Genomic DNA, 72,089 nt, shown 5'->3' on the forward strand with positions numbered 1-72,089 from the left:
TTATACTACGGAAAAGTACAGGAAGTCTGATGTTTTGTTAGCTAAAACATAGACTAAGTTTTGAAATGTGAATGCTTTTAAAGCAATTGAAATGTGCAGTGCACCTCAATAAAGATAATAAAGATAAAAATGGCACTGGTTTATACTAAACTATATAAAAATAGTCCAAAATAAAAATAAACAATTATCTTACTGTGTTAGTGAATTATTTAATTGTGAGATGGATACTGCATAGAAAATAGAGTATTACAAATGACATAGTTATAGGTTATAACTGTTTGCACAATTTACAAGATACAGACAGCTGCAGGACTGCCTAATCACATGAACTTATTACATTAATGCCCAATCCTAGCTTGTTACATTTCCCAAATTTCAATTATAGACTATAAAGTGCTGAATGATACCTGAAGACATTAGAACATTTCATCATAAGAGTATATTTCAAAAAACTAGTATAACCGTTATGTTTATTTTTCCACTTTTTCCAAAGGCTAATTTTTTTTCCTATTTTTGTAAAGTATGATGTAAATATGTAGTACTTACTGTATTTTAAAAAATGTTTTTAAATGATAGAATATTATTTTAATCTGAACTAATTGTTAAATTTATTAATCATGTTTGAATTGAAAAACCTTAAAAACAATATACAGAAGAATTAGTATACTGTTTTTAATAAAAAGGTCATGATTATGTTTTCATTTGTATTTTCTAGTTACTTTAATAGTATAATTACTTACAACATGTTATTGTAAACCAAATAAAACATATACAAACAATAAGAACATAGAAATGTATTTATTGTGCATAGTTTTACCTGTTCCGTTCTGCAATTTGTCCGTGAATGCAATAGCAGGAACTCGGCCAGTAGAATATTTTCCTAATGCTGTCTGGGGCAGAACAGAATGGGAGATAAGTAGATCTTTAACAAAAGTTCATGCTTGTTCCACAGGAACTCTGTCAACAGAAGAGTGTGTGAGAATCCCTGAGGCTAGAACAGCCTTCTGCAAGTACTGGCCAAATTATTATAAAAAAAAAAAAAAAGACAGAAGGAAAGGAACAAATATGCTTCAGAGGAAAAATGGCTTCTAAAATATAACACTTCAAACCCCACAAGGCTCTTATATCCTCTCTGTTTACTTCTGAAGTCAAATATAACATTAGTTTCTATGAGAATTTGAGCAAATTAAATCAAATGGCATTTTTGGTAGAATTAAAAGGCATTTTGAGTAGACTGAATGAAAAGTCATGTTCAAACTTTCTTTAAAATTTAGCAAGCTTTATAAATCATATCAGAAGACAAAAAATAGGAATTATGTAGCATCTGTACCAATATGGTCTTGGTATTTCTGTCTACATAATGGAAAAGCTCTCCTAGAGAATTGCTTATGTACATAATTATAAGCATGGGCTTATAATTAGGAAGAGACATTGAAGTGTACTTTTCAAAAAATAGAACATATAACACTTAGAGTGATATTTCAAAGTATGTAAATACAAACTGAGGTACATTAGGAGATATTAAGCCAGGCATTAGCTCTCAGTTAAACCTACCTCACAAAGAGTTTGTTACTGGTAAAATTGAAAGGAGTGTTAGTGTGTAAGCTCTTGGAGAAGAAGTAGGACATACATCCAGTAAATAAATAACCTGGAATTATGCATCACATATATTTAATTCAAAAGGCTTGCTATTAAAAGTACAGTATATATTTACTGCATCATTTATAGAATTTATTCATTAATTTTAGAAAGAATGGAGTGGTTTGGGGTTTTTTTTACCAGAAAAATTGTCTTGTGTGGCTTTCCATTTTGCTTCTGAGATTGCGATGTGTTATTATATTTCTTCCCTACTACTTGCACAGTTTCTTAAAAAATCCTAGAGGTTATGACATAAAAGCTCAGGAAACACCTAAGGGGTAGACACTTCTAAATTTTTCATGTGCTTTTTAAATAAAATATGTTCTATCTTTATTCATGTCAGAAGCACCTTCAAGTTATACAAATACAACATTAAGCACAGAGCAAGTATAATATGGATAAAATTGTTCAATCATTATAATGCCATTCAAGAGGTACAGAAAAACGATTTATTATTCCCTATGAAGATTTTCTCAATTTTCATTCAACTGATGCTGAGCTGATTCTTATCAGGGACTGCTTTCCTGGGCATCAGCCAAGACCTAAAGAAATCATGTTCATTGTCCCTTGCCCTTTCCAAATCTGCAGAGACAAGAATGTATAGAAGAACAGTTGTCTTATCTTCTCAGAAAGCTGTTACAGCACAGCCAGTCACCCAGCCTTCCCTTTACCCAATGAAACGGGGGCAAGAAGTAGATTCTTTTTCATTAATAATTTATTTCCTATCATGCACAGGGTGGTCTATGAGCTACTTTGACACAGAAGGCAAGGGACATAATAATGCAAGGCTGTAAGTAAATTCCATGCAGAGTAATACATTTTCACTCGCTAGGCTTCTATTTATTTCCTACTTTTGGATACTCTTAAAATCTTGCCAAGTTAAATACTAGGCTGTTCAGGTTTGTCTGTTTTTTTCTTATGTTTCTTTGTATTTTTCTCCCAAGTTTTTCCTTTGTCTCGATTGCAGATTGGTTCATCTTGAACATAACTTGATTGGTCTCTGTACAAGAAATTAGACCTTTTTATGAGATATTTCATTATTTAAGTCTTTATCAAAGAAACTGTTCTGACATGTGATAAGAATTTAGATGCAGTTCTATTCTCTTAAATCAACAACAAAGCCGGGGTTCTCAGTTTGATATGTATACATATCCAGCCTATTCTATTATCCTGGATAAGCACATAGCTCCTTTTGTGCATATACAAAGTGTGCATTCCCATCTAGCCCAGATATGACCTAAAGCAGGGGTCCCCAACCACCGGGCCCTGGACCGGTACTGGTCCGTGGAACATTTTCTACCGGGCCACCAGTTTGCAGGGTGCCGCCATCTTGTTTTGATGAGAAAGTGCTTCCGGTGAGCTTTTCCGGTTGGAAAGCGGCGTTTGGGTCCTGAAGGAATCCTCGCGCCTTAGTTTCATCGAAGGGGGTGGTGGCTTCGAACAAAACTAAGGCGCGACGATTCTTTCGGCACCCAAGGCAAGGCGAGCCGAGCAACCGTCCCGAAGCCGACCCGAAGCCCATCGACAAAGGTACAAAGGAGGAGTTGAAGGTGGCGGGGAGAAGTGGGGGACGGCTAGCTGGCTGGTTGCTCGGCTCGCCTTGCCAAGCATGCTGATGCCGGTACGGGGCCACGGATCATTTTGTGATGCCGGTACCGGGCTATGGCACAAAAAAGGTTGGGGGCCACTGACCTAAAGTAAGTACTAAAGGGTCAACAATTTGTAATACCTGACAAATTATATATCTTCCTTTATTTCTATATATACATTATATAGAAATGTATGTATGTATGTATGTGTATATACTATATATATGGATCTTTGGTTATTCGGGTTTTCTCCCACGTAAGATTGGAAGTATCTAGGCAACGTTTCGATGAAGTCTCATTCATCATCTTCAGGCATGTGTCTTCAGCTCTGTGCTTCTCAGAGTGATGTGAGCTTGCAGCTGCTTTTTCCTTTTAACTGCTAGTGGGGTGTGACTTGATTGGGTGGGGGCTTGGCTGTGTTCTGATTGGGTGGGGGTGTGTTCTCATTGGCTGAGGGTTTGGCTGTGTTCTGATTGGTTGGGGGTTGGCCGTGTTCTGATTGGCTGGAGGTGTGTTCTGTTCTGGTGGGGGCTTGGTTGTGCTCAGGTTAGTCTTAGTTGCTGGGGGATTTGAGCTGGTGAGCCGTGATCTTGCTGTTTGGCTTCGAGTTCGTGATTGTGCCGCATCTTCTTGGTGGGGGTCAGTTCGCTTCATGTATGGCTCAGAGGGGTTTGAAGTGGGTAGTGATGCAGCTGCAGTGCGGCTTCTGGTCCGTGGTCGTGTCTCATCTTCTGTGTGGGTGTGAGTCTGCTTTTTACGTGGAAGTGTGGTGGTGGAATCTTGTGTGGCCCTCGTGGGTGTGGGTCTGGTGTCATTCTTCATGTTAGGTACTCGTCTGTTCATGAGGGCGGGTTTCCAAATGGCTGGTAGGCGGGAGGTGTCATCTCTTTTATTCATGCTGTGTGGGCGTTTTTCTATCTCTATGGCTTCTCTGATTATTCTGTTGTTGAAGTGTTCGGTTTTGGCGATAGTTCTGGTATTTTTAAAGTCAATCTCATGTCCTGTGGCTTTGAGGTGTTGGACCAGGGAAGAGGTCGGTTCTTCTTTTTTGATTGAGTTCTTATGTTCTTCAATGCGTGCACTTATTCTTCTGTTAGTTTGTCCAATGTATGTGGTGGTGCAGGTGGTGCAAGGGATTTCATATACTCCTTGGTTTTCTAACTTGATTTTCTAAAGCAATCAAAAAAGAAGAACCGACCTCTTCCCTGGTCCAACACCTCAAGCCGAAAGTACCAGCCTGAAGACACACACACAAAATATATATCTCTTCTTTGTTTCCCATCAATTTATCATTGACCTCCAAATTAATATTAGAATTAAGTTGAAAGAGCTGGAATTTCTGGGTTCTAAAATCAGTTATCCACCAGGGATACTATAGCTGGATTATAAAGACTTCTTTTTATCTTTTGAACATTTTTACTGAATTGATGGCAGTGATGGTGATAAAAATGGATTGGCAGAACCAGACCTGATGTATTCTTTAGAAGATATTGGGAATTGTTTTTTTAAAAAAATTCTGTATAGTTGTACACACTGTGCAATTATACCTATAGGCCATAAAGATACAGTACATACATGCAAACTTTATTTTCATTGTCTATTTTGTTCATGGTGACCATATGGTAAGTTTAGTTTCCTTTCACACCTAGAGTACTGCATCCAGTTTTGGTCACCACATTATAAAAAAGATGTTGAAACTCTAGAAAAAGTACAGAGAAGAGCAACCAGGATGATTAGGGGACTGGAGGCTAAAACACAATGAACGGTTGCAGGAACTGGGCTTGGCTAGTCTAGTAAAGAGAAGGACCAGGGGAGACATGATAGCGGTCTTCCAATATTTGAGAGGCTGCCACAGGGAGGAAGGGGTCAAGCTATTTTCTAAAGCTCCTGTAGGCCAGACAAGGAATAATGGATGGAAACTGAACAAGGAGAGATTTAACCTGGAAATAAGGAGAAACTTTCTGACAGTGAGAACAATCAACCAATGGAACAGCTTGCCCTTGGAAGTTGTGGGAGCGCCATCACTTGAGCCTTTCAAGAAGAGATTGGACTGCCATTTGTCAGACATGGTGTAGGGACTCCCGCTTGGGTGGGGGGTTGGACTAGATGACCTACAAGGTCCCTTCCAACTCTGATTATCTGTATCTGTATCTGTATCTCTTATATTCATCCACACATTAAACACATGTTGACAATTTGCTGTGGCCACCTGGATGCTCCACCTGGACATGGGACACATGCTGAAAGAGACCTCCCCAAGCTCAGGTGCAATTGGCAGCTTGCCAAGCTCAGAATGATGTGTGTGTGTCTGTGTCATGGCGAGTTGACCCCCTAGTGAGTTGTCGTAGATCCCGTGTTGAGGTTACAACAACACTATATATATCACTTAAATGAAGGTCAATTCTAGATAGATAGAATTCTTTATTGGCCAAGTGTGATTGGACACACAAGGAATTTGTCTTGGTGCATATTCTCTTGTGTACATAAAAGAAAAGATACATTCGCCAAGAGTCAAGAATCATAAGGTACAACACTTAATAATAGTCATAGAGTACAATAAGCAATCAAATCATACTAGGAAACAGTCAATAAAAATCGTTAGGATACAAGCAACAAGGTTATAATCATACAGTCATAAATGGGAGGAGAACAATGGGAGGATTAATAGTAATAGTAATGCAGACTTAGTAAATAGTTTAACAGTGTTGAGGGAGTTATTTGTTTAGCAGAGTGATGGTGTTTGGGAAAAAACTGTTCTTGTGTCTAGTTATTCTGACATGCAGTGCTCTATAGCGTCGTTTTGAGGGTAGAAGTTGAAACAGTTTATGTCCAGGATGTGAGGGGTCTGTAAATATTTTCACAGCCCTCTTTTTGACTCGTGCAGTATACAGGTCCTCGATTGAAGGCAGGTTGGTAGTAATTGTTTTTTCTGGGGTCCTAATTACTCTCTGAAGTCTGTGTTGTTGGGTTGCAGAACCAAATCAGACAGTTATAGAGGTGCAGATGACAGACTCAATAATTCCTCTGTAGAATGGTATCAGCAACTCCTTGGGCAGTTTGAGCTTTCTGACTTGGCGCAGAAAAGAACATTCTTTGTTGTGCTTTTTTGATGACGTTTTTGATATTAGGTGTCCATTTTAGGTCTTGTGATATGATAGAACCTAGAAATTTGAAGGTTCAGATTAGGTTCATAATAGGTTCAGATTAGCATTTCTGTCTAGGCAACAAAATAAGACTTACAAAAACAGTAAGATAATATATTTCATGTTTTGGTTCAGTCTCTAGCTGCAAAGCTCTTGTTCCTAGCCTAACATGTTCTGAGAAAAAATGTTCATTATATGCAGCTCAGGTTGTAATAAATATTGATGCTTCTGCTAGTGACGATATTTACAATATGGTTTGCATTTTCTGAACATTAACATGATTTCTTAAATATCCTTCCTGAAAATGTCAGGCTTGGGAAATTAATAAAGTGTTTTATTTCAAACATATAACGTGTTAGATATTGACATAGCATAAGTGAAAATGCTTTTGGGATGAATGCAACTGTCTTTTTCATGCTCAGTGAAGGTTGCATAGACTATCTATTAGTATTAATTTTAGACTGACCTACACAAGAAATTGTCATGATAATTACAACTCAGGAACAAAGTCAATCATTTCAAAAACATAATGAGCAATAAAATAGAATAAAGCTTACCACAACTAGAGGACAGAACAAAAGCATAAATAATCTTTAACATTTAAATGGCAAGGAAATTTTCCTTCATGTAGCGTGCTTTAGTAAATTTAGCAGTAGTCAAATTCTTGAAGAAAATTAATGTCTTCTTCATAAAATTGTAAACTGGAATAGCTTTGGATGAGCCTGACCCTGTTTGCTTTCTGCAAGGCCTTGAAAACCTGGCTTTCCCCTGGGCATTAATCCAGAACTATAGACCTTTTTTGTTTTGGCAAATCTTAAGCCACATAACATGTACTATCTGAGCATGTGTGAAAGATGTATCTTTGACTACATGAATGGAGCAAACTAAAGTAATTGTGTTCTTGCTCCTAAATTTGCTGTTTCCTTGTTTCCTTTGCCAACCCAATGCTGAAAAATTAACAAAGCCACTTTATATTACTTCTAATAGTTCATATCAATTTCTATTGGATTGCTGTAGAAGGAAAGGGAGAAATGTTCTGTACAGCATCAAACATAGTACTTCCATAATATTTCTTTTTTAATATGCAAAAAAAGAAAAATCTTGTTATGTATTCCTGGAATTTAAGAAATTAATACTTGACAGAAGATTATTCCCTTATGTGGGGACATAAAGTGGGAAGCCCCCCCCACCCACCCAAAGAATGAAATATTTTGAGGAATATTAAAAAGACTTATATTTCTCCAAAGGGAGAAATGGAGAAAGATGCTCCTAAATCAGCCCCAGTCTCCCTGTCCCCAAGCAGAAACTGAGGAAGCAAGGCTTAGAAATGAAGATTTGGTAATCCATTCAAGACAGAATATTTTAAAATAAAGGAAGAATGGTAGGATTAGAAACAGCCACTCACCTAAGATTCAACACAGGAGGAAAGCTATCAGCCACAATAAGAATTGCCCAACACCCTTTCAGAACACAAGTCCCTTCATTGCATGACCCCTAGAGCAGTCCAAACTTCATCTGAGAACTCAGATAATAAGCCAGAGGTTGACCAGATTAGCTCAACAACACATAGAATTTGGATTTCCTCTTTTGCCTATAGAGCCAGCTATGACCCCTACATAACCCCTACATGACCCCATAGGAATCTGACAATAGCCAATAGAATATTAAAGGACATGTTCTTGCACAAGAACTGGAAGCTCAAATATAAAACCCAAAGAACGTATAATAACCTACCCAGTCTCAACTCCATTTTGTCAGCTGCCCAGAATCACATGTGGTTCTGCTTCATTAATAAACCATCTTTCCATCAGCCTCTATGTTTCCAATGTCTCCTAGCTTGGAACTGAACCAGATAGATACTTCTTTCAACAATAAGCAGTAGCCTTAGATTAATATTTACTCTTCTACAGTCCACAAATTGTGCATTTGGGATTTTTAGATTTGCAAATGGCTTACACTGAAATTTAGATTGTACTTTTCTGCACTTAACTGTTTACAAATAACACTGTATTCAGCATTCAGTCCAGCAGCATTCACGATACTTATTCTGATTGGCAATTACAGGGAATGAGCAAGTTAAAACATGCTGATGCAGACTACATCAAAGCATAATTTTACTAATTTTTGTTTTGAAATCTAGTGAAAATTATCTTGAGTATAACAACCACACAGCAGTAGTTTGGCAAGACAATTAAATTTAAAATGTAAATTCAGGTTCCTAAACAGGATCAACCCTTTTTCTCTTGTAAACATTTGTTTTTCGCCTACGTCATTAAAACTAATAGTTCTGAAATGACTAAGGTCCATAAATGTTCACAAAAACAACTGCTCTGTATAGCCTTGTAATTCAACAAAATAAATCTGTCTTCTCTGGCATTAATTTTGGGATGCTATCAACAACTGATTTTTTTATTTTTTTACTTCTTCAAAAGAACAGAAAATCAGGCGGATGATAGAGTCTGGGTCTGGAAAAAATGGTCAAAGGAGAATAATTTATATCTACATTAATCTGGAAGGGCTAGAAAAAGAATAGGAAATAAATTTGTTGAACGACAATGGAAACTATGTGGAAATCTAAAAAGTAAATTAAATCATAATAGCATTAACCTTGGAACATCACACCATGGAAAGAAAATTCAGATAAAACTAGCAGAAAAGATGACTAATTTTATAACTGATGTCACAGCTGGTTCCTGTTCTGACCCAGGCTTTGTCAAACTTAATAAAACATAAACTGAATTTAAAAGTAAAACCTATTTTAATTCGATGCTAGGAATTACTTGAATTCCCAGCCAAAGCAAATTATACACAGTTCCTCCAGATAAGAGCACGCTTTTCAGTGCTGTAGAATGCTGCCCAAAAACAGAAGTCCAATTAAGGCTAACATAAACAAACCCAAAAATCCAGAGAAAACCGACCAGAGTACAGAGCTTCACGAAGGACTCGGAAATTACTGAACTGCTTTGCTTCCTGAAAAGCTTTTCGTCATTGGGGTCTGACTTTTATCCCTTATGGGAGGGGCAATCACCTCCCAGCCTTACTCCTGAGTTGCTCCTTCTGCTTCAGCTGCTCTTGCCTTCTAGCAGCTCTGTGCACACGTACACTGGGAACAGGCTCCCCTGGGTCCTCTGCTTTGCTGCTGCCAGATTCCAAAAGCTCTGAAGGCAGCACCCTACTCTCAGATGGCCCCACCCCTGCATCAAAAGCAGGAGTCTGTATTGAACACAAATCGTCTCCAGACTCCCTGACTGGTTCCCTTTCGTCTCACTATCCGATACCTCTGCCGTCCGCACTGGCTGCCTGGTGAACCACAACAGTTCGTAGCTTGTGCTATTTTCATTTTGGTGATAAAGAGAAGTAAAGGATGTTCAGTGTGTTTAATGGAACTTAACATTTAATGGAATTTAAAATATGAAATGCAAGCCCTACTCATTTTGGTTGAGACAAATAGGATTCCTATCCAATAGAGATGACTATCTAACTCGTTGCATAGCTGAGAATTGGAGTGAGGAGAGAAATCCACAAAAAGATGAACTTTGATTTCACTATGAATATACAATGATTTTGATACACATCCGTTATTGCATTCTTTCATAATGGTTTGGTTTTTTTCTATAGTAAATTACTTACCAGAAATTGTGTGCTTAAAATTATTCAACTTTAGTCTAATCTTACAGGAAGGAAACTTGACACACTAACAGTCACAAAGATCCTACTAAAGGTGATCCATGATGTGGACAACAAAAAAGTGAATAAGATACAATAAAATATCAATAAAAGTAATATTAAATGACCTGAATCTCTTGAATTCACAAATGTTGTAAGTTCTTGCCCCAAAATTCATGAGATGTGTTGGTTATTGCATTTTTTAAAAAAGGTAGAACTAACTTAAAAAGCTATTTCCAAAAAAACATGAATCATAGTGCTGCTGAGTTCTATTTTATTAACCCCAGCCTTATGTCCATAGAAGTGTTCCTAAGCACATAGGTTTTTTTTAAAATACAAATCTAGGAACAGCTGTTTTAGAAGTTAAGTGAATTCTGTATACAAATGCAAGGCTTTACATAATTAGACTGATTCCATTTCTGTTATACGCTAGACAGAAGAATAGCAGTAGTAGTCCAGGGATGCATATTAGATCATCATCGTCGTGTAAAATTTTGCAAAGTGGCTAAATAGAGTCATATTGTTTTAGCCTGGAACATAATACTGAAGAAATACATTGTGTTTTGAGTATATGTAGCCAACTCTCTGTGTTTGCTGGCTCTTTACACCCCTAGAACAATCTGTTGCTTCTTAATGTTCATGGTCTGCTAGTCCCCTTGCCTCTATAAGTTGGGAGACTAAAAGGGTATGTAATGCTACAGTCATAGTGACAGGTGCTGTAACTAAGGATGCAGTTAGGAAGAGTGAACATATACAGACACATACCGAAGGAAAGTATGCATTGTTTGGCGAGACAGCTAAGCTCTTGGAAATGATCTCATCCTTAAGCGCTGCAGAGATAAGAACCTAATAGCATTTTGGGAAGAGAAATCAGTGAAGTAACACTACAGACAAATCTCTTTGTGATGAGTCAGAAAATAGTATAGACCCCCAAATTCTCAGAGATTTCATTTCCACAGCCATGTTGTGAGTCTGATCAAAACAAGCTACATTTGCATTTATACCATTAGCTACCCTTCCTAAAGATTATACAGGTAATCCTCAATTTATGACCACAATTGAGGCAAATTTATGTTGCTAAGTGAGAAATTTGTTAAGTGAGTTTTGCCTCATTCTACGACTTTTCTTGCCACATTTGTTAAGTGAATCACTGCGGTTGTTGAATTAGTAACACGGTTGTAAAGTGAATCTGGTTTCCCTATTGACTTTCTTATCAGAAGGTTGCAAAAGGGGATCACGCAACCCAGGGACATTGCCCCTGTCCTAAATGTGAGTCAGTAGCCAAGCATCTGAATTTTGATCACGTTTCCATGGCAATGCTGCAACGGTCATAAGTGTGAAAAACGGTCATAAGTCAGTTTTTTTAAGTGTTTTTGTAACTTTGAACAGTCATTAAGAAAGCTGTTTTAAGTCAAGGACTACCTGTACAAAGATTCCAAAAGCATTTACAGTAAGTAACTTAAACATGCCCACCTAATATCCCTATATGTGGGTTTCAATAGGTTACCAGGATTCCTAATTCTATCAATGATTAAAAGCATAAGGGTCAGATTTAAAAAATCTTCTGTAGCACAACATGCTCAGTGGGCAAAGGTCCTTAAAAGTGCCTTCTACATGGATTTGCTGAAGGAATCATACATTAAAAGGAATACATATGCATTCATAACTCTACCAAAATTTAGTGAAGAAAGTTTTAGAGCTGCTCACTGCTTGATTCATTCAGTCCTCCTACTACCTACTATTGCTAGCAATCTACTGGCTTGCTTGCATCCAAATGGTGTCCATTCTTAAGACTGAGTTGTTAAATGTCTTAAGCTTGTAAATTGGAAGTTGTTCTTGTTCTAGTTATTCTCCTTGGTGCTTCTGTACGTAGTGCTGGTTATCAATACTTACTCTCCCTCTTGCACTTTTAACATGAAACCAAAACTATTCTTCATATTGCAGTAGCTTTGTGGATTTCATCCTGCAATAGGTTTAAGGAATTTGTTTCCTAAATCTTATTTCAAATTTTATTGAGTTGGTTCACTTACCACCTAAAGCCATAATTTGGGGAAATTTTGACTTAATGTAATGTTGGATCAAGACACCAGTACTTGTCCAATAGTCACAAATTTAAAAACCATAACAGATAATTATCCAGGAATATAGCCACCGGCCAATATGATAAAGAATATGCAAACCTCAGAGTATGTGGATTCATAAAAGAAACATGTTATAATTGCTTTAGAAATAATATTCAAACTGCCTACTTCAGCTCCTATTTATCACAAATTATGAGGTAATTCATTGGTAGCCATTCTGAATATAAGACATGGAAAAGTGGGAGATATAAATAAAATAGGAAATACAAAAAGAAAATTCATAATTTTGTATTAAGTACTATCAGCAATTCTATTTGGTCGTATAGCTTCTACCCCTATTCAAAGTAGAGAATAGACATCTCCAGTGTCTGAAAAAATACATTAAAATACTTTTGAAACTACTGCATGAACCACAAAACACAGTAACTGCCCTCATTAGAGATAGTTAATGTAAAAAAAATTACAACAGAGGTCTCTGGTAGCAAAGATCAGTCCTACATCTGTATTTTTTCTTTGCATATCAATCCAGCTTTGTTCAGATAGTCATTCCTGTTAAATAATCCACAATTGCTACAATATGGAAGATCAAACTTAATTGGGTATAAAATTACACAATAATTAAATTGTCTGTAAATGTGGCACAGTCAAATTAAACCTAACTAAATAATGTTTCAGACACAAAATGCTAACATAATATTGGTGCCATATGGTTGTCATTTTGTCTTTCACATAACTGTCATTTTTCATCCTTATCTACTGCCCATGTTGACTTGGCAGATCATATTTGCACCACAGCCAAAAATTTGTAACAGCTGGCATAGTGCTCCTATACTGATGCAAGGGTGGTTAAATACCTGGTAAGACTCAAAATTTAGTATGCCCCCTAATCAAATTAGGAAATAAATAATCAGAGCAGCTGTTGAGTTTGTACTTGGTAATTAATTTTTGTACCACATTCTACTAATTTTTAAAATTTTCTTACCCTTATTTTGCATTCTTATAAAGTAATAATGTAATCATATTTATCTTTACACAAAAATGCACCTGAGGTGGTATTCAGCAGGTTCTGACCAGTTCTGTAGAACCGCTAGCGGAAATTTTGAGTAGTTCGGAGAACCAACAAATGCCACCTCCGACTGGCCCTGCCCCCATCTATTCTCTGCCTCTCGAGTCTCAGCTGATTGGCTGGGTCTTCTTTTGTTTCCCTGCACAGGAGAATGGAGCTGGAAAGCAGGCTAGTGGGGTGGGGGGGGGGAATGGGATTTTGCAGTATCCTTCCCCCAGGAGTGGGGTGGGAATGGAGATTTACAGTATCCTTCCCCTGTCACGCCCACCAAGCCACGCCCACAGAACCAGTAGTAAAAAATTTTGAATCCCACTACTGAGATGCACCCTAGCACATTTAACAGGACTTTTTTTGTTCTCTGGTACCTCTAAATAGCAACAGCATTTAGACTTATATACAGCTTCACAATGCTTTATAGCTTCTCTAAGTGGTTTACAGAGTCAGCATGTTGCCCTCAACAATCTGGTCCCTTTACCAACTTCGGAAGGATGGAAGTCTGAGTTAACCTTGAGTTGCACAGATTCAAACTCCTGGAATGAGCAGTGAATTAGCCTGCAGTACTGCATTTTGCATTCACTCCTACAGCTCTATCAATTTTTCAAACTTGGCAATTTTAAGATGTGTGGACTTCAACTCCCATGCTGTTTGGGGAATTCTGGGAATTGAAGGCCACATTATTTTTTGAAGCTGCCAAGTTAGAAAAACACTGTTCTAAGTGGATAAAATGCACTTTAGATACATCCCCAGGCTATTATATGGAATATAATATTGACTGGAGTAGCGAAGTATTTTCTATGTTAAACCGGTTAAAAAAATCTAGAAGTCCTTTCTTGAGTCATCTCTTCTGTACAACTCTCTGTGCTAGACCTAAACATGTTTATAGGTAGGCCTAGATTTATTACTGTATTTGAGTTCAGAACTATGGTTGTAAGTTGTTGCATTGGTTAAGTGGATCACCACACGACTGGATCTGATTTTATCTAATGGGCAGGATTTTTTGTGGTAGTCTTTAAGGAAATGCAGTAGTTCTTAGGCAAATCCATTTTACCTGATGGGCAGTTTTTGGCAGGAACTGGAAGCGAACTTTGGAAACCAGCAAAAAACTTCACAAATCATGATCATATGACTGTGGGACACTGCAAACGGCTATAAAGGTGAGCTGGTTGCCAGGTGCTCGAAATACAATCATGTAACTGTGTGAAGGGTGCTGCCGCTGTAATTTTGAAATTGGTTTGTAAGTAGCTTTTGGGGGATCTGTCATAACTTGGAATGTTCACTAAGTGGCCAGTTGAAAGTCAAGGACTATCTGTATTTGACAGAAACTATCATATCTAAAAGGTCAGTTAAAATAATTACATTATATATTTCACTGTTAAAGTATCTTGGACTAAGATATTCTGTAATCTTGGGCACATTTGGTGGTGATAGTTTGTGTATAAAAACAAGTAGATTTAGAATGCTAGAAAGAAATCCTTCCCAAAATGCACTCCCCCCAGCAATCTGTGCTCCATAAAGACAAAATGCACATCAAAATTTCATAAGAGGGATCTATTTGATATACACGTATTTTGTGGGGACTGATAGTGTTTGAGGAGTTTCTTTCTCTGTCTCTTTTTCCTTTTCCTTTTTTTTTTTCCATCCCTTTATCACTCTTTTGGGAAGTTGGCATTTAAAAAGATAAAAATATGTGAAGACCACAATACAGATTCCATTTTATTTCTGTCTCAGAGTGATAGGAAACTAAAATTCAGTAGCAAAATTAAAGGCTCCAGATGCGGTGTGGGGAAAAGAGTATTTGGGGGAAGGGAGTCTGGGACTATATAATCATTCTTAATGTCATCCATAACTTCCCTCTTGCTGAGGCCAAACAGATAATTCTGAGATTCCTGCAAGCAGTACATGAATTTGTAGCCGTAGATTTCCTTGATTGCCCTCAGGCTTTGTATATAACAAATAGATATAAATGATGGCAAGGTAAAAAGGCTGGGAGCCTGTTTGCATGCATCAACACTGGAAACCCTTCAGAAGGAAAACAAGTCGCTTTTATGCAGCACATTTTCTACTCTGTGAAAGTATTACTTATATGCGCAACAGGTAATTTGTTTTTATGCATGTAATGGAAAAAAAAAGATTTCTCATTGATATGGAACATTTTTCTAAAGAGATTAATTTATATCAGTTATATAATAAGTAATTGAGAATAATATATGTAACCTGAAACACTTGTTCTGGTAGTTCTGCCTCATGAATAAAAATTGGAAAATGAAAAATAGAGTGGAGGCTATTTATATTCAGTAAATAATATGTTTTGTTTTGGCTGACACCTGCTGTCCTTGAATTTATCTTGGGGCACTTTTTGAAGACATAGAAGGGATACCTACTGGGAACGCTGTAAAACATTGTGTATTTACTTAGCATTTCCAATTACTTGATTCTTAATGCATGTTTTTATAGTGGAGTCATTAATGTTGTATCAGCACTGAATTTATGGGGTAATTTGTAGCATGCGTGTACATTTGACAGTTTTGGCAAAAACATTCAGATAGCCTAGACTAAATCCATTTAGAGTTTTAGTTTAGAATTATAACCTGGTTCTGCCGAGACCAACACCATGGGCCAGGCAGAGATAGCCTGTGGATAGGATATGGCCCGCAGACCCTTAAATACCCAGGTCTGCCTTTTACTTAATTTACTTCCAACATTCTTTTGGATTAAAAAGAATCAAAAGTGTAACATTTTATTGTATTTTTTTTTCAATTGACCAAATGCAAAACATGAATCCAAATGCCCACTCAACTTCTGAATGTGACCTATTTGGAATTGCAGATGCTCAGTGTAACTGAAGAAAGGCTATAGAATTATCTAGACAAAAGCTAGAAAGATGAGTCTTCTAATAGTGACCAGCTTTGTCCTGGAGGAAGCTGGCAAAATTAACATCAGTAGATCTCTGCTAATACCTGACTTTGCCGGCCAAAAAGATTATGAGTTTTTGATTAAATTCTTCTCTAGAAAAGTCTGAAAAGTTTGAAAGGTCTTCCAACCAGCAGCAAGGACCAAAATTAATGATTCCTTTAGCTTGATAGTGTGTGTGGGGTGGGTGCGGGGTGGGGTAGGAATATATTGTTTGATCTAATCCTTCCCCTCCTTTGCTTGTATAAGTGTATTTCATCCTATTTATTATATAGCCATGTTTTTGTAAGAAATGTTTAGCTTACAGATATTTAAACATACAATTCCATTAAAGGCATATCAATAAAAAAGGAAAACAAAAAATAAGAGTTTCTAAATTTATATATAATGAACAAACTAATGACTACCGATGCACCACTGTACCAAACTCTCTTAAAACAAAGTTTCATTTTCAAAACAAAAAACTGTAGAAATTGATTGCTTCAATTTCACTCTCTCCCAACATTACTTAGCATTAATTTTTGCAGTCATGTTCTATTAGCATACTATTAGTGAACTACAAATACTATATTCAAAGAATTATGCTATCCACTTGTTTTAAGGGATATTAAGGTTCATGAACATTGGCAACTGGGAACTATTTTTACCTTGAAAAGTAGGTTAAAATGTTAATATAAAAATAAAAGCCCTTGATTATGACTCATTCATTCAACCTACAATTTTGTCTTATTGAACTCTGTAACATCATTGCATTCTGACCATTCCTATTGTAAATTCTGTTTGGTTTTTGTGATAACACTAATCTTTATTTCCATCCATTCTTGCAATGTATTCACAGTCTGGAGATCTGCTGTGATTAAAGAGAGATTAAGATTAAGCTGAAGGAGTGACAAACTGCACTCTGCTTCACTGCTTTTGCTCTTTGACCTAGAAAAGTCTAACTAGATCTGATCGATCCACTGGAATGGGATAGTTGAAAATGGCAATGAAATATGGTGTCATTACAAGGTGAAATTCTACTGATGGGATTAAGAAATATGGTATTTAATATAATGCATTGGAATCTTCACGCTTGGAAAAGATATTTGCAAAACTAGAAAAGCTTCAGCACAAAAATAGAAGTCCATGTACTTTGATAAGATCTTACTGTTTAGAATATTTACCAATAACAGAATCATGCCTTGACCATCAAACATTTATCTTCAGAACACAAGTAGCATACCTAAAGTGCTGTTGGTAAGCTTTAGAAAAGGAACTGGAAGGAAATATAATTTCAGAATGAAGTTGTATTTCTAATCTTCTATTTCTTCTCTGTATTTACAATAAAGTGCACTAAAGAAAAATACAGTTAAGTAAGTATTTGCTTTAAATGATTCAATTCTCCCAGGTTGAGAAAAACTGAAATTGAAACGGTACCAAATTGCTGCCTCTGTATATAAACTATATTTAGGTGGAACAAGAGCTTTTTCTCACTTGCTCGTGGCACAAACATGAGCTGCGTCCTCATGAAGCCGCCTTCATCTCATCCCCAAATCAGCCTCAAGTTGACCTTAAGGTTTTATAGCAGTGTTTGCCATTTAAGTAAATAACAAGTCACTATGGTACAGTCTGACATGTTTCATTAGTTAGGTGATCTCTGTAGAAAAACATCAGCCCAGTTCCTACTGGCTATTTTAAGACACACCATGACAATTCCATGGTCATTCCGCTTTGGTCAGCAAAAAGCCTGAAACTTTCAAACACTCTTCCTCTACCCATCTCTTCTCTGAGGCATTCCCTAACTCAGAACATACTTTCTGTCTCAGCCCCAGTCCATGTTGAGAATTAAAAAGCATGATAGCAACTTTTGGTGGCTTTATGCCTAATGGTAGAATAGAGATCACCATTGGGGAAAATAAATTTTATTCTGGAATAGTTGTTCCTAGCTCAAGTGGTAATGGATAGTACTTTAATTCAGCTATGAAAAAGACACTGCAATGTAAGGCAACTTTGTATTAAGATGATTGATTAGACATCCACAGTGATATTGTGGCTATTGTTGTGGCCCACTGCTGTGGAGCTGGCAGCAAACTTGGACAGTGAGGAGGATAGGGAGGAGCTTGGGCCAATCCTGGAGTCTGGGGAAGGCTCTGATGGGTGCTTTGTGTCGGAGGCAGAGACGGGGCCAGGGCCGTCCGACATTTCCCAGCTGCCTACGGAGTTGGGGATAAGTGGGATAAGTTGGAGGAATGGCTGGAGCCTGTTCCAGATGCGCATATGCGCAGAGCTGTCAGGAGAGCAGAACAGGAAGGAAAGGCACACATGGATGCTGAATCACCCCTCCCTGGGGAATAAATAGAAGCAAAAGGGGAGTGGTGGTTGGAGGAGACAATAAGTTCATATTTCTTGTGAAAGATTTGCTTATCAGAGTTTGTGCCTCATAGGGACTTCTTGCCAGGTAGTCAACTATCCAAGGCCTGATAAGCCCTTGGGAGGATTATTGCTGGGATTTTTCTGTGTATGAATGCCATGAATTCACAGTAACTAAATAAAGGGGATTTTCGGGACAAGGAGTCTATTTCTTGGTTCTGCAAAGCCTGGGTCAGAACAGCTAGATCTAAAGCACAGGCAAATCCTAATTCATCCAGAGATGGTTGGCAATCTTTTTTTTACTAAGCTCTAAAAGATGTTATTCAAGAACAGTGTTGATCCCTTTTATTAACAATAGCCTAACACTAGATTAAAAGATGCTACATATATCTTCATACTCTGAGATCAAGAATTCCTTTTCAAGCTTTTACATAAAGGCTAACCATGCATTTCTGTTAGTTTTTTGTAAAGATAATTCATAGAGATACAACTCAGGGGCCAATGGTAATTTCTTAAAAGCCTTTAGAAGTGGCAGCTGCACACTCTCCACCCATTTAACATCCAAGCATAAGAATATAAGAGGCTTATATAACAGCTCCAAAGCTATTTTTCCTCTCTCTCTCTTCAGAATGAAATTATTCCCATAAGGGTTGCAACCTCTGTTTATTAAAATGCTAGGTGTATGGCTATTGTTACTAGCGAGGCAAGACATAACTGTGGCTGGGTTTACAAACTGGCAAACCTGACTTGTTAAAACATTGCTAAACCACAACCACTATTGGGTAAACCAATTATCGGTGTTTGCACAGTACAGTTAATTATAAACCAAGATTTGCAAATGTGGTCAGGTTTACATATCATCGTAAAGCAAAACTAAATCAAACACATGACGGCTCAGTGCCTGTGCTTCCCAGTCCATATGAGAAGAGCATCTCCCCAATGAAGAACAAATGTAACTATGAATTTTGGCCAAGTACAACCCTTTCATCTGGGGAGGTGATAATCATCAGAACTGCTAGAACTCTGGTAAAGAATGCAGGATAGTAGAGATCTCAAGAAAGTAGCCAGTATGTATTTATAACTCTTCTCCCTGCTAGGTTTTTTTTTTAAATTCCGAAATGTGCAAAGTGGAGCAGAAACACAACTTTTGAAAGAAATATACAGCTTTGTTTGTATCAGAGGGATATCCTAAAAATTTGCCCATAAAATACCATCAATGTAAATACAGAAACTAAAGCAGCCCAATCTTTTGTGTTGCAGTAAAATGTATCTTCCTTCACACTGCTGTTTATTTTTACATATTCCGACAGAATCCTGGCGCAAGGTAGACAAAAATGATTGGTTGTGTCTCAAGAGATCAAAGTATAAATTCTATCAAAGAAAACAACCTATAAAAGTATGCACCCACATACTTGGGTTGATAAATGTTACTTATTTCAAAATTAATTTTTCTGTCATTTTAAATTACAGCTTTTGGAGGCTTTATTCTACAGAATTTAACATTCATGAATTACTTTCTCGCTCCATTTTCTTCTATAAACCTGTTTCCTTAGCATAAAAGTAAAGAATATCAATGATTAAGAAATGTTTTATGTTTCTTTTTCTTTTTTTTTTTTGGAAAAATACTTTATTAGTTTTACCTTTAAAAGAACAACACAACTACAAATTATGTACAACAAAAGAAAAATAGGCCTTGGCATAGACCAAGAGGAGAGAGAGGAAAGCCTAAGAGAGGGGAAAGGGAAGAGTAAGGGAGGGGAAGAATAGAGTAGGGAAAACAGTTAAAATAAAACCATATTTTGTGACTGTCTGTAAGATCCTTTCTTCTTCAAAAGTATCATCGGCGGTGCTTTTCTTTATCTCTGCTTCGGAGGCCCTCGGCCATTATTTTCCTAGAGATGATCTATCTTTGGTTTAGCCAATTATACAAAGGATTCCAATTGTTGTAATATGATGAGGATTCTTTATTTTTAGTGCTTGGGTTAGTTTGTCCATTTGGCGCATTGTAAAATTTTCTGAATAACCATATGCTCAGAGGGAATGGAAGATAATTTCCAGCACTGGGCAAATGCCAGTCTGGCTGCGGTTAAGATATGAATTACAATATACTTCGATTTTTGGGTATTTGTTTATCGAAAATTCCTAGAAGGAAGGACTCTGGTTTGTACTCTATTTGTTCCTTGGTTATTTCCTCTAGCCAGCGCCTAATTTTTGCCAGTACTTCTGGGTTTCCTTGCACGACCACCACAAATGGAAGAAGGTACCTTCTATGCTTTGACATTTCCAACAATTGGGGCTCGTGTTGGGGTGCATCTTCGCCAATCTCGAAGGGGGCAGGTGCCATCTATAAAACATTTTATATGCGTTTTCTTTATAAGCTGCTGATTTCGTGATCTTAATGTTCCTGTTCCAGATCCTTTCCCATTCTACTAGCGTAATGCTCCGTCCCACGTTTCTGCTCCACGCAATCATATTTCCTTTGACAATTTCTTGTTCTAATTCAGTTTCTAATAAATGTTTGTAAAATTTAGATATTTTTTTTTTGCTCGGTCCTAATAGAATTTTGTCTAAAGTCTGTAATTTATTGTAGATTCCAAATTCCTTAATATCTTGTTTATATCTACTATGAATTTGAAGGTACACCCACTGATCAATTTTAAATCCTCGCTCTTGTAATTCTTGTCGGGTTTTCAATTTTCCTTGTGGGTCTAATAAATTTTCGTACTTAATCATTTTAGTTATATCCAAATTATTAGGGTGTACTATCGCTTCCATTGGAGATAGCCAAATCGGTATTTTTAGATAAAGTTTTTACGTACTTTTTCCAATTGGTTAATAGAGAGTCCCTGATAAGATGCCTATGGAAATATGATTGCCTGGGTTTCCAGTTTCCCACAGAAAGGCATGCCATCCTTTCTGCATATCGTGGCCTTCTAATATTAGTGTTCTTTTGTTAGTTAAATTCACCCATTCCTTTATCCATAGTAGGGTGGCTGCCTTGTAATATACTTCCCAGTTTGGCAGGCCTAACCCTCCTCTGCTTTTCAAATCTTGTAGGGCTTTTTACATTAATCCTAGCTTTTTCCCCTGCCAAATAAATTTCAGTGTTATCTTGTTTAATTCCGTAAAATTTTTTTATTTAATTTGATTGGAATTGTCTGGAATAGATATAGAAATTTTGGCAGAATATTCATCTTAATCAGAGCAATCCTGCCCAATAAGGAAAGTTGTAATGTACTCCAGGAATCTAAATCTTTCTTGGATTGTTGGAGAAGTTTGTCATAGTTGTTTTCTTTTAATGATTTGCTTTGTGGAGTAAGCCAAATTCCTAAGTATTTAATTTTTTTGTCACCTGTATTCCCATTATTGTCTCTAGTTCTTTATTCTGGTCTCCTGTTAAATTTTTAGACATTAATTTCGTTTTACCCCTATTAATTTTAAATCCTGCGACTTCTCCAAATCGTTCTAGTTCTTCTAATAAGTTATGTCCTTTTTCTATAGGCTCCTCCAGAAAAAAAACCAAATCATCAGCGAAGGCTTGTACTTTGTACTCTTCTGATTTAATCCTCAGTCCTCTAATTCTCGAATTTTGCCTAATATACGTCAAAAGAGATTCTAGGGCGAATATGAAAAGCAGAGAGAGAGAGGGCAACCCTGTCTGACCCCTTTTTCTATTTTTATCGGGTCAGTTTGTTCCCCATTTATTAGAATATTTGCCTGTTGGGTATGGTAAATTGTAGTGACGACGTTTTGAATCTAGTGCCAAGGTTCATATTGTATATTTTTGAATTAAAAATGCCAATTTAAATTGTCGAATGCTTTTTCAGCGTCCAAAACATAAAAGCAAATTGTTTTTCCGGATGGGCTTCGTAGTATTCTGAAATGTCTATCACTGTTCTTAGATTATTCTTAATTTGTCGAAATGGGAGAAATCCATTTTGATCTTCATGGATATGTGTGTTTAGAACCTGTTTTAGTCTATTAGCTATTATAGAAGAGAATAGTTTGTAATCTGCATTCAGGAGCGAGATTGGTCTATAATTATTAATAAGTCTATGGTCTAGGTCCTCCTTCGGGATCAGCGAAATTAAGGCTCCCTCCACGAGTCCGGCATCTTGGCTACTAGGAGTACCTCATTGAATACTTCCAGCATCAGTGGTCCAATTTGTTCTATAATTGTTTTGTAAAGTTCTACAGGTATCCCGTCCGGTCCTGGCGCTTTATTGTTACTTTGCTTCTCTATTGCTGACTTCAGTTCGGACCATGTTATATTTTTGTTTAATAATTCTATCTCTTCCTCTCCAATTGCTTTTTCATTTGCTTCCTCTAGATATTTCATTATTTTGTCCTCACAAACGTCTTCCTTTTTGTATAATTTCCTGAAGTATTTAAAAGTGATCTCTTTTTTCTTCTCTATCTCCTCTTGCAAATTGCCCCTCTCGTCCATTAATTGGTGTATCAATCTTTTTTCTTTCATTTTCTTAAGTTTGTGGGCTAACCATCTCCCTGGCTTGTTTGCGTGCTCAAAATAAATTTGTTTTATGTTTCTCATTTACAGCAGATTTGTAATCAGATCTCTATATCATCATCCTACAAGGACTATAAAGAAAATAAAGAAGGGTAAATGATCAAGTCCAAACACAGTTAGCTGGTTTTGCAACAGCCAAATAAAAGAGGTTTTATCTATGCTAGATGCTTTTGGTCAGAAAGAGAAAAAAATATATAATGACATATGTGTGACACTCTGTACACAGAATACAGTTTCATCCATTTTCTTGATGTTCAGGTTTTGGAGATGGGGCCCTAACAGCATTGATTTTTTTGCACCCTTTGTCTTATTGACTGCTAAGAGTTTTAGGAGGAGCAATGTCCAGCAAGGAGTGCCTCTTTGCTCTTCTCTTTGTTTCTGCTTTGATTTTCTCTGACAGGAGGATTGATAGTCAATTCTATATGGACTGTGGCAAGTTGACTGTGGTGAGTTGTCTCATTCCATTCTATACAGTTATTTCCAGAAGAACAGAGCCCTTCTCTCCCTCACTCACTCCCTCACTCACTCCCTCAAAAATACAGAATATAAAACTAATAACAATAACTTAGAAACCATAGAATTAGGAAAAAAATCAAGATTTGAAGTACAGCTGATTAAAAAAAACATGAATGCTTTACCTGGTGGTAAGTAACTGTAATTTTTGTTCATTTACAATATAAAAGAAACGCAAAGGATATATGAGTAAAGTTGAAAGGAGTACATGAGAAAAAGTTGAAAGGAGTACATGAGAAAAAGTATAGTATATTACTTTAAAAGTGCAATATGCAGGTTTTGAATTGTATCAAAAAAGGTTAGCTCGTAGATAAAAATATCCTCCAAGATCTGAAATGGATGCAAAAGGCATTCATCTTTACCAGATTAGGTTATAAAGGCCATTTACCGCAACAAGTAATTATTTCTCAGCCCACACTCCATCATACATATCTCATCCAATCCTTTGTTGTGCAGGTTAATGTGCAGAAGTGGCAGAGGTGGTATTCAGCAGGTTCTAACTAGTTCTGGAGAACTGGTAGCGGAAATTTTGAGTACTTTGGAGAACCGGCAAATACCACCTCTGACTGGCACCGCCTCCATCTATTCTCTGCCTCCTGAGTCCCAGCTGATCGGCTGGGTTTTCTTTTGCTGCCCCCCACAGGAGAACGGAGCTGGAAAGCAGGTTAGTGGGGTGGGGGGGAATGGGATTTGCAGTAACCTTCCCCTGCCACGCCAACATGCCATACCACACCCACCAAGCCATGCCCACAAAACTGGTAATACATTTTTTTGAATCCCATCATTGAGAAGTGGAACTTATTTTGGATGCAGGAATGGTAGGTTAGAATATTTGATTTATGAGAAGGGCTAGCCAGGCACATACAACCATAGGAAGCATTAGATACTGTACATGCTTCTCACCTCAATAATTTAATGTACATATCCATGTAGCTGGCAAAACTTGGGAAGCTGGCAATATGGATTTAGGTTAGGTATCTTTACTGCTAATAAATAATGTGGGGTTAATGCAGAATTTTGAAAACTGGAAGAGTTTCAGCCTCAGTGAGTTAATTATGTACAATAAAGTGTCTGAGGAGACTTCTCTCCATAGTTGGAGTGAGTTGCTTATTCTAAGATAAGCATTTTAACTTTCCCATGATTTATCATACCAAATTGTCTGCTAATAGTAGCTTTGAGCGGGATGTGGGGTGTAGTTTGGGGCAGGGGTGGACATATGCAGGGATGGGCTTCAAAATTTTTAGCAAAGGGTTGTCTGCCCAGTTCCTGAGTGGGTGTGGCCATGGTGGCCATGACTTAGTTGGCATCTTGCACCACGGTGGGGGGGATTTTTGCCCTTCCTGACCCCCAGCACCTTTCCTCGAGCCGAAAAATGGCCCCCCGGGCTCTGGAGGCTCTTTGGAAGCTGAAAACGGGCCCATTTCTGGCCTTCCTGTATTCCCCATTTTTCACCCTCCCCGAGCCTCCCCGTGTGCCCTGCATCCAAAACAGGCCGCATGGGGACTCCTGGGAGGGGTGGGCGGGGCAGGGCGGGGTGGGGCCAGCCAGGAGTGGGATTTGGGGGCTCTCTGAACTGCACAGAATCTTAGCTAGGGGTTCTCTCGAACCCCTGCGAACCCCCAGCAGCCACCCTTGGACATATGTAAAATGAGCTTTGCCTGAAGCTGACAGGGAAAATTTGGGGATGAGCCAAGCTTTTGGAAAATAAGTAGAAGAGATGAAAGCTGTTGAAGAGATGAAAGCAAGCTTTTTCAGTACATATCTCACACTTAACACGCTGAAGCTGATTTATTGGGGATAATAATAATAATCAGCAGGGGAATTTTAGTATCCCAGGCATACACAGAATCTACTGTAAAACAACAATAAGAAATATGCATGGTGACGCAGTGTAGTGTAGAAATGTGCTCACTGCACTCAGCAATATTTGAACTAGGTTTTATAGTCATTGCCTATTAATACATAGTTATACATATTTAAAAACATGTACACTTTTGATAATACTGTTTATTGAAAATTACATATAGAGATGCTTGATGCATATAAATGTACTAAACACTCTATGCTTGTGCCCCTCTCAAGTTTTTAATTAGTGGTTGTTTTCCTGAAGCCACTGGCAATTTTTACCTAAATTTTGTGCAGCATGCAGAATAAATGTATAATCAACTTAAAATGCTGCAGAACTAATTTCCTGTTAAGTTAGGACAGTTAGAGCACAATACTTGGATATATTATGTAGTCTTTAAGCAAAATGTAGTCATATTAATAAAAACAATCCATATAGCATGAAAACAACTGGTTTGTGTAAATTTAATGAAGATCAGGTGATGTTGTTACTGCTATTATATTACGATAGTTGGAATCAGGCACTGAAGCAGAACAAGGAGAACTATGCCATCTTGTGGCTAGATAATTTCTATCAATTATTGCAAAGAATTGGGAAGAAAAAGACCAAACAATATAATCTCATGTGTTCAGTCTCATAGCATAAGCAGCACTTATTCCCAGGACAATGTTCATCCTGTGGAGTCCTTGGTGCTCTCTAAACTGGGTTGTTTTCTTGTTTCATTATCTGACTAGGTAATATCATCAATGCTAGTGAATGAAGGTTTGCTCCCTCTTTACATACAGTAGTTTGTGTCCCAGTGTGATGGTTTTCTTCTTGGGAGTTCCTTGAATAGGGTATTGTTTTCTGCTTGTTTGTTTGTCTGGTGTTAATCTCTGCTTATTGAGTGCTGGGTTTTGAAGTGGATGTGTTCTGTCTTTTTGTTTCCTTCTTAGCTTTTTTATTAAACGGTATGTAAATATGGTTTATTTTTATGTGTTCATTAATGTCTGATTTGGCAAGCTTTTAGCAATTCCCTAGCACTTTGGAATTTAGCTTGGTCTAGATTGCTCAGTTTTCCAGTTGAATCTATGTGTTGTGAGATTAAAGCACTTTCATCATCTTCTGACTGCTACTTGGTGTTCATGGATGTATTCTTCTAGTTTTCTGCCTATCTGTCCTACATAGTGGAGGTTACATTCCTCACTGTATGTTGCACATGACTCCTTCTTAAGCTATTGGATCTTTTGGTTTACTTAGGAAGTTTTGGAGGCGCATTAGTTGGTTTGTGTGCTATGTGATGCCGTGTGGTTGCAATAGTCTGTTGGTTGCTTCTGAAATGTTTCTGATGAATAGCAGTGCTATTCCTTTCCTACCTTATATTGGTTGTGCTGTAGTAGGATGAGTGAGTCGGGCACTTTTTGACAAAGTTGTGTTGCTATCCATGTTGTTGGAGGATGTTGTATAAGCAGTCGGTTTTCATTCATTTTTCTTTTGTACCCTGGGTTGCTTCAGTGCCATTCTGAACATTGTTCTTAAACAACTCCTTTTGTGGGAGGTTAGTGCAATTTGTTTTTCGATACACTTGCATTTCTAATTTCTTGTAGTTTCTTCAGTTGATGAGAATATTCAGGAAGGGTAGTGTGTTATTCTTTCTTGTCCCATTCAGACAAATCAGCCATCAATAGACACATAGAAATAAACCTTACTTACACACCATTCAAAAGACCCAATAAAATAGCTAAAGGGAAACATACAGTACAAAACCAGAATACACCATCTCCAGCATCGAACATTCAGATAAACAGGGATTAACACTAGGCAAACAATCAAGGAGAAAACAATACCATAATGAAAGAAGTACCAAGGAGAAAACCATAGCCCAACAACACTGGCAGGGCAGTGTTTTTTTACTCACACTCTCTCTGTGGGTGTGTGGGTGTATGTTTGTGATATATTATATAGTCAATGTAAACCAGTCTAAGCTTGACTAATACATATGATTTTTGTAATAGTGTTATCATAGTTTGGAATGCTCTACCTGATTCACTTGTCTTAGCTACAAATTTTCACAGTTTTAGTCACAAATTGACTTCTGTGGACCTTACTTCACTCTTAAAAGGTCCATAAAGGGGACATGCATAAATGCACAAATGTGCCTATTATCCCTGTCACTGTTTTTTTAAATATTATTCCTGTTTTTGTATCTGTTTGACAAACTATAATAAATAAATAAAAATAAACGTAACTATGGATTCATAAAGCCTGTTGGAATTTCTCTTTTAATTATAATGGGTAAACTGTATAATTTTTCCTGATCATTTCTCCAGGCAGTGACAGGTGTCCCAGAGAAGTAGTATTTTCTATATTTTGTTCCATTCAGCAAAATAGTTCAATGGAGAATTATGACATTTTTATTACATGAATTTATTTACAAATATAAGTTAAGCAAAGATTTTTTCATTAGGTAAAATAAACCATTAATTCACTATTCATATTTGTTATTCAAGTCTACATTTATTTAATTGCCCATTATTAGTTGTTTGTAATTTCCTTTTCCTTTTAATTTCAGTATGCCTTTACAGTAAATTTTGGCAACCACTCTGAAATTGTAAATGAATTCAATTCAGTGTAATTCTCTATTTTTTTTCTAACATTAATGCATACTCTTATGTGTAAAGCAGTGAGATGTCAACAAATCTAAAGTTCAGAATGTATGTTACAATTCCTTCTCTTATATTCCTTTTATGCAACTCCTCCAAATGCAATATAAATAATGAACTATTCTTATTACTGGAACATCTGACAAATCTGAAAGGAACATTTGGCATGGAATTATTTTTCTCTTAACACGAATCTGTAGGCACGAATCCATATTTTTAATACATTTGAATTATTCACAGCACACTTCAATGGATGCTATGATTATTAATGTGGCCATTATGATCCCACTTGTGAATTTGAAATTAGTCCTGGACAGTGGTTGGATTCAAAAACTTTTACTATCGGTTCTGTGGGTGTGGCTTGGTGGGCCTGGTGTGGCTTGTGGGTGTGGCTTGGTGGGCGTAACGGGAAGGATACTGCAAAATCCCCATTCCCACCTCACTCCTGGGGGAAGGATACTGAAAAATCTCATTCCCTCCCCACCCCACTAACCTGTCTTCCAGCTCTGTTCTCCTGTGCAGGGCAACAAAAGAAGACCCAGCTGATCAGCTGGGACTCGAGAGGCAGAGAATAGATGGGGGTGGGGCTAGTCAACCATTTGCTGGTTCTCTGAACTACTCAAAATTTCTGCTACCGTCTCTCCAGAACTGGTTAGAATCTGTTGAATACCACCTCTGGTCCTGGAATCTTTGAAGCAGAGTTACTATGTCTAAGTCCAGTCTTCTATAGGTACCAAGTAAGCATATGAGATGCTTTCAAATGTTTTCAGTAATCAGCAGGATATTTCTTATGACTTATACTAGTAAGATAGTGAAAAGGTTCAGCTTTATAGTAATTGAGAAGTCACAATAAAATTGTGTGGCCTTATAATATATAATAATAATAATAATAATAAATTTAGTTAATTAAATATATCAACAGTTGCTTCTTTATAATCAAGGCCAAGTTCTTCTGAGTCTTCTCAACTTTCCCCCCAGTTAGATAGATAAGAAACATCTGGGATTATGTCCCCAGAAATTGAAATCCTGAAAGCTTTGACAGATAACCACTGCAGTTTGTTTATTCTGATGTGGTGAAAAGAAATGAAAACATTTGCAAATGAAGAAAGTATACTTAAGTAAGCAGACCATGGGGCCCCTTTGGAGATTTTGTTCCAATTCCACTGCACTACCAACATTTTTTTCAGCATCACTGTAACTTTGAACAGTTAATTGCTCATGAATAGACATAAGAATTATCTGTAATTTTATTGAGTAATGTAATCTAAACGGAATCTACTGTAAATTCTGCTGATATTTTTATATTAATTCTGCTTCCCATTGTCTAGACAAACATACAGTACTTTTCATAGAACAACCTTTCTAGCTAATCAGGAGCCTGTGGCACAGTGATTAGAGTATAGTACTGCAAGCTACTTCTGCAGCCAGCTGCCTACAATTTGGCAGTTCAAATCTCACCAGGCTCAAGGTTGACTCAGCCTTCCATCCTTCCGAGATGGGTAAAATGAGGACCCAGATTGTTGGGGGCAATATGCTGATTCTGTAAACTGCTTAGAGAGGGCTGTAAAGCACTATAAAGCGGTGCTATTGCTATTGCTAATCAACTCATGCCCCGTGGAAGAGTTCTTTACAATTTAACTCTTCGTCTTCATTTCATTAGCAAACAAAATAGATGTTTGGCTCATGGCTGTTAAAGAGCAACTGCTGTCTTCCATGGTCAGATGTTGGAAACCTGACATATTAAAACATAGACCTGTCTCATGTATTCAATGTCTCTCTTTTTTATTGTGTCCCTCATTGAGATGACATCAGTCTGACAGCAGTGTGACCATATGTCAATTATAAGAGCATATTTTTTCTTTTGTAATTGTAATTCTTTTGTAAAAAAACCTCGAAGCTATGCAACCATCAGGACATGAGGTAAAAGGCACTCTGAACTGAACTGACAGCTGACCGAGACCAAACTATCCAGGAAGGTACCATGATATTTTTCACAAAAATATCTCTTACATGAAATGCATTAAAATACAAAACAGAAGTGCTGAGAAGTGAGAATTAAACATGTTATGAACATATAGTTTGCTCCAGTGATATAAATATAGTCTCGGCAAGAGTAGCAGTCCCCTGATACCACAATTTTGGCTTGTGGTCTGCTGCAGGGTCAATGTGCACTCATAAAATTACTTGGCAGTTGCTTATTGCAATGTGGTAAACAAATGTAGATGGAAAGTGGGAGCAGGCTGCAGGAAAGAGCAGCAGGTATCCTTGGGGTTGTACTGGTTAGGGCAACTGTTAGAGGGCAGCAGAGATACATAAAATTCTATCCTTTACTTCCATCTAGTGATTATCCAATTTTTTTCAACCTAGAACTTGTAGCTCCATAAGGTATCACCTACCAGTATTAGGGAAGTGCCCTGAGCTGCTACTGCTGCCTTTTCCTGACAAGATCAGACTGTCTGGACAAAAGGTCTACTTTGAACATAGCCAACTAACTCTCCAATAAAGCTGAGAGTCTTCTCTCAGAAATCTGTCTTGGCTGCCAGAGAGCATTACTTATGCCTCTTACTGATTCATGAGGCATTGATTTTACATTCTGCCTTTCTCTATAGTTCAAGAGAACACTGTTATATTTGGAGTTAACATAGCTTTTCAAAATGCGAACGGTATACTTTAATCTTTTCACCATTTCCCTCAGGTCTTAGTCTGCTCATCTACATAGCTACAGTATGTGTTAAAACTACTACATATCATCCTGATTGTCTTTTTTTTTTCTTCCTCTGGAAATATCTTTGGCTTCTATTCTCTGCTCCAGTAGGCAAAATGCACTAAGAGCTATTACAGCAGTTATGTTGGACCAAGAAAATCCAGATAATAATTGGAAAACAGCAACTATTTCATTTTCTACACCTGTTTTGCTTTATATGGATTTTTGTATCTTATATCTAATACTCCTATTCTAAAAGAAGTTTCAGTTGACTAATATTGTTATCTTTAAATATACAGTATTTACATCTTAATAGCACCCCAAATATTTTTAGAACTTGTGGGAAGAAATATCCATCTGGTTCAGTTCCAAGCTGGGAGAAAGACATTGAAAACATGGAGGCTGATTGGAAAGAAGGCTTAATGATGAACAGAACCACCAAGCACATGGTTCTGGTGCAGCTGTCAAAATGGAGTTGAAAGTGAGGGGTATTTATATCTTCTTTGAGCTTTGCACTTGAGCTTCCTGTTCCTGTGCAAGAACATGTATTCTATTGGCTTTTGTCAGATTCCTATGGGGTCATGTAGGGGTCATAGCTGGCTCTATAGGCAAAAGAGGAAATGCAAATCCTAGGTGTTTGTCTGAGCTAAGTTTGGTTGAAATTTGGACTGCTCTGAAAGGGTGAAATTCCTATTGTGGCTTAATGGCTTTCATCCTCTGTTGGATCTTGAGTGAGGGCTAATCCTACCATTCTGCCTTTGTTTCAAAATATTCTGTCTTGAATGGATTACCAAATCTGCATTTCTAAAAAGTGGTCTCCTCAGTTTGGTTTCTGAATAGGCTAGCCCAATCTTTCTTAATGGGCACAAAAATATTTGCTGGAGACCATTAAAAAAGATTTGGGGGCTGCTTTCTGTCTCCAAGAGCATGATTTTCCATTTCTCCTTTAGGGAAATATAATATTCTATCTATATTATTCTATAATATTCTATTACATAACAATCTTCATCAATGTTTCAGGGCTATGCACAAAAGCAAAATAAAAACAACTTAAAATACTGAAACTGATTTAAAGTCTGCAATCCTAATGATGAAGTTATCACATAAATATATTATATTAATAATTGCCTAAGTAGATTAGTATTAATAACAAATAGATTTCAGCATTGTCTTAAGAGCCGTAGGTGATGAAGAAGATGCACTAAAATAAAAGAAAGGGAGGTATCCAAACTCTGGGTAGAAAAGATGTATTTTCAAAAATGTATTTGGAATATGTTCCTCCCTTTTCCCTTTATGTGGTCATAGGTACCAAAAATTTCAATGCAGTCTAATTGCATCATCCTTTCTCTGCCAGTTCAGTTGATTTCCATGCTAGCTGTGAAAGTGAGGAAGCAGCATCCACATTGTGTTTTCAGGGCATACATATGCTGACGTTGACTCACCCATGATTTACTCAATCTAATTTGCTGGATTCACATGACACATCAAACAAAGCAACAGCATATAAGCAACTGCACAAAAGTTGGATTCTCATTAGTAGTACATAAAGTACAATCAGCTAGTTCACACGAACTTACCATGATTTACAAATTATATTCAGCAGTCATAGGACACACAAAATCCAAATCAAACAAAAGTACACTGTATCCTAGAATGGCTGGATTTGCACAATTTGCAGTACAAAAAGGTAAAATCCAGACTTCGATTTCTGGGGACGATGGAAGCATTTCTATATCTTTTTTTCCAATACTCAAGTTGCCTTTTGCCGAAATCTCCTCCCCCACCCCACCCGATTTTCCAGTCTAGTTCGTATCGTAATATTTTGTGTTTCTTCTCCAATGGTAACCAATTTTTGTGATTCTAGCCCGGGAGGTTGATGTATTTGCTCAAGAGATCTTATGAAAGCTGGCATGAATAAAGCACGACTGTTAATCGCGGATTAATGGTTTATTATGCGACACACACTATGAGCCCGTGAGCCTAGTTTTTTAAAAAATTTTATTTATTTATTTTGTCAAGCGATGATTAGGTAACAGGTATAAGTATAAACATAGTTATGAATACATAAAATGGATACGAGTAAGAAAAAAAAGAAACAATAGGACAGGCACAGTAGGCTTATTAAATTTCACAGGCTTATTAAATTTCACAGGCTTATTAAATTTCCTCCAATCGCAGGAAATTCCTTACATCGCAAAGAATTTCTCCATTATCATACTTTTTTTCTGTGCTCTGCACACGCAACGCGGTTATTCGCCAACTTTCGATTCCAATAGCTCTAGTTTGCGTTTTTTTTTTTCTCCCGTCCCAGCCACCGTATTAAAACAACAACAAGCCGAGGCTGACATGAGTCCGGAAGACAATGAGCGCCGGCGAACTGAGGGGAAAAAGCTCAATTAGAACGCATGCGCCGTTACGCCATTCCGGTGCTGGAGTCCCCGCAACTGGGCGGGAAAATTCTGGAGCTCTTGCGGTGGAAGCGCGCGCTCTTTCAATCCGCTGGTCTCACTCCTTTTAGGTCTTGGTCGGCGGATCGCAGCCATGAGCCTCTGGGTGGACAAATACCGGCCGACCTCGCTCTGTAAAGTAGATTATCACCGCGAGCAGGCGGCGCAGCTTCGCAATCTGGTGAGAGGCGGAGGTGTTTGGGCTCTTTTCCTATTTGGGGAGGAAGGAAGAGGAAGAGTAGATGTCTCGTTGCATTTTGTGCATCCCCGGCTGCATTTCTTTCTTTCTTTCTTTCTTTCTTTCTTTCTTTCTTTCTTTCTTTCTTTCTTTCTTTCTTTCTTTCTTTCTTTCTTTCTTTCTTTCTTTCTTTCTCTCTCTCTCTCTCTCTCTCTCTGTCTCTTCTTTTTCTTTTTCTTTCTTTCTTTCTTCTCATCCTTCCTCTTCAAACTTGCTTAGCGACCGCTGTACTTTTGCTGCCTATTTCTTAGCCATTGGAAGACCTTTTATTCTCGGGGGGCACTTTTTCAGTGGAAAACGGCGTTTTCGAAGCCACGAAGTTGATACTTAAAAGATCTATCTCTAACAAGAACATGTATTAGCATCGTGTTTGTACTGTATCTAGAGGTCTTCAAACTTGGCAACTTTAAGACTTGTGGACTTCAACTCCCAGAATTCTCCAGCCAGCATAGCTATGCTGGCTGGAGAATTCTGGGAGTTGAAGTCCACAAGTCTTAAAGTTGCCAAGTTTGAAGACCTCTTGTATAGACAGAAACCTCCCTGGTCATCCTGTGGGATGCTCTGGGGAAAAAAAAGTCAAAGGGAATCCAACCCCCTTGGGCCACCTGGATCTTTCAGTGGCTTTGGATAGTCAGGCACGGTTGTCCATCTGGACAGGCTGTCAGAACTGGCACATGGAGCCACTGGACTGCAATGGCTCCATTCCTACTTGGATGGCCATTTACATTCTCTCAGGATTGGTCTGCTAATTGGAGCAATTCAGATAAGAATCCCTTTGGGGCTCCATTGTAGACTTTATGCTCTTTTAACATTGACATAGAGCCTCTGGGAAAGGTAATTCAAGGTTGACTCAGCCTTCCATCCTTCTGGTCTGTAAACTGAGGACCCAGATTGTTGGGGGCAATATGCTGACTTGGTAAACTGCTTCGAGAGGGCTGTGAAGCACCATGAAGCGGTATATAAGTCTAAATGGTGTTGCTAATCTGGGGATGTGGGCTAAGGTGCCATCGTTATGCAGGTGATACCCAGTTCTATTTCTCCTTTTCATCTAACACAAATTGAGATGGTAGGTGTTCTACAACAGTACTTGGACAGACTAATGGACTTGATGATGACCAATAAGCCAAGCCTCAATTCAGTTATGATGGATGTATCCTGTGTAGATAGTGCATCTGTTCAGCTGAATGGTGTCTGTATGTGTTGTAAAGGAGCAAGTTCATAATTGGAGAATGCTCCTAGTTCCATTGCTGTCACTGGTAAAAGGCACTTTGCACCAGCAAGGCTACCTGGATCTATAGTGATTTTACCTGATCAGAAGCAATCTTTCAACAGTCATGCTTTGGTAATTTCCTGGATGGATTATTGCAGTGTATTATACACAGGGCTGTCTTTGGAATAAAAAAAAATCTCGGATTTTAACAGAATAACAGAGTTTGAAGGGACCTTGGAGATCATCTAGTCCAAGACCCTGCTCAAGCAGGAGACCTTATAGTAGGGGTGTCCAAACTTTTTGCAAGGAGAGCCAGATTTGGTGAGGTCAAAATGTGTGGGGGGCCGACCATTCAGCCTGACATTCTTTGAATCATTAAATTAAATGGGAAAAATGCTGGCTGTCAGGGATGAGAGACAGGTTGAGCCGGCGGGGAGAAGAGGCTGTGGACCACTCAAAATTTGAAAATGGGCTGCAATTGACCCCCAGGCTAGACTTTGGACATACCTGCCTTATAGTATATCATTCTGGACAAATGGCAGTTCAATCTCTTTTAAAAACATCTTAATTGTTCTCACTTTTAGGAAATTTCTCCTTCATTCTAGGTGGGATGTCTCTTTGATAAGTTTCCATACATTACATCTTGTGTTGCCCTCTGGTGCTTTGGAGAATAAAGTGTCCTCTCCTTTGTGGCAGTCTCCAATATTGGGGATATGCTCCAATACTATCATGTCACCTCTAGTCCTTTTCTTCATTAGACTAGACATACCCAGTTCCTGCAACTGTTCATCATGTGTTTTAGCCTCTAGACCCCTCATCTAAATTGCTTATTAAGTTTTTGAAGAGTACTGAAGACAACCTTAGGGCACCCTGCTGCATACTTTCGTCCATGCAGACATAGTTCTATTAAGAATTACAAGTTGAGATAAAAATAATTCCATAAAAACAAGTTCAAATCCAATATGCAAACATACTAAAACTGTCCATATCTGAATAAAAAATACCCCAGAAACTCACAGTCAGCAATAGAATTCATTGTACACCAGCTCAATGCAGCTGTTGTAAGAGCTCCCCACTCCTGAGTGTAAATAAGACTATATTATTTTTGTTGATTCCAAATCTGTATCAAAGCTTGACATGGTCTGTTTTACGCCAACAATGGCCAAAATGTTGGTAATTGAGATGGGGTTGTTCAGGTGTTCATGGACTAGGTGGGATGGGTTTGTCAGGAGTTTTACAAGATAAGTGGGTACCAAAATCATCTGCATGCATATCATAAATATTTGTCTTAAAATCCCCAAGCTTGCCAAAATTTTAGTGCCTTTTTTTTTTTTTTGCTTCATCCATTTGGGGCCTCAAAGAGATGTTGCGGGTCCTAGGGCTGTACTTAATAGTACTGATGAATGAGCCAGTGTTTATATTCTTAAGTATCCCAGCTATGTTCAGCCTCTAGTGATTATTAATAACATTATAATTCCACTGCAGAGAGCATGACTTGTGGATATATTTAGATCCAAATCATTGCCCGTTAGAAATAAAATGTTAAGTCAATGCAGTATTAATGTTTTAATTCCCATATGCTTATTTCCCATTGGAATGTAAAAACTAAACTCTTAGTTTGAACTATGGCCAACATGGTTAAATGATGAACTATTTGAAGATGGGGATTTGCTTTACTTTATAGTTCAGATTTTGAACGTTCTGTAACATAAATCTAACTGGATTTTGAAAGTGCTCTTTATGTTTTAATCTCAGCAAGACATAAAATAGTTTCTTAAAAGGTTTTTTTATGAACATTTGTGCCGTACTTAAAGTTTTCTTTTAAATGAGAAAGTATAAGGTTCTTGGATTGGAAGATACATATTTTTGACAGGCTTAACTTACAGCATCTCTCTTTGTAGCAATTATTCACTACAGTTTGCCATTTCTTCCTCTCAGACTTGATCCTTCTGATGCCAGATGGTATTTCAAATCTTATTTATGGAGATGTAATACATCCCAGGATAACTGTTTATACCTGACTTGATGCCTCTATACAAGGTTGTGTCGTGCCAAAGATGAAATAGGAACACATTGTATACTTCCAGAATAAAATTTAAAAGTGCTTTGTTGCAAAGCTAGGGATAAATTGAAACTGCTTATGAATGAAAATAATTCATTTTAAACAAACTCATTCTTGGCTTTTATGATCTAAGACAGATCAGAATGTGAGATCTGGTGAACCTAATTTTAATTGAGTTTTATATAAGCAGCCTGAAAATAAAAAGGTGCAGTCCAAATTAAATAGCCTCAAAGTATATCTTGTAAAGAGCTTATGATATTTGAATTTCCTATTTTAAACCTGGTCTTCAACTTACATTAAATCAAGGCTTGGTTAGCCATGAATTGTTCAATAAATGGCAAATAGTTGGGCTATAAAACATGCTAAAACAGAAACCTTGATCTACAATTCATAGTGACTGGGTTCACAGAATTTACTAATCCCCCCAAAAAACCCACCATCCCAGGTTTAATTCAGTTATGAAGCTCAACATAATTTTGTCCTGTGAATAAATTACCATGGGAATATAAAAGCCTGCATTATGGTAAAGCAAGCTATTGGTTCATTTAGGTCAGGGATGTCAAACTTGCGGCGTCACATCACGTATTGTGACTTTTTTCCCCTTTGTTAAACTGGGAGTGGGCATGGCCAGCGCGTGACACATCTGGGCCATGAGTTTGACACCCTGATTTTGGTCATCTTCAACTAAATTGCCTAGAATTTAGCTTAAAGTGTTAGATATGATTCTGGCATATCTAACTGGCATATCTAATTTGGTTTAAAAACATACTGTATTTTTCGGACTATAAGACACACTATTTCCCCCCCAAAAAGTTAGGTGGAAATGTCTGTGCGTCTTATAGAGTAAATATGGGCTGGGTTTTGGCCACCTGAACCCTCCACGCATTCCGTTTTTGCCCTCCCCGGCATCCAGAAGTACTCTGCAGTCATTTGCAACCATCCTAGGGAGCTTCTGACAAGCAAAGTCAGTGCGAAAGCCAGATTCACTTAACAACTGTAGTGATTTGCTTAACCCATGCAAAAAAAAAAAAGTCATAAAATGCGGCATGATTCACGTAACATCTGCCTTGTTTAGCAATGGAAATTTGGGCTCAAAATTTGAGTCCATGTGTTCTTGACTTATGAATGAGACATCATTCATAATCTTAAAGATATAATTGAAACAATCTGAAGGCTTAGTGGAAATTATGTCTAGTTGATGACCACATTTTCTTTATCTTTACAGTGAAATCTAAACATAAAAATAATATCTTTGAGTATGCTTCGTTTGACAGGTTCAGTGTGGTGATTTTCCTCATCTCTTAATTTATGGGCCTTCGGGAGCTGGAAAAAAGACAAGAATAATGTGTTTACTAAGAGAGCTGTATGGTTCTGGAGTAGAAAAACTGAGGATTGAACATCAAACTATAACGGTAAGAAATATCTTGAAAATAAATCTTTTAAGTGTTTAAGAAAATTATATATAGAAGTTCAGCTTTTTAAATGAGCATAACTCTTATCGGGTCCATTGTTAAGTGACTTGCAGCTTATCAGTGAGAAGAGGTTGACAAGATGCTTTGTGGAATATGTCTTAAATTTGTATTCACTTGATTACTGCTTTTCATGACTCATTTCTTCTGAATTTTAATTTTTTTCTTTACATATTTTAAATGCAATAATAGAGGCAGTTACAAATTAAACTCAGAAAAAGAAATAATAAAGTAGAAAGAAAGAAAAATAGGAAAAAGGAAAGAAGCTGAATAAAGTAAAAGAAATATATAAAGGAGTTACTTCCAGTCTTCATCACAACATGTAAAAATAAATTTTATTCATCACCCCCTATAAAGTTACAAACAAATATTTCTTGTTCCCCTGGGTCATTCTTTATTTAAAACTATAAATGACCAACTGTCAGCAATAAGTCCATAAAGGTCTCTTATCTCTGTGATTTGTGGTAATTAAGATAATTGTGGTACTCACAAAAAAAACTATTTAATTTTATACAGCAAATTTTAAAATCTTATAGTAAAAGTTTCAATTTTGCAAATTTGTCCAGAACTTTAATTCATTTGGAAATTTCTTAGTTCAGCCTCTTGTTTAGCTTATTCCACTTATTTCAAGTTCTTTAATTATAGTTAAGTTTTCTTTTGTTCAGGAATATACATACCTTTCAGATTTGCCATTCCGAAGACCTCTAATAGCATTAAGATATTTAAATAAGCAATTTCAAACAGTAATTAGAAGTGAGATTAGGAATTTAGCATCCTTTAATGGCACTGGCTGAGATTGCAAGCTTGATGATTAATGTGTCTCTAAGCACTCAGACCTGCTGAAGACTGCTATTTTGCAGTCTCCTCACAAAAAGTAGTAATCTCTGCATATGTGTGGGATATTCTGTTCTCTCCTTATCTGGAGAGGCTGCAAAGAATTAGTCTACTCCCTGGTTCTTTGCCGTGGTTAAGGTCTCCTGTCATGGTATCAATTCTCCATTGAGACATGTTTAGCTTACCATGCTTTCACTGGAAGTCCTTTGTGACTGTTTACTTAGGAAAAGGAATTATCCCAGGTTCCTTTGAACGAAGTGAAAATATGATCAGTCCTAAAGAAGCTACTTATACATCTTCTGGATCAGTGGTGGGTATTTGGGAGTCCATCGTAGTTATTAGAGCTTTAATTAGCCTATATGGCTCTTTATGCCATTCTAAATATATCCACTGCTCCTATCTGGAATATTTGGATAACGCTTGTTTCAAGCCCAAAACCAAGAATGACATACTGAGGTTTACACCTGTAGACTAAATCTTGCCAGACTGAGCACTCTACTATCTACACCTACCATAAACCCTGCGAACTATTAGAGAAAGATTGTCTTTGCTCTTTCTCTCACGCATGCTCTCTAGGCTAAGTTGCCTCTTACTCTTCTGAAATGTACCCGCTTACTTCTGAGAATCCACCGCCTCACTATATTCCGTCATAGCACTTTCCGACCTTTTCGGCTTTGCAGACTGAGGAGAGAGGGGGCGGTTCTGCGTGCTCGCCACTCACACAAATAGAGCTGTGCACATGCGCTTGCTTACCCTCTGCGCATGCAAGTTGAGCTGCATGCATACACTCGCCCACCGACTACAGCCTGGTTCAGAATGGGCCAAAGCCCTCTTGTGTCACATTTCTTTTCCATATTGACGAACTTCATGTTTTTCAGAATATGTGTGACTTTAATTCTCATAATTGTCATGCTGATTGTAATTATAGCAGCTGAATCCAACACACCTGGAATATACTACATTAGACAAGGCTACCCTAAAGTTACCTATATAAGAAACTAATATAGATGGCAAGAGAATAGTTTTGGCACTATCACTATAAAGATATTTGTTCAGCCATAAGACTATTTATTTTCCTGTTAGATTTAAATCTCTGCTTTACTCTATGATGCTCTGATTGTTTTAGCTCTTGTATAATTTGCTTCCTCATTTGGTTTTGCATTGAGACTTTTTTTCCACATACATTTCTGATTTTATATTAGGTTTTATGGCAGCTTTTTGTTTTTGAAATGTCCAAGGCCTAGGAAATTTACTTGACAGGCATCAAATCAGGCAATAAATAGTAACTCGTGTTATGCAATACAAAGCAAATATGCAGTTTCTAAATGTGCAGTCAGTTCCAAATGTGCAATTTCTAGTTTATATTGGCAGTTAGAGCACATTTCATAGGAGTCATCAACCATGGAGTTGAATAGGATTTTGGAATCAGCAAAGCTATTTCCCTACTCAGTATAAAATTCAGCTGTAACATACTTGAGAATTGGCCATCTAACCTTCGCATCAGTTTTCAAAAGAGTCCATCACATTTTATTCACTTGTGAAACAGCTGCTTCCAGAAGGAAGATTTTTTTCCTGTTGACTTGAAATCTGTTTCTCCATAATTTGGTAGATTGTTGCTAGTTCTGTTTCTAGAGCAGAGAACAAGGTATTCCAGTGTTAAGTTCATGCTTTCCCTTTATAGTTTCTTCTCTGGTCAGCTCTTTCAAATGTATCTGATTAGAGCAGTTGATGTATCTTCAACACTTTACCAGCCCCCCTTAGTTGTACAAGTAGTCCTCAGTGTATTGACCATTCATTCAGTGACCATTCGCAGTTATGATGGCAGTGAACAAACGGTGGTTATGACCAGTTGTTGGAATTTTGGCTATCCTAACATCCCACAGTCATATGATTGTGATCAGGACTTATGACCAGTTGCAGTGTCCTGTGATCATGTGATCTCCCTTTACCACCTTCCCTTTCTTTGAAAATCATTGGGAAAGTTGGCAGGAAAGTTTGCAAGTCATTGGGGTAAGTCTCCACCATCTGTGCACCTTCCCTTAGCTGCTCTGTGCTCACATTCTCCCTGAGTCTTGCCTTGCCTCCTGTGCATGCTTGCACACCTTTCCTAGGCCTCACCATGCTTTTCCTGCAGCCTCTCCGGGTCTTGCTGTTCCTCTCTCACATCCCCATTCAGCTCTTCATGCCTCTCCATCTAGCAGCAGCCACTTGCCTGCTTGGTAGCCAGCTTGTGATCTGCCTGCAAGTTGCAACTTCCTGCTGGCTTCTCCACTGACTTTTTGGGGAAGCCAACAGACAGCGGCCTTGTCTAATAATTATGAGATCTGGTTAACTGCAGGAATTGCTGCTGTTAAGTGATGTGGTTGTGCTTTATGGTACGTCACTTAGTGATGGAAATTCATGTCCCAATTGCCATAATAAGTTGAGGGCTTACTGTACCTCACTTTGTCAAACCTGTTTTTTTAAATGCAATGCATTCTGTTTCAATTAGTTTCTGACAAATGTGGAAAATAGTGGGGTTGTTATTGTCTGCCATTATAATGTAGCCTGTATTTGACCTGCCAAACATGTGGATTCTGTTACCATAGGCTTTTGCTCCTACAAAAAATTTAGTTGAAGAATATTGATTTATGGTATTATCTTTCTTCAGCTGCATGATACTGGAAATAATTTGGCCCAGCATAGCCTAATTTATACTTTCTGCTGTTTCACTCTGAACCAGCAGTTATGATCAAGAGATCAGTTAGCTTTATTGTGCTTTTCCTTACAGTTTCCAATGGTTTCTCATAGTGATAATTTGATAACATAATCAGAGTTGAAAGAGACCTTGTAGGTCATCTAGTCCAATCCCTGCCCAGCAGGAGACCCTACACCATTTCTGACAAATGGCAGTCCAATCTCTTCTTGAAAGTCTCAAGTGATGGCGCTCCCACAACTTCCGAGGGCAAGCTGTTCCATTGGTTGATTGTTCTCTCTGTCAGAAAGTTTCTCCTTATTTCCAGGTTAAATCTCTCCTTGTTCAGTTTCCATCCATTATTCCTTGTCTGGCCTTCGGGTGCTTTAGAAAATAGCTTGACCCCTTCCTCTGTGTGGTATAAAACACACACTCTCTGTGTGATAAAAATATTTTTTTAAAAAAAAATGATGCCTCAACAGTCAGAATGAGTTCTTTTGCTTAACTTGGGACTAAAGCAACCATCATTAAATACATTATTAAGGAGATTCCTTCTATCACTTCATATTTAAAATGATTTTCATTTTAATCAGGAAAATCAAGTGTCAGTATTTAATAATTGGTGTGATTTGAAACCCAGTATTTCAATGTCTAAACCATTGCACAAAGTGAAAAATGGTCTTCATTGTAATTCCTTGTTTAGTTTAGCTTTTGCCACTTAACCAGATTTTTTTCAATTGCAAAAAATATACTACTATGGCAACCTCCCCCATCATGTGCTTTCCAACTGTACATTGAAGCATCCAGTGTCTGTGTATCTTATGTGAACTTTGATGGAAATACATTTGAAATACAGGCTATTCTTTGGTTGATCTGTCCTTACTATTCCTCTAAGTCCCTTTTCTCACCCAACTCTAGGAAAACTTGGCAGACAGCTTTTTCATCACTGAAATTCAGAGGCAGTTCCTATGAAGTCAAGAGGGATATAATTAATGCAATCAATAAAAAGTAGGGAAAAGGTTATCATTTTTCAAACTAAAATGGAATGAAAGGCAAAATTACTTTCAAGGAAACCATGTTTGATATGAAAGATTTTTTTTAAAAAAACTACTGTTTTTGGTCAATAATGTGAGCTACATCTCATTAGTATAGATCACCTAAAGTTCATCTTGCTTAGTTTAATTTCTTTTCAGGCACCCTCTAAAAAGAAAATTGAAATCAGCACTATTGCAAGCAACTATCATCTTGAAGTTAATCCAAGGTATGCTTGTAATCAGCTCTGAATATCTAGTTTCTGGTGCAGGAAAATGCAGTGTTTAAAGGAAATGCAATTTTAGTTGTGGCTTTTATAAATGGCACAGTTGATTAATATTATTGTATTAAATGATACTATTTCACTTTAAAAAGTTAACAATTCTAATATAGAGGGTAGTAAATTTTATATATTAAAATTCCCAGTAATGTTGAAGTAACATAGGAAAAATGTTTGGGAGAATGGAAAACTGAAAGATATACTATACGCTGTATGCACTGTATAAAATATATTATTGTAACTTAATTTGCACATAAGATTATATTGTATAAATTGAAAAATATAAGTCATCCAAAGTCACCTTATAGGACAGATGGGCGGCATAAAATTTTAGTAAATAAATAAAATAAGTAAAAATTTATTTAGACAAAAATTATTGAATTTATTTACAATGTTACACATTTTTTGTCAGCGTTCCAACTAACAAACTCCAAATCAATAAACTCCGAGACAGGTATTTTCTCAAAGTTCCATTTTATTAGAGTAGTCATATGGGCACATCTGGGAAAACCCAAATCTGAGAGTTCCGGGTTTTCCCTTCCCAATAGAAATTCAAAGATCCATCCCCTGCACCCATCAGTCCATCACAGGTCCAATCACCATCTGTCCCAACTGGAGACATCCCTCCAACCACTCCTTTCCCAGGTGCAGGATGGCTTGTCCTTGACTCAGAAGAAGAATGTTGTTATGTCTAAACTTCCACCTCTCTCTAAAATCCCCCCTCCCAAATTTCCAGGCACTAAAATGTGGCAACGTGAAAGTTGCTAAGTAAAATATGGCTTCCAAAGCTGACATTTTTATTGCAAATGGAGCTACAGCATATTGAAATTTAAACACCATAATCTATTTAGGAAAATTATGCAGCAAAAACTCGCTACAATCATCACTAGTGAAGCAAACAAGTTGTGAATTTTATTTTTCAGTACATCTGACATTTTTGAAAGTAAATAATTTTCAGAAGAAGAAATGGGGAAAATGGGAAAAGAAGACATAATGCATATTAAAATGTCCAATCTGATACCATAGTTTATTTGAAACTAAAGAGATCTGCTGTATAGCTGTTAGTTTCTGGAATATTTCATCTGCTGTTAGTGACAGCTGTGTCATTTATCTGTACAGTTACAATCCATGCTTATGTTAAGAACTTCATAAACAAAAGAGTTCTGTGTGCATTTTCTTTGGATTAAGCATCACTGAGAGAGTCAGTTCGGTGTTTTCTTTTAGGCACCAGGCTAAAAACAGAAGATCATAAGTCTAGTCCGGCTTTAGACACAAAGCCAGCTGGGTGACTTTGGCCAAGTCACTGCCTCTCAGTCCTAGGAAGAAGGCAATGGCGACCCACTTGCAAAATCTTGTCAAAAAAACTGCAAGGATTTCCTCAGGCAGTTGCTAGAACTCAATACTTACTCAAAGGCACTCCTCCTTTCCAAAACCTCATTGAACTATACAATTTTATTTTGCATAAATATGAATATGAGGAAAAGCTATGTTGCTGAACTTCTACTCTCAGCATTTTATTAGTCATATTTCCTGGGGAATATGGAGGTTTTTTTTAAAAACGATATGTTTTTATATTAACTTTCAGCGATGCAGGGAACAGTGACCGAGTTGTAATACAAGAGTTGCTGAAGACAGTTGCACAGTCACAGCAACTTGAGACAAATACTCAACGTGATTTTAAAGGTCTGTACATAAATTGTGCAAGTTATTTTTACAAACCTATTCAATGTTGTATGTTTTCCTAAGCAGAATTGTTTGGAGAAATTGATTAGGTGTTATAGTTATATAGTTATCACTTACATTCATTAAAAATTATTCACACATCCAATCACACTTCAGCGATAAAAAGGATAATTCTCCATATATAAAAATAAATTTAAAGGACCAGTAAGTTATTACAGCTCCTTCACTTCATAGCTTATAAACCGAAGAAAACCCTCCAAAGATGACAAAGAGGAATCACGAACAACATCTAATATAAAGATTTCAAAAACTATAGTGTTGGAGAAATAGGTAGGAGATTTGCACAATGCATCCTCGAGCATCAATTGGCATTCAAAAGACATGATGAAAGATGTCAGGATAAGGGAAATGGTGAACTACACATCACCAAAACAGTGGAAACCATGCTGTCCTAACAACCAATGAACTGGCAGTAAGCTTGGTCCAGTGGAATCCTTCTGGATAAGCCAAGGATGAGAGGTCACCTTCTTGTGTTTTGGATATTTCCTCTTGAGCACGAGGAGATGAAGTCAACCATATAGTTCTCAACCATAATAGAATCTGTAAGCATTTTCTATTAATCGTTGAAATTACAATTATTTTACAATTAAAAGGTCTGCCAAACCGCAAGCTTGAAAACTACCTGGTAAGGTAAACTTCATCCCAAATAGAAGAAAAGTTGGCTAGCAGTTTAAAAACCTGAAGGAATATAAAACATGCCAAAAAGCTGAATAACAATTTAAGAAAGTTTAAAATGGATTAAGGAACCAGACAAATTGACAGAAAAAATTGTGGAAGAATTTATGGATAGTGTGAAGAAGGAAGGGATACATATCCTAACTCATGGAAAAATATTGGAAAATAAAGAAATTGGGGATTAAAAGACAGTATCACTTCTTTGTTTCCACCTCTGAGTGGAAACAAAAATGACAAATCCAGAGATGAAAAAAGTCCTGGGAAAGCTGTTTTTTAATATACAAAAGAGTGTTTCTAAAACCTTTGGAAAAAATTGAGAAGGAAGAAAGTCTACATGGAAATTCAATTCCATGACAGCAACTTGATGAACTGAACATTAAAATGGTTGCGAGCAAAAGAAAGGCTAAAGATCAGGGCTAAAATATGGAGTATTTTATAAAATCTTGGAAAGTCTTTATGGACATTTTGCCAAGATTTCGGCAGAAATAGTGAGTTTTGGATTCATGAATAGATGGAGGGGCTATGAGAATACATGAACCATTAAGATTGTAAAAATCTTTAATAAAAAGAATTTTTTAAAAAGACTCAATGAAACAGTAATTTCAAAGCACACAAATAGGTTCAATTGCAATTTCAACTAGGAAGCTATTAAGATTTTACAGCAAACTAAATTTAAGAATACAGTGGAATTCCTAGAAGCTTGGCAGTCTGCCTAATTAACAAAACTGACATATAGAGATAAACTCATTTATGAACTATTCAGAAGCAACAACCTAAGCTAAAAAAAAAGGGTAGGTGCAAATATTCCAGAATACTCCCTTCCTAGCTAAAACCAGCATTTAATCACCACAGTAAAGACTGAAAAGTAACATGTTTGTTAATGAAAAAACAATATCAATACATCCTCCCAAATCTAAACAAGGCTGATTTCAACCTCCTGCCATGCCAGAGCACCAATGACTTTCCTCAAGAATCTAACTGCTTATTTGTGCTCTGATTTCGTATCTTCAGCAATGTATGTAATGCAGATTCTTTGGGAGTGTGTCATTCTCATTGGGAGGATAAATATGATGGATTACCATGTGTTTAGAATATTTATAGAAATTGTGGAATGAAAAGTATATTCTCAATCTCATAAATGCATGCGGGAGAAAGATCATAGTTTTCTGAGTAGGAAGGCTTAATCCTGGCTACTGAATTCAGATGTACTAAAAGTAAATTAAGGTAATATATTGTGCAAATATAACTAAAGTTACTGCTCATTTATTTTAGTGGTGCTGTTGACGGAAGTGGACAAGCTTACAAAGGATGCCCAGCATGCATTGCGAAGAACAATGGAGAAATATATGGCCACCTGTAGATTAATTCTTTGTTGCAATTCTACATCAAAAGTCATTGCACCTATCAGGAGTAGATGCCTTGCAGTGCGAATCTCTGCTCCAAGTATTGGAGATGTAAGTTCATGATGAAGATGAATTGCTTTCCAGATTATTATTTTTTCAGTATTATTTGCATAGAGTTTAGCATGCAAATTTAGCAATTCTTGTTTACTGTCTTTCTCTGAACTAATCATGCTTATCCAATTAGTGTATATTAACATTGTTGCTAAATATGAATGCAATTTTTACAACATAGATTCATGCTTACTGTGTTTCTTCAAAGACATGGAGAGGAATGTAATATTTTTTTGAAAGCTGTAGAATGGAAGGATTCAGTCTGTGAAGAAGGAATGTGGTAAAGTCCTAGAGGCAAAACAATAGTTGAAAGTGGCAGGGAATACTCTTCTTGTTTGTTACCACCATTCTTCTAAGTCTTCACGACGGCATCGTCTTCCAACTTATCTCTAAAATAGAGGGATCTAAACTGTCAGATAGCATGTGCTGGTAAAATCTACTCCTCTTTCTCTGATGTTAGATTTTGTGCCAGATTGAAATGTTCCCTGATTAAATTCTATCTGGCATTTACCAGTTATTAATCTGTTAGTTGATGGTGTCTGTTGGTCTTTGGCTTGTGATAAATAGGACTGATTAATCCAGAAATTCACAGCATTACCAACTGGAGTGCTTAAAATATTTCTATGCCTCTTGTACTGTAAAAAATCCAGAGTATAATTATTTTCTATGAGCCAAAAGCTCTGAAAACAGGTATAGCAGAAGAGATCACACTTAGAGCTTCCGATTTAAGGTCATGTGAGAGAAGGCAAGGAAGAAATACATGATCAGAACTAGGAGCTTTAATCCAGGTAATTGGTATTTCATTGCTAATTTCTCCAAACTGATATCCTTCTTAAATAGGGACCTTCCTCTTTGTTTACTCCTGCATCAACTAATGCAGTGATAGGCAAGCTTTTATAAAGCAAATGTTTGCAAAACTAATGTTTGTCTTACCTTACTTAATATTTAGATCTGTACCATTTTATCAAATGTTTGCAAGAAGGAAGGCCTGCCTCTTCCTCAAGAATTGGCTCGGAGAATTGCTGAAAAATCTGGGAGAAATCTCAGAAAGGCTCTTCTGATGTGTGAGGCATGCAGAGTACAACAGTAAGTTTTGTTTTTGTAATGGATATGGAGACGGATAAACAGCACCAAGTTAATCTTAGCAAGTCTTTACTACTTGTCTCACAGGCTTCCTTTCACGCCTGATCAAGACATTTCTGAGGCTGACTGGGAAGTATATCTGAGAGAGACAGCCAATGCTATTGTCAGTCAGCAGACACCCCAGAGGTAAGTGAGTGTAGCAAATAATATATGACATTGAGATGGACAGCCTAAATAGCTGTCCTAATTATAAGATTGTACTAGTGGATCGGTGAGCAATGTCAATATGGTGTCTTATGGCTTTGCTCATTTCAAATATAGCCATTTTAAAAACGAATTGCTCACAAGAGTTTCTTAATTTTCTAGTATTGCTTTCCTGCAGACTTTAGGAAACACTTTTTGCAAAGAATGAACAATAAACGGTGGGTTCCATTGATAAAAAGCCTAATCTTTTATTATACATTTTCCTATGTTTTAAGCAGTTAAAACTGTAATAATACAATTTCTAGTAATTTCTCTTAGGAGCAGTAGTTGCTTTGTTGCTGCTAGTTATATATATACCCTTTTTCTCCAACAATACGGCCTCCCCCAATAGGAAGTCCCAGCATGTTTTATAGGCATGAAATGAAATTAAGCCCCTCCCCCCAAATTAAGGCCTATATTAAAACATGCGAAACGGGGGGGAAATGGCGGGGGGCCTTGCTGTTAGGAAGTACTTTTGTTGCACACCCGGATATGGTGCTCCCTGCGTTGACCCTGATACAAAATGCCCCACCAACACCGAGGTCAACATCCAAGCCGTCGCTGCCCGCCCTAAGATGCAAGGGGGGGGGGGGTTAAGTCACCCCCGAAAAGACGGCCTAGCCGTTTTTTCGGGGCTCAAAAAAAAAATAAGACCCGGCCTTATTATATGAGAAACACGGTATTTCTTACTCAGATATATCAATATGCATCTTTTTTTGTTAGGTTACTTCATTAGATCTTTTGGGCTGATTTGAGTATTTGTTAGAACCCTCTTTGCTTCTGGCAGGTTCAACAGATAGTTTCATAATAGTGGCCAATCTCAGAACAGGTACATTGAATTAAGCTATTGTAAAATAAGCTTACTTGTTTGGAGCAATGAAGAACTTCCATCTAAAAATGACAAAAATGACAAGGGCAGGTTATCCCTCCCTAGCTGCTGATTCCCTTTCACAGAAGAAAAGAAGTGGATTGGTTGCCATATGTTTGTGAAGTTATATATATATATGTGTGTGTGTGTGTGTGTATATATATGTGTGTGTGTGTGTGTGTGTGTATGGATCTTTGGTTATTCGGGTTTTCTCCCGCGTAAAATTGGAAGTATCTAGGCAACGTTTCGATGAAGTCTCATTCATCATCTTCAGGCTTGTGTCTTCAGCTCTGTGCTTCTCAGAGTGATGTGAGCTTGCAGCTGCTTCTTCCTTTTAACTGCTAGTGGGGGTGTGACTTGATTGGGTGGGGGCTTGGCTGTGTTCTGATTGGGTGGGGGCATGTTCTCATTGGTTGGGGGCCTGGCTGTGCTCTGATTGGCTGGGGGGTTGGCTGTGCTCTGATTGGGGGTGTGCTCTGTTCAGGTGGGCGCTTGCTTGTGCTCAAGTTAGTCTTAGTTGCTGGGGGATTTGAGCTGGTGAGCTGTGATCCTGCTGTTTGGCTTCATGGTCGTGGTCGTGCCGCATCTTCATGGTGGGCGTCAGTTCGCTTCATGTACCTCCCGCCTACCAGCCATTTGGAAACCCGCCCTCATGAACAGACGAGTACCTAACATGAAGAATGACACCAGACCCACACCCACGAGGGCCACACAAGATGCTACAACCACACTTCCACGTAGAAAGCAGACTCACACCAACACAGAAGATGAGACACGACTACGGACCAGAAGCCGCACCGCAGCTGCATCACTACCCGCTTCAAAACCCTCCGACCCATACATGAAGCGAACTGACGCCCACCATGAAGATGCGGCACGACCACGAACGCGAAGCCAAACAGCAGGATCACAGCTCACCAGCTCAAATCCCCCAGCAACTAAGACTAACCTGAGCACAACCAAGCCCCCACCTGAACAGAACACACCCCCAGCCAATCAGAGCACAGCCAGGCCCCCAACCAATGAGAACACCCCCCACCCAATCAGAACACAGCCAAGCCCCCACCCAATCAAGTCACACCCCCACTAGCAGTTAAAGTTTTCGTGGGTACTTACATGTATGGTATTCAGCTTTGCTCCAATAAAGGAACACAATGTTGCCAGCCAATCAAGATACAAAAAGAGCCACAAAACAGACAGAAGATATTAGAAACACCAATCAAGCAGAACACAGCAAACTCCAAGACCAATAAACACAGACCAAGACTCCCAACCAATCAGGATGAAGAAAAAACCATTCTGGTACAGCAATAGGCTGCCCCAAATTTAAATCTGAAACCACTGTAAAAGTCTGACTCACAGATGAACACAATACAGAAGCCTGATGATGGCAGATGAGATTCTGCCGAAACGTTTCTACAACTTTAAAAGCACAACTACAATGACGTGGGAAAATACCCGAGCAAAGCTGAATGCCATACATGTAAGTACCCGCGAAAACTTGAGAAAACACACACACACACACACACACACACACACACACACACACACACACACATATATATATATATATATATATATATATATATATATATATATATATATATATATATATATATGGATCTTTAGTTATTCGTAACCGAAGAATACGCAGTTTTCTCCCGAATAACCAAAGATCCACATACAAATACCCGCGAGAACCTCAGAAAACAAATTATATATATAATAATAATAATAATAATAATAATAATTAATAATAATAATAATAATAATAATAATAATAATAATAATAATAATAATAATAATAATAATAATAATATATTGTAGTTGCAGAAAATACGGATAGCATTTTATAATTAATTTGGAGAGTTTGAATTCTCTTTGATGTGAATGGGGATATTGTGAATCACGTCTTCTGCCTACTTCCGTTAAAACTTTATAATAATCTCCATTATTTTTTAATGTTGATGTTATGCTTTAGTAGAAAAATAAAACATGCGATTTGATTATAACTATAGATTTTCTATGTGAGCATTATTTTGAGCTTTTACATAGGTGGCTTTAGGCAGAGTCGATTAAATGACTGCTTAGGACTTTTTAGTGTATTCTTAATGCTTAAAAACAGACTGTTTTCCTTTTCAGCGATCTAAGAACATCAACTTGAGATAGCTATTTGCCTATTTAAAAAAGATTCAGCAACAAAAGGTAGATTCTGTTTGACTAAGTGTTATGGTATAGCTTTTCCCCACCCTAGTTTTCTTTGAAACTGGATTACAGCTTTCTAGCTAGCATACCAAGGAGGAGAAAAGTTGTACTAGGTTAGTCTTTGACTTTTAATCATTCATTTAGCAACTGTTTGAAGTTAACGACGGTGCTGAAAAAAGTGACTTTGTGACTGGTCCTCACACTTACAATTGTCATACTGTCCCGATAATCATGTGATCAAAATTTGGGTGCTTGGCAACTCACATGTTGCAGGATCCCAGGGTCATGTGATTACGATTTGTGACCTTCCCAGGAGGCCTCTGAATCAGTGCAGGAAACCAGGTCCACCAATAACCACGGCAAAAAAGATAGTAAAATTGGATATAACTCATTTAACAACTGCTTTGCTTAGTGACAGAAGTATCCATCACATTGTGGTTGTAAGTCAATGATAACACTGCATTACAGTGATTTCACAAAGATTTGCAGAATGCAGTCAGGAATCTGATAGCACTTTTCCAACTAACAAATTTTGTTAAAGGTATTAGCAGCTCATGAAAACTTGTGCTACTAGCTTCCTTATTATTATTTTTATCATCATAGACATTGCTCCCCCGGCGTAATATAGGGATCTGTTGTTTTGCATTGATTTAGGAAGTATTTGTGTTGGAGAAATCATGGAAAGTGGTTATATTGAGCTCTAAAAAAACAAGTCTCATTTTGTCTCACCCTCTTGTTGAATGTCTATGGAGATTTTCAGTCATCCAAGTCATGGTTATCCCAAATGTGCTTTTTCAAGAGGCATGTGGATTTTCTGGCTTTTCTTTGAAGAGCTGAAGAAGCTTCTTGTATAAGAAGTGAAACTTCTTCAAAGAAAACCATAATGTTCCAGTTGCCTCTTGACAAAGCACCTTTGGGACACCCTCCTGCTGTTTTCTTACAGTGTACTAGAGTAGTGGGCTTTAAGTTATGATCCCAGAGGGCTTTGCAAAAATTTCTTAAAACCTCCAAGATTGTTGTTTTTGTTGTTAAAACAGACTGAAGCCTTCTCAACTGGAGGCTGAATTTTTGAACCTGTTAAAGGGAACTACTTGAATTCTTTATTTTTCCCCAAATGATTTCATGGGCACTTGTGATTTTCATAATGCAGTTTAAGATTCAGTTGTAATGCTGAAGATTAATTTAAAACATTAAAATCGCTGTATTTTTAATTCTAGGAGAAACCTTTTTACTTTAAATATTGCGTTCAACCTACTCTGATTGCATTTTATTCTTTATTCTCTTATTCTCACAAAAATAAAATGATCTTTTCAGAAATGAAGCATTTGAGTTGTAAGCTATATATTTATTTCTATTGTAAACATAAAAATGTATTTTAATAGATACAAGGAAGCAGAACATTATAATTTGGGGGAAGTTTAACCTTGTAACTTTTTATATGTTTCTAAAAGAAGGGAGGGATAAATATGTGCAATCCTTGAGCAGAGATTTTATTTCTTAATAAATGAATTATTATAGTTATTATCTTTTAAAATAGATTTTGAGATAGAGTGCGAAGGCTACACAATAAAGGTTATTACATAAAAATTGGTTGAGTAAGTTAAAACTTTTTGGAGTTAAATTGCAGTTTGGTAATATTTTAATTTTTTTCCAATAGATTATTTGAAGTCCGTGGACGACTTTATGAGCTTTTAACTCATTGTATTCCTGCAGATATTATAATAAAGGTAATACTTTATTGATTCCTATTTGGTTTAATAATTGAGGGTAACATTAATTAGAGCTGGGAAGCAAGGAGAAGTTTAGAATAAACAGTCAGCGTTTTTTTATATCTTCAAAGAACTATTGATATTTTTGTATCAAATCAGATTTTGCTATTTAAGTTGAAAAAAAATCTCATGGATAATTGTAAAGACTATTAATTATTTCTTAGCTTTCTCCAACCAAGAATCCTTATGTTGGACTACAGATTCAACAGTCCAATCCAGGAATGTACATATTGTGGATTATGGCAATTATAATTCAGCAAGAGAAAGCTAAACTGGACAAAGCTGCTTTAAGTTATGGAAATTTCAGAACATGAAATATATATATGCATTCACTGTGCTTTTTTTCTTTTTGAGCTAAGTAGCATTGCTCAAATGGTAAAAAATAAATAATAAATTGTAAATAAAACAAACAGATAAGAGAAAAGGAAATCTGACCAAATCAAATTTATATTAATGCCATTCATTAAACATTTCCATACCAATAAAGCGGAACATTTGTAGCTCAGGATTGACACGATGGGTCCTTGGTGCTCTCTGAGCTTGCTTGTTTTCTTGCAGAGGTTTCATTACCCAAAATAGGTAACTTCATCACTGATGTTTCGGTAATGAAATGTCTGCAAGAAAACAAGCAAACTCAGATCCCTCACCTTTCCACATCTTTCTATCATTTCAATCCATCCTTGCTACTAACAATTGCATAAACTAATTTATAAATTGCCTTTGTTTCTATCTCTTGTTTTCTGACAATTTTATTAATTAAACATTCTTAACTTTTTCTGCTTTCATCTCAGTGCATTCAAACTTCCTGTTTTAAACTTTCTCCATTTTTCTGGGTTTAGTAAACATTCTGCCAACGTATACAAATTCATTTATTAGGTCTAATTTTTCACTGTTTATATGTAAGCTTGCAATCATTCGTGCTGTTGTCTTTGTGAAATACAACTTTCTTAATCTTCAGTATATTAATTTTCAGATTCATTGCATCATATAGTATATTCTGCATTCACTGAATAAGTTGGGTTCTCACCAATTATATAGCATCAACTTCAGGAGTACAGACACATTCCTTTCTTCAACCATTATGCTAGTTGAAGCACCACAAGCATTTCTTGCTTGTGTATCTACAAATAAATAACCAATAAAGAAGCGTATTGGACACTCTTGTTTCATTCCTAGTTTATTGGTGAACTACCATTCAGTTCATTGTCTTGCATGATTGTATGCTACTGGCATACAATTCATGTTCATTCAACAATCCACAAACAAAACATTCCCAATTCAGATTTATTCACTTTATCATTAACAAATGTATAATATGTTTTCTCAGTTCATACACTTCTTAATAATCTTCTGAAAGGCAAAAATCTGTATCTCACTGACCTGGCACTTTCCAAAGCAAAAATCTGTATCTCATTGACTGGCACTTTCCAAATTTTGCTTTCCACTTACTATTTATAAGTCAAAAAGGAACAAACAAAAATAACCTTACAGCAGGGGTCCCCAACCACCGGTCCGCGGACCGGTACCGGTCCGTGGAACAAATCCTACCAGGCCGCTGGCTTGCTGGCGCCGCCATCTTTTTGATGAAAAAGTGCTTCGGTGAGCTTTTCCGAAGTGAGCTTTTTCCGGTGAGCTTTCGGTAGAAAGCTCACCGGAAGCACTTGATGAAAAGTGCTTCACCTCGGAAGCACTTTTCATCAAGATGGCGGCGCCCAGCTAATGCCGGTACCGGGCCGCGCCATAAAAAAGGTTGAGGATACCGGGCCGCGGCGTAAAAAAGGTTGGGGATCACTACCTTACAGCACAAAGACAACGACATGGAAATAATACAATAAAAATAGTATCATTATTATCATCACCCTGTTTTTTCAGAAATCATTCTGTGGTAACTTTGTTTTTCCTTATCTATTGCCTCTTTCATTTTATCATTCCACCAAACAGTTTTTCATGCTTCTGTCAGCAACTTTCAACGTAATTCTTTCCATTTTGTTCTAAGATTCTGCTTCCTATTCACATCCTTTTTTATAATCATTCTGTTGGGAAATCAATATGCCTTTTGATGGGGTTTTATGGAAAGGACTTCTGATTTCTCTTCCCTTAGTCTTCCTATTCACTGTACTTTCTATTGTTTCCTTTTGGTTTTATGTCCATTCTTCCCAAAGATCTTTTTTTTTTATTACCCCATGTGCTATCCCACAGTTAGAGCTTTGTATTCTTCACTAATTTTATCATGCATCATAGACAATCAAATTAGTCAGCTTTTCAGTTCAGTTTTTTACCGTGTGATTATATGAAAGTCTATACTAAACTTGCATATTTCAAATAGACTTTTTCTAACTCAACTTTAAATTCATTCTTGGTCTCCATGTAGCAAAAACATGTTGAATATATTCTCTCGTCTCATTCTCACCCTATTCATGCTAGTTAAGGGTATAATTTTCCCACCCAGATGTCATTCATTTATAAGAGTGTACATTTGAATCCCAAACTCATACCTGGTTCTTTCACTGGCATAGTTCATTGGACCATTGTTACTAGTATATGAATTTCTATTTTCATACCCTGTTTCTCCAACAATGTGGACTCCATCAATAGGAAGGCCCAGCATGATTTCTAGGCGTGAGGTGAAATTAAGCCCCGCCCCCAAAATTTAGGCCTATTTAATCCATGCGTTTCCCTGCCATTTCTCACATCGTTCGTTAAAACTACACGAGGTGAAGAGAAATGGGGGGGAAGGGGAGGGAGAAAACTTGCCTTTAGGAGTGCCCTGAAGTTAGCCTCAGCTAGAATACCCCAATCTACTACCGATAGAACATCGGCTGATAGAAGCTCCCCGAAGGCAGAGTCACCAGCCACTTCTATCGGCCGGTAGAAGCGGCCTCGGGGCGAGCGCCCACGCGCACTCCCCTAGCCACGAAGCCATTTCTATCAGCCGATGGAAGCTCCCCAAAGGCAGAGTCACCAGCTGCTTCAGGGCGAGGCTTGGCTGCCCACGGCGCGCTCCTGACAGGAGTGCCCCACACTCCTGGGGTGTGTCCCACACTCCTGGGGTGGGGATGGAGGGGGTGGAGCTGTAGTTGTAGCCAGTTGTAGCCAGGCCTAGCACACCCCAAAACCTGCCTTGCCGGCCCATTTCTTCTGCAGCCCACAAGGCTGGCAAGGCTTTCCTGAAGGCCTCTGTTGCTGATAACGAAGCTCCAGATTGATCCGGAGCTCTGCAGCTGCAGAAGCCTTCAGGAAAGCCTTTAAGGCCAGAAGAAGTTCCTTCTGACAGCGCAAAGGAGCTGGGGTAGACGCGTACAAGTGAGGCAAGTCAGTGAATGGCTTCCCCTGAAAATAAGACCTGGTGCCTTTTTTTGGTGGCAAAAAAAATATAAGACAAGGTCTTATTTTTGGGAAAACATGGATGTCACAAATATAACATCTTTCCTTTTAACTATTTTGATACATTTTAAGTTGCAATGTTTCATATGCCATTTTCAATAGAGGGGCCCAGAAATGCTGACTTTTACAAGTCATTATAGTTTTGATCAACTTTTATAGAACTCTTTAATAAGATAAAATAATAGACTAAATTATCAACTTACATCATACTGTTCTACATTTAGCATGCTCTGCTAGTGGCAACTATATATGCAAGTCAGTTTTGGCACATTTTGGCCAATGTACCACAATTTAATCAAAGTCAATTTTATTCCACACATTCAATTTGTTCCATGCATTCAGAAGAATATATCCAGGTGGGATGAGTCTGCCTACTGAGATGAGGTGGACCGGTTGCTTTCGTAGTATGGAGACAATAACTTGGTCCTCAACACCAATAAGACCAAGAAGCTTATAGTGAACTATAGAAGGAACAGATCAGACATCCAGCCCTTGCTTATCAATGGAGACTGAGTGGAGCAAGTGGCCAGTTTTAAGTTTGTGAGCGTTACCATAAAAGAGGACCTGATCTGGGGTGCTCACATTGCAGCACTGGTCAAAAGGGCCCAGCAGAGACTTCTCAGAAAACAACTGAATGAAAAACTGCTGGTGATCTTCTATTGGTGCACCATAGAGAGTATTTTAACTTACTGCACCTCGGTATGGTTTGCCAATTGCACAGTGGCAGATAGGAAAGCACTCCAGAGGGTTAACGTCATTGCCCTGAAGATCATTGGTTGCCCTCTCCCCTCTTTGGAAGAGTTTATATCTCCCACTGCCTTAAGAAAGTTCAAAACATTGTCAAAGATCCATCTCATCCTGGGAAGCCTTTTTTTGAACTATTACCATCTGGCAGACGGTACAGAATATTAAAAACAAGGACAAATAGGCTGAAAAACAGCTTCTATCCCAGGGCAGTAGCTCTTTTGAATTCTGCTGTATAGTGCAGTGTTGGTGTGGTGTCGGGGGTTTCCGGTTCAATGTGAAGGATGTGTGTTTGTGTTTATTTTCATGGTCATGATGTGCACTGAAGATGGTGTTTGATTTTGTTGTATGAGGTGCAATGACAATAAAGTAAGTAAGTAATTATCCACCTCTGAACTACTACTGTTTGTCATTTATTTTAGGGCCTTCTGTCTGAACTGCTGAACAACTGTGATGGGCAACTAAAAGGAGAAGTTGCACAAATGGCAGCCTTCTATGAGCACAGATTACAACTGGGCAACAAAGCTATTTATCACCTGGAAGCATTTGTAGCCAAATTCATGGCCCTTTATAAAAAATTTATGGAAGATGGACTTGACGCTATGGTGTTCTAATGCATAGCTTTGAGAATACTCATCATTTGTGATTATGAACTGCAAATCACAAGATTTTTACTGTATCTAGGCAATAAAATCAGAATTGTTGAATTTCAATGATTTTGTCATGAGTAACTTTTGAAGCCGTTCAATTATTCTGAGAAAAGTAACTTACTTTTGGAAGATTATCTTGGCAGCAGAGCAGTGCTAGCATCCAGGATACTATTTTGAGAAGTAACCTATATGGCTTTTTTCATTGTTTCATTTAATTTAGCCCCTTGGGGAAGATTGCATTATTTAACAAAAATATCCATTTTCTTAAGTATTATGTTGCTATTTTGATTTTGTTAAGGACCAAAAAAAAGATATATGAAATCTGGGTAGAGTTCTGAACACAGATAAGTTCAGTCATTCACAAAATATATCCCCACAAGACAGCAGTCACTCATGACAGACTGCCAATATAATCCCCAGAAAGAAGAAATGTGTAATTTGACCTTATTCCAGTTTTTTCCTATGAAGGAGAAAAAAATATTTTAATTTTAAAACTAAAGGGACAATTTAGGAAAAGCTGTGAACAGAAACTGGGAAAAGCACAGGATTAAATTTTCCGTCCATATTTTCTGATTAAAGTTTGGCTGTTTTATTGTCTTGTGATTTTATTTTTCTGTACAAGTTGAGGAAATGTGTGTAAATTCAAATGTATTCAAAACTTAGACTTGTTCATGCAATAATACTTTTTTGTTTAGACATAAGGTTATATCAGAATACAAAATAGAAAAAATAATAGACAATATACAATAAAATAAAGTGCAAGGCCAGAACTAAAAGAAAAGACAGGTCATATTCTGTATTATCCCTATTATTTATTCCACCTATATCATCATAAGCACTTCTCAAATGTACTATTTTATTCAACTAAAAGGCCATGTTATATATAACATTTGGGTTCTGACCACACATGAAATACCTTGTTCTAATTAATGGATCTCATTAGCTGCTCATGTATGTGGCATTAGAGTTTCGGTATCTACTTCTCCCTGTATTCCCCCCTCCCCCAAATCAGTCAGATTTGTACAAACACTTGTACTGGGTAGGTAGCCTTCTGGGAATTCCTAATTTCAGCTTGGAGGGTTGGTCAAATAGGGGTGTCTCGGGGAGGACCCATTCTTTCATCAGGACAAGATGCAGGTCCTGCTCCATGCTAGAGGTGTGTTTCCAAATTCTGCATGGACCACAACACCAAAGAACACAGCTGGTTCAAGCTAGCTGTGTATGGGGATCACGAATTAATGTCAAGCATACCTTAGGGGGCAACAGACTAAATGTTTTTCTCTTGAAAAAGAGAAATATTTCCTAAAGTTAACGAATATAGCATTTGTCTCCCTTGACACACTACACAGTGAGAGGGAGATGTACCACAGTGGCTTGAAGGCAAAGTACTGTAAACTTCTGTAGGAACCATCTATCTTTATAAAGCTATAAATCGATGTTTGCCTCTTCAGACAGAGACCTTAGGCCACAAAGTGCTTTAAATTGGTACACTGGGAATCTTACAACATACATTATTCCTTCCCTTTTGACTCCATCTCATGTGATTTGAGAATGGTAATTAAAGTATCTTTCTGGAAACTCAAAAGTCTCATAATATTTAGGGGCAGAAAATTAAGACACTATCCTATCGAACTGTGTCTAATTTTTTTCTTAAGTGTGGAATTTGTGAAATTATATTTTCCATCGTGAATGCTCAAGAAAAATGGGTCAGCTACAGGTCCTCCCTATTCATAAGATGGTTACCATAGTAGCTGTGGTTAGAAAAGATCAATTGACAAGACTAAAATTTATAAGGTTGTTTCCTGTCACATTATCTAGCCTCCAGGAATAGGTGACCAGCCCCTACATTTTAATTCTTACCTCAGAATAGAGATATAGATGAGCATAGGTATAATGAACACAATGATCTGTAATTCATAATTTTTCATTTCTAAGAAGCTTAAGGGGCTACACAAAATGATTCTGCAGGCTTTGCTTTTCAGCATGGCAGAATCCTTTTATATTTTATTTAAAACCTTTTGGGGATGGGAAAGCTAGGTATGTGGTAGGCACCAAGAGAAATGTCCAGAGGACATATGAGTGCTGATGGGCCAAATTGGGGACAGCAGGTGTCAGTATGAAAGCTGTGGTAACAGGATGCATTTATATTTTTCAGAGCTCATTGAGAGCTGATGATTGATTTCTATATGATTTGTGCATGATTTATTAATAGGAATTAATATCACCAAAGCAGTTTACAAGTAACTTTGATTCTTGATTACAGTTTAAGGTTAAACAATGTTCACATTCTGATTTACATCCTGGGATCAAGGAAGAATTTTCTACCGAAGGCAAGAACAGTCATTTTGTATTGTGCAACATGTTCTGCTTGAAACACATTTACTAAAATGCTGCTGAATTCAACAGAGTTCCCAAGTGTATAGGATTACAACTATAACTTCATGAGGCAATTCTGAAATATTCAATTAATAAATGGTGGGTAGGAAGAAAATACAATGGTAATGGGGAGGTGTTCTTGATGCCGCCTGAGCAAGGTTTTATTTTAATACTTGTTAAATAGTTTCATTTCTTTTAGGATAAATAGAATAGATCCTGCAAGCTATCACTTTATTAGTTCTGCCAAGTCTAAAAGGCATTAATTCACCAGAGTAGCTACATGGAAAAATGAATGTTTTGAACAATCTTCACTTTAGGGAGGCATAGGCTACCAATGAAAACAAGTCAAGATAATTAAAGTTGTGAGTGTCTCTCTTTTTAGAGATGAATCATTTTAAGTGCAGCCTGGGAAAAAATCTTGTATATTTAGCTTGCAGTGTTCTGTAGTTTATTCAGAATCTTTATAATGTTTCTCAAACCTCTGAAAGATTTGTAGCAAACATTTTGCCCCACAATCACACAAAAAGTCAATCATATATTGACCCGACCCTATTGACTTTAAGAGGATTTTGTTGGACTTGAAAGATGTGCTCATTAAGTATAGTTAGTGTGTGATCAGTTAAAAAGTGAAGGGCATTAACCAAGAGCTTTAGACCCAGTCTGATGCCCTCTAGGATTGTATCACGTTGATTAGAGATTTATGGGACCTCAAATGTAATATAGAAACCCTTTGTGTCAATAGTTAATTTCTGAGATCTAGGACTCTGATGCTTCCATAAAATATTATGAATAACTGACCATGGGAGGAACCTAAAATTCCTTTAGCGTTTCTGATCATTTCAGCCTCTTTAAAGTCTAGTATAGTCCATGGGCCCAAAATGATATGCCTTCAATGCCTTGCAGCTCAGCCTTGCTAGATGTGTTAACTGGAGGTGATTGAAATTGGATTTGGGTTCTCTTTTATGTTAGTTTTTTAGCTGCTTCGTTATAAATTAGAAAACATCTCAATTATTCTTTTTTCCAAATCGGATATTAAATACAATAGCTCTTCACAGGTTCAGAGTAATAGGCATAATTTATCTTGTTGAAGAAAAAAATTCTTAATGCTTTGTTTTGAAATGGTTTTTTTTTAACTGCTTTATTAATTAGTGGTACACAAAATGATGACCACAATTTCCGATCAAGATCTATTAAATAAAACTCAAGGTTGTAGTTCATGAAATAAAATGTCTGTGAGATGACAGTGGAGCATCTGACGGTTCCAGAGAGTCTAAATATTTTACCCTTGGTCGTTTAATGTTTTCAATGAGCCTGTGGAAATACGTGAACACAGAACAGAAAGAGTCATATGAGATAATATACTAAATAGGCAACGGCTCTCCGTTCTATATATTAAACATTTACTCAGTCACAGTTTAAGATTAGTCATGCATTACTAACAGTAATCAGGACACACTTTTCCTCCCTGTCAGTTTAATTGAAATGATTCTGTCTCCAAATTATCCAGGTCACTTGGGGCCAATATACTCCTTGGCATTCTGGCTTCATTCCACTATGAAAGGATTGCTTGTGTTAATAATGCTGGATGTTGCTGCTTAAGGGGAAAGGGTTGTGTGGCAGGGAGGGGGAAACTGGTACTTAAGTAGTGACAATCTCATAAAGTTGTGACTTCTCAGAGTGTAATACTCATCCTTTGTTCTATTGCATGTGGCGTGAGCTCCTATTATTTCTCATAATGGCCATGGTGGTTGAAGCTGATGAAAGTTGAACTCCAGTAACCTTTCTAGAGGACTGCAGCTTCCTCCATGCTGATGTTTGGAATAACAGAGAGTTGAACATTATATATCTCTATATATTTTAAAGATTTTTTATTTCAATCTACATATAACAACAATACATTAACAGTGTGGCATGAATATATCATACATCTCTCATTGCATATATTCACATTAATTCATAATTCTTTAGTGTTTATTTTCAACCTTTCAAAACTCTCCAAATGCCTACCACCATATCAATTAAACATACCTAGTAATTCCATTATTCAATTTTATCCCTGTTTTCATTAAAAAAAACATTTTTTTCCTCTCATTTGGCAAGCAGTGTGGTTCCAGGTTTCACATCTTAATACAAACATGACAATAGTTACCTATTCATTTTATTTGTTTAATTTCATATTGCATCATCATTATTATTATTAAATATTAAGTTTATCTTATCCAATCCCAAGCTAACCACCTTCATTCTACCTTAATATCAATTTCCCTATCTAGTATAAAACACAAATATATATATTTTTCTCAGATTCCACATTATATTATCTCTAACACCTTATAAATCATCTATACATTACAAAATACTACACTGCTCAAAAAAAATAAAGGGAACACAAAAATAAGACATCCTAGATCTGAATGAATGAAATATTCTTATTAAATACTTTGTTCATTACATAGTTGAATGTGCTGACAACAAAATCACACAAAAAATATCAATGGAAATCAAATTTAGCAACCCATGGAGGTCTGGATTTGGAGTTATACTCAAAATTAAAGTGGAAAAAAACACTACACGCTAATCTAAGTTTGATGTAATGTCCTTAAAACAAGTCAAAATGAGGCTCAGTAGTGTGTGTGTGGCCTCCACGTGCCTGTATGACCTCCCTACAATGCCTGGGCATGCTCCTGATGAGGCGGCGGATGGTCTCCTGAGGGATCTCCTCCCACACCTGGACTAAAGCATCTCCCAACTCCTGGACAGTCTGTGGTGCAACGTGGCATTGGTGGATGGAGCGAGACATGATGTCCCAGATGTGCTCAATTGGATTCAGGTCTGGGCGGGACAGTCCATAGCATCAATGCCTTTGTCTTGCAGGAACTGCTGACACACTCCAGCCACATGAGGTCTAGCATTGTCATGCATTAGGAGGAACCCAGGGCCAACCGCACCAGCATATGGTCTCACAATGGGTCTGAGGATCTCATCTCAGTACCTAATGGCAGTCAGGCTACCTCTGGCGAGCACATGGAGGGCTTTGCGGCCCCACACCATTACTGACCCACTGCCAAACCGGTCATGCTGGAGGATGTTGCAGGCAGCAGAACGTTCTCCATGGCATCTCCAGACCCTGTCACGTCTGTCACATGTGCTCAGTGTGAACCTGCGTTCATCTGTGAAGAGCACAGGGCACCAGTGGCGAATTTGCCAATCTTGGTGTTCTCTGGCAAATGCCAAACATCCTACATGGTGTTGGGCTGTAAGCACAACCCCGACCTGTGGACGTCGGGCCCTTATACCACCCTCATAGAGTCTGTTTCTGACCATTTGAGCAGCCACATGCACATTTGTGGCCCGCTGGAGGTCATTTTGCAGGGCTCTGGCAGTGCTCCTCCTGTCCCTCCTTGCACAAAGGCGGAGGTAGCGGTCCTGATGCTGGGTTGTTGCCCTCCTACGGCCTCCTCCACGTCTCCTGATGTACTGGCCTGTCTCCTGGTAGCGCCTCCATGCTCTGGACACTACGCTGACAGACACAGCAAACCTTCTTGCCACAGCTTGCGTTGATGTGCCATCCTGGATGAGCTGCACTAACTGAGCCACTTGTGTGGGTTGTAGACTCCGTCTCATGCTACCACTAGAGTGAAAGCACCACCAGCATTCAAAAGTGACCAAACCATCAGCCAGAAAGCATAGGAACTGAGAAGTGGTCTGTGGTCACCACCTGCAGAACCACTCCTTTATTGGGTATGTCTTGCTAACTGCCTATGCTTTCCACCTGTTGTCTATTCCATTTGCACAACAGCATGTGAAATTGATAGTCAATCAGTGTTGCTACCTAAATGGACAGTTTGATTTCACAGAAGTGTGATTGACTTGGAGTTACATTGTGTTGTTTAAGTGTTCCCTTTATTTTTTTGAGCAGTGTATTTTCAATATATTCTTATACATCACAACATATTACCTTGCGGAATCCCCCCCCTTTTCACCCATTATCTTTCACTCTTTGGACAATGTACCTTCTTTTCATCCTTGTTTGTTTCCTGTTCCTCTTTATTTTCTGGTACTTTCTCTTAATTCCCTTTTTTCCCATTCTTTTCTCATTCCAGTTATTAAACTATCCCTCTTTTAATTTTTCTTTTGCACTTTTTCTGCTTTTTTCTTCCCTCTTTAACGATTTTCCTTTTATCATCCCATCAGACCACAAATTTTTAATTCTAATTCCTTTCCCCCCCTGCTTAAATAATTGTTTGTTTTGTCCTTCTAAGTTGGCTTCTTTATAGAACTCCTCCCTCTCTGGTTTATTGTGTTCTTGTGTATGCTGAGTCACCATTTCTAATTTCTGTAGTACGTAATTACGCATTTCAAGTTTAATTTTTATCATGTCCCTTATATCTTGCAAATCCAATCTTGTGTGTTGTAAGTCCAGTCTTATATCAACAGATAGCTCCTCCATTATATCTTCCCCCCCTTTTCCTTTTCTTTCCTCTTCCTTAATAGCTGAAATCCTCTTCTTTAATAGATATATTCAATTCCAGAGTCCAGTATATTATTTCAGCCAATATCTTTTGGATTTATTTTCAACAATTCATACTCTTATGTCTTTATTCTGAGTCTTCTAATTGGCCCTTTCCCAACTGTTTCCCAAATTATCGGGTGGCTCTATGACAATAATAAAGTTCCTTTTATTTTTTTTTAAGTTCCAAAATCCAAACTCTCAAAAAGACTTTTTTTTTAAACATACTGAATGTACTGAAGTTTTCCTGTACCATCAGGTGGCGCTCTTGAGTCTTTTTACCTTTAATTTTCTTTGTTGAATATAATATTTTTATTAAGTTCGCTAATTTCAATCATTAGCTATTATTTCTTTTCTTTTCAACACACTCAATTCCAGCATTTAATTATGCCCTTTAACTGCTCACAGTTCAATATATGTCCAGTTTAATTTCTAAACCTTTGTTGTGTAAAAGTATTTTCCTTTAAATTTCTCCTCCAAATTAGTCCAATACAGTAATCCGATCCAAATTTATAAAATCCAATTTCTTTCTTACTTTCTCTGGTTGCTGCTTCCACACACTTTCCTCCAAGATAGCTCTTTATTTTGATACTGGGGTACCTTAAAAATAATGTCCTTTGCCTGGTTCACACTCTGCTCACTACTTTTCTCCTCCAGCACAAAACTTAGTTTCCCGGAGTGTTCTTTGTCTTCATGGTGGCCATTTTAGGACCACCGCTGCAGCTTGCCTTTGGGAGGGATTTTCCTGTCACCCTCCAGGCGATTTCCCCCTTCTTCACCACCCCACCAGGGTGGCCCCGGTTTCAATCGGGACCCTCCAGCAAGTGAGCTCAGGTGAAACCACGCATGATTGCGGATTCTGCACTGACTCCGACAAGGAACAAACCGGAAGTCGAACATTTTATATATTTTATATACATTTGCAATCCCACTTTTCTTCACAAGAACTAGAACAAAATGTTATTTTCATTACAAGGTTGTAAAATATCTCAATTATCTTCTAAAATTGTTCATGAATGTAGTGTACCTTCTTTCCACTAATAATGCCCATAAACAGACATTCCCAGTGCAAATTTTTATACAGGCATAGAGTTTTATATCTTTCTACACACAGACTCTTATGCCAGGATTTTAAAACCAAAATGCTTCTACTTAATAGTCATCCATTCCTCCTTATTCTCAAAGTCCCTGTAGATTTGCATCAGCCCTGATTCAAGCATAACTGGAACTGACAGCAGCTTAAGCTACATGGAAAATGCCTGCAAGAACAGGTGCCCATTGTCAATAATGTCATTGTTTCACTTTGCATTGTATCTGTGCAACTTCAATAGTGTTTCTATGTGTGTAAGCCTTCAAGTCAGCTTTGACTCCTGGTGGCTACATGGCTAAATCAGTGCAGTTTTCCTGGTAACTTCTTACAAAATTATTTGCCACATTGACTTGACTCCCCAAAGTTGTCCAGATGGCTTTTGTAACTAAGGCAAAACTTGCACTCAGATTTCTAGTTGAGGTTCTTAATTCCTACCCAAAACTGGATCTTTTAGTAGAACAGGAATATAGTATTTCAATACAGAAATTATTGAAATACTATATTTCTGTTCTACTAAAACAGCCAGTCTTTTAGAAATTACTCTTTCTCTTGATGAGCCTCAGTGGCACAGTGGTTAGAATGCAGTACTGCAGGCTATTTCTGCTGACTGCTGGCTGCCTGCAATTTGTAGATCAAATGTCACCAGGCTCAAGGTTAACTCAGCCTTCCATCTTCTGACGTCGGTAAAAGGAGGAGCCAAATTGTTGGGGGCAATATGCTGACTCTAAACTGCTTAGAAAGGGCTGTAAAGCACTGTGAAGCAGTATATGAGTCTAAGTGCTATTGCTATTGCTATTGAAGTAAAGCTTTGAATGGCTTTAGAGTAAGAAGCACTGTCTTTATGGTAAAGAGAATAGATCTACCTACCAAGATGTAAGTGTGGCATTGAAAATCTATTTTGTTAGACTGGCCTGGTCTGGCCTGTTTATATAGCAGGATCTCTTGGCAGCCATTATGTTGCATTTTCACTGGATCATTATAAGAAGACTGTAAAAGATGTGAAATATTACAAGATTTATACAACCTTTAAGGTCAACCACCTTGGAGCCAAAGCTTATGTTTCTTTGGAGGAGTATGATATGATCTCTTTAGGTATTTTGTTGAAAAAAAAAATAGCCCTATTCTCCCTAATTCAGCTGGGATGACAGTGCAGTACGAGGAGGTGAGTCTAAAATGCTGACCTTTCATAGCAGAAGGGGAAAAAAATAACCAACATTGATATTGTGCAGAGTAGTCCTGGATGGTTTTACAGTCAATGGCATTTTGGAAACGGTAGTAAATTCAGAAATGTACTCTATCCTATTTTGGTTTGATTCAAATAAGGGCATTGCTTCTGATAAAAGTAAAACAGGTTGGAGGTACATTCACAATTAATTTACTCAACTTGTAATCTGGCCTATGAACAGTCTTCCTCCTGTAAATACAGAGAAGCGGGCAAATCATATTCATTTGATAATTCTTGAGAGAAAGTAATCAGATAACAGAAACCAGATTGCTGTCATCTTATAGGCATGGTGTTAGTATCTATAATTAGGACAGGTTAGAGTCCCTTTAGTAGAGAACAATGTAGACATGTGGGGATAGCTATAGTAAGGTAACCCCATACTACTATCAGCTATTCCATTCTGGCTCTATTATTTACATTATTTTTTAAAAATTCCTATTAGCATTTTTGGGATACATTGCTCATAACCTTGCTTAGTTTTAGATTATTTTGCCTTTTTTTGGCCAAAAGTCCAATGAGCATTATAGTTGTAATCATAGGTTGATGGTTCTTTCTTCATGACTACTAATTGAAATTAGTAGAAGCCATTCAGGATATAGGAGAAAGTCACAATAGCAGAATGATGCCTCCAAGAGCCAATTCTCACAAGTGGTCCAGAAGAAGGGTATTAAATATTTCTGAGCTATCCCACAGCACTACTAGCAGCCTGAGGGTAAGGCACCACATTCAGGATATATCTCCCATCTTTCCTTCAGGAGTTCAGGCTATTTATATCAGGTTCCCTCTTCCATTTTCCCCCAAAACAGCAGGAGACAGTGAGTGATCTGAACCTTATGGCTGAGGGTTACATTGGGTTTTCCCAATTTGAGTTTAATACTTTAATCCATATACTTCTAAGTATAAGAGACTGGAAAGCTAACTGAAAACCACCGATTAGTTTGTAAACAAATTGGAAGACTTCCTGTAACGCCAACCATTAGTTGCTATTATTGAAAGCTAAAATTTGCAAGTGGAATACATTTTATAGATTAACACCAGCTGAGCACTATATATAGAGAGAAAAGGTTCTGGGTTTTTTTTTCCTTGAGAGAAAGCAAAGAAAATGAAAATTAAATAGAGAAAATAAAATGTTTTAAGGTTCTGATGAGGGTCCATTTTAGGGCATGCAGAGTGTAGTTATAAGTTCTATTCACAGTTCAAAGATGACTTAATTCCAAATAATCTGTCTGAATTGGATTCTCTGCTACAGGCTATGAATAATGCACACAGAGAAATAATCCATACTCTCTCTTCTATAATCTAAACATATTACACATAATGGCAGATGACAAATTTAGGAAGTCCAGCTACTACTGAATTAGCTTTTGTTGAGAATACTGGTAAATCCACTGTCGCCCAGCAGACAATTTTTCAGAAGCTCATTAATGCAACTTGCAGAGTTATTGGCACTCAAAGCTATTTTCTAGAATAATTTTGATTGGAGAATGAAAGGTGATATAAAAAGTTTTGAAATGTAAATTTTTTTAAACAACCACCCAATTGATTTTAGTCATTCAAATATAATAACCAAAAATCCAAAAGTCACCAGACAGTCCAAATATATACAGCTTTTTCTTTTTACGCTTTCTCTTCCTGGGGTTACTGTTTAGTTGCAAAATCTCAGTTAAAATGTATCTTTTAGAAGTCTTGTTGAAGTTTTACTTTAGATTCTTAAATTTTTACAATGGCATCACTTCTGGATGAATTGAAAATGGAACTTAAAAAATACAAAGAAGAGGCACAAGAAGGGAAGGGCTCTTTTGGCTTCGTTTTTCAATTCTTAGAAATGGAGATCTCCAACTATGAGAAACAACAAGAAAAGACTGCAAAACAAGAAGACTGGGACAAAGAAGAAGCCATCTTTAATGAACAAGTAACTCTAGGTGGGGAAGAAAGGGGAAAGGGGGGAAAAAGAATGGAGAATTTAAGACCTAAAAAAACAGCCAAAAAAGGGAAAAATAATTTGAAAAGTGGATATAATGTTGGAAAGCAACAGAAAAGGGGAATACAGAAGAGGGAAATGGAGGTGGAGAGACAGGGGGTAAAAGAGGGAGAGAGAAGAAGAGAGGGAAGAAGGAAAGGAAGAGAAGTTATAAAGGTTTGGATCAAGATGTAAAGAAACAGGACCTATTTAGAGATAATGGGTGAAAATCTAACTGAAAAAGGGATTCTGTGAAGGTACATAAGATTGTATTGTTATATTTGTAATAGAAATAATTTTAGAAAAATGAAAACAACATATTATTAAAAAAGGGATAAAGTAGTTGGTGTGGTTTGGGGAAATGTTTGTGAATAAAAAAATGAAATAAAATAAATGAGAAAATTGAATTAGGAAGGAAGGAACATTTTAATTAGTCAATGTTTTATAAAATATAAGTGAAGTGGGGGGATTAACTATGGAAAGTTTATAATTGTTCCCATAGAAGTATGATATTTATTTGAAAAGTAATGTGAAAATGTTAAGATTTAAATGAATATTAATATTAATGATAGAATTGAATTGGAATGGATTGTTGTTTTAATTATATTATACATGTATAATCTTTTTTTCTTTTTCAAGAATACAATGTGTAGTTTTAGAAAGTGCCAAGCAGAATCCAAATGAAAGTTATGTATTATATTAAGTGTTATAATTTTAGGGGAAAGATATAAAGGCGTCATACTCCAATCAGTGATTACAGGAGAAATTTTGTTTAATGAGAAAAGATAGTAGACAGTTGAAACAGGACAGACAAAGAATATAAGTACAATGATTTGAATTGAGATGAAATAAATAAAATAAAATTAAGAAAGTTAAAAGAGGGGAGAAGCTATGTAGAAAATGTAGAATAGTAATAAGATATGGAATGGAATATAAAAATGAGCATGAACTTGAATTTGTGTCTGTACGAAGAGATGTAACCCGGTATTATGCTGCTTTCAAAAAAGATGTTTTACTTGTATGTCTTTTCTTTTTGTGAAAACTCAAATAAAATTTACAAAAAAAAGTTTTGAAATGAAATTATCTAGCTGTTGCTTCCAGGGAGAAATGAATTCTAATGAGCTTATTTATCTGCATAGTTACTTGTATCATTCCCCAAGTATCTCATTGTGTTACACAACTCTTCATCTATAAAGTAATATATTAAAATATCCTGTTGTACTAACAATTTTGCCCAAATATTATGAAGCAATAATCTCTGCTGCAGGTAAACTCCTTTAAAAAAAACAATTATTTGGCAGGCATTTTAGAAGTTACACATCTGGAGTATCTGTGATGCCTAAAATGAGAGTGGATAAGTGATGTGGCTCTCATAGAAAATTGATTTGACAGTCTTTTGATTCTGATTCTATTCATCTATGGTGCAGTCTACTGCTAGGATCAACAGGCCAATCATATGGTAATTATAGTGCTTGGACCTGAAAGTGGAGGACTACTTTTTAGAAAAAGAAAAAAGAAAAATAATGAGATGGCAGTGTAGCTACCTACTTCCCAAAATGGATTGCCCCGTTGCTGTAGCTTTCCGTCATTATCCATCCTTTGCTGTTGGACTGGCAAATTGTAGGCTATACTTTCCAAGGGGGGAGATTTGTAGAGCTTCCAGTTAGCAATCTCTGTTGTACAAGTTCCCAGATTGTATTTCATGTCCATTAAAGCTTCAGAAGCAAGCTATTGCAATTTGCCAACTGCAGATGTTTATTTATATTCTAAGATCACCAACGGCTATCTTTGTCTTTAGCAAGGTTATTTCTCCTCGTAGTGAGCCTATTTTTGGTTTGACTTTAAGACAAGAAAAAAAAACCCATCCCAGTATAATTACCTATTTAATCAATTTATATAATAGATTACTAGAGTGCTTACTATATCAAAAGGCTCTCTCAGAGCAGCATCTAGCTGAATTAATTTGCCTGACTCAGCAGTAGTGTGGCTCTTCTGAAAGTCAGTCTGTCCCTAACATTTTATCACATAAATACACAGCAGCTTCCTTGGTTGTTTGACTAACATAGTGAGCAACTGGGATGGCTGTATTTAACTATCTTCCAGCAATATGTATGCTCTAGTTCTTTAAGGAAATTGTTTACTTCTTCCCCTAAATAAATTGCTTTTCTTCATAATGTCTCATCAAGGTATGTAAAACTAGCATATTTGTTTTCCCAAACTGGAGGAAGCTTATGTAAGCAGGAACTGGAACAACCATTTCAAGCCTTTCACAGAGAGGCTCCTAATGAAATTTGTAATTTTGCAGGTGACCCCAATGTAATATATATGTAATAGGATTTCATATATGACTTCTTAGAATTTCTGGGGATTTTCAAAAGCCATTTTGCAACAAAGAAAGTAGTCAATAGAGGGTTATTTAAATTCTTAATTAATGATAATAAATATATTAGATAGGTTATCAAGGCAAAATAACAGGTGGCAGCTGTCTACTATTTTCTGAATAGTATTGTCTGTAATCTACAAGCAGATGCTGAGATTCACAAAATTGTGCCTTCTCAATATGCATCAATTAGATCCCCAGCAATTAGTTATATAAATGTAAAAGTTACAGTGAGATGTATTCATTGAATTTCTGGCTGCACAAGTATAATGTTATAGTAACAGGAACTGCTCAAAATGAGAATTAGATCAATTTAAATCCATCAGACATATTGCTAGAAAGTAATGTGGACCACTACTTTTGTAAAATTATTGCAGGACCAGTTTTTCTTGTACATATAAATGAGATGTAATTCCAACAGGAGAGTCCTATAAAATAACTGGGTTACATTCTATGTAGAAGTAATCATCTTAGCTTATCAATTTATTTAGGGTTAACCAGGGCCAGTTGCTCAGTAATAAGCACTAATTTGGTCTAATTCTGTCCTTTATAAATTCACACACTTTTGCTCCTTCATCCAGTAAAATTCTAACATATTCTAGAACAGGGGTGCCAAACTCAATTTCATTGGGGGCTGCATTAGGGTTGTATTTCATCTTGGGGGGGCTGGGATATGCATGGCCAGCTTGACATCACTTGTGTTGGGAGCGTTTGTGGTGACCCGAGAGCTCTGCCAGTGAAAACGGGCTCCTGATCTCCATTTTCAGGTGCGAAGACCTCCTGCAATCCTCTGCCAGCAAAAACGGAGC

General features: G+C 37.3%; 1 protein-coding gene across 1 annotated transcript; it reads left to right on the forward strand.

The window, feature by feature from the left end:
• The first annotated feature begins 32,983 nt into the window (after positions 1–32,983).
• Positions 32,984–58,327, forward strand: RFC3 (replication factor C subunit 3). The gene is made up of 9 exons (XM_087966358.1): positions 32,984–33,303; positions 37,907–38,044; positions 42,803–42,870; positions 44,507–44,604; positions 46,612–46,793; positions 47,743–47,879; positions 47,964–48,062; positions 52,850–52,919; positions 57,512–58,327. The coding sequence occupies exons 1-9, from the start codon at positions 33,217–33,219 to the stop codon at positions 57,701–57,703; spliced, it is 1,071 nt and encodes a 356-aa protein (XP_087822484.1). The 5' UTR covers positions 32,984–33,216; the 3' UTR covers positions 57,704–58,327.
• Positions 58,328–72,089: the final 13,762 nt, after the last annotated feature.

Source organism: Notechis scutatus, chromosome 5 (genome assembly GCF_049901735.1).
Source record: "Notechis scutatus isolate UNSWTSFEM ecotype Mainland chromosome 5, rNotScu1.2, whole genome shotgun sequence".
Lineage (NCBI taxonomy): Eukaryota > Metazoa > Chordata > Lepidosauria > Squamata > Elapidae > Notechis > Notechis scutatus.

What these genes read in the sequence shown, in the direction of transcription:
- RFC3 (XM_087966358.1), top strand. Translation starts at nt 33,217, where the DNA reads ATGAGCCTCTGGGTGGACAAATACCGGCCGACCTCGCTCTGTAAAGTA. An exon ending in AGTCAGCAGACACCCCAGAG is followed by an intron (nt 48,063 to 52,849) that starts GTAAGTGAGTGT and finishes TTTTTCCAATAG; the next exon opens with ATTATTTGAAGTCCGTGGAC. An exon ending in CTGCAGATATTATAATAAAG is followed by an intron (nt 52,920 to 57,511) that starts GTAATACTTTAT and finishes CATTTATTTTAG; the next exon opens with GGCCTTCTGTCTGAACTGCT.